This window comes from Trichosurus vulpecula, chromosome 6, assembly GCF_011100635.1.
Source record: "Trichosurus vulpecula isolate mTriVul1 chromosome 6, mTriVul1.pri, whole genome shotgun sequence".
NCBI classification, from domain to species: domain Eukaryota; kingdom Metazoa; phylum Chordata; class Mammalia; order Diprotodontia; family Phalangeridae; genus Trichosurus; species Trichosurus vulpecula.
The window spans coordinates 275,849,621-275,914,247 of NC_050578.1; the positions used below are offsets into that span (position 1 = coordinate 275,849,621).

The following is a 64,627-nucleotide window of genomic DNA, read 5'->3' on the forward strand; positions in this document are numbered from 1 at the left end:
GACCGAAACAGCCATACAAACAACATAGAACGTCAGACCTGGGGCCCGGGTTAGGGAGAACCTTGAACCCCGAATAGTAGAATTCAAAGGAACCTGGGAACACAGGACCCAACATCAGAGCTCAAAGGGGCCTCAGACGTGACTGCGCTCAACCTTGTGTATGTGAAGAAGCGGGGCACCAGGCCCTCTCAATCCCCACCCATTGGTCCTTCCAGGACCCCTCCCTGCCCCCCAGATGCCACCACTATGTCCATGATTCTGTTTCATGCCCAAGAATCACCCATGGTCAGACTCCCCACAGCCAGAACTCACCCCAGGGCTGCCAATTTATTATCAGCACAAAAAGGGGCTTTGGCTCATAGGGTCCTGGAAGGTGGTGAGCAGTGGGGTCAGGGACTGAGCCCCCCATCCCCAGGGCAGGATGGGCCTGCATCGAGGGACTTGGGAGCAGGTATCCTGGGCCTGAGGTCAAGTTAAGTTCCCTTCCCTCGGTCTGGGCTCCCACTTGCCAACAGGGGAGATGATAGGCAGGTACGGGGCTGGCGTCAGGGGCTGAGCTGCCCTCTCTGGGCCCAGGTTCACCCTCCACCCTCTCCCATGCGCAGGGCAGGAAGGGCCCAGGTGAGGAACTGCTGAGCAGGAGCCCTGGGCCTAGAGACAAGTGCTGTGCTGTCCTGCAGGGCGGCCGTGGGGCCCCTCAGTCATGGTACATGCGCAGGAGGCAGCTTCGAAGGGTCACCATGTAACGATCCCAGAGGGCCTGGTGCCTGCCAGTACAGAGGGGAGCCGCTAGGAAGGGCTTGGTCCCGGCAGCCCAGGCCTAAGATACAGAGGCCGAGGCTGGCACAGTCCAAGAGTAGCCGACCTCTGCGACCCGGAGACTCAGGCTACTGGGGCTGAGGGATGGGGGGAGCAGGGCAGGGGCAGGGGGCCCTCACCGAAAGCCATCCAGAGAGTGGACCGAAGCTGAATACTGGTTCAGAAAGAGCCGGACGTCATTCAGTGGCCACCGGTCGGAGCGGCATGGTTCTATAAACTTTGGGGATACAAGAGGGCCCAGCTTCACTCCCCCTCCCCCGACCCACTTTTCAGCCACAAGTCACAGTTAAGACAGGCAAGATGGGAGGAGAGGAAGGCAAAGGGGAGCCCAATGTGACACTGAAGTGCAGGTGGGGAGGCAGTCCCAGGATGGGGGATCCCCACCTTTTCAACGAGGTCCACAAACAGGTCCCGCACATCCTTGGTGTGGGTTAGCTTGGAGGCAATGTTGACCAGCCCTCGGGACAGGTTCTGTGGGGCCAGGAAGCCAGGGGTCCTGGAGTCTGTACCTGTCACTCCAGGGACCTCAAAACCCCAGGACAGGGGGACCTCCCTTCTACAGGCACCACCCTGGGCCCCAACAGGTCTCTCCCTGTCAGGATCAGTAGCAGTATCTCCCACCGAGTCACTACAAGAAACCAGGGTGCGGGCAGCCAAGCTGGAGCTGGCAGATGGAGGATTTGGTACAAGCCCTGGCCTGGGGCGTCAGTAGCCTGGGCCCTGGTCCTGACCCTGAGCAAGGCTGCTCCCCTCCCTGGGCCTCTGAAGAGACAGCAGGGTGGGGGCCAGGAGCTCTAAGCCCTTCCAGAGGGTTCAGGATCCCTTTCGGTCTGCAGCCCGGGGGACAGACCTTGAAGTTGGCTTCCATCTCTGGAAAGACGCTAAGTTTCCCTCTGAGAGCTGTACACACCAAGCTGTGAGGAGGAAGGAAGTGGTCAATCCTGGGCCCTGGGTCCTCCCTCCCCGGGCCCGACTCCTCTCTTTCCCTGCTCCAGCCCCACCACGCAGTCACCTCTTGTGCAGATCGAGAAGGTCCTTGTCGGCCACCAGCACCTTGAGCTCCTTCAGGTCCTGGAGAAATTCCTTGTCCAGGTCTACGTCCATGTCATCCACCTGAGAGTCTGCAGAGGGGTTCCAATGGAGCAAGGAGAGCCCCCAGTGAGTCTGGGCGCTGGCTACAGACAGCCATGTCTGGCCAGAGCCTGGAGAGGAAGGGGTCTGGGGCAGGAAAAGGCTGGCCGGGAAGCCTTCGCCTAGGAGGCTCAGCCATTTACAGGCTGGGGGACCATAGTGTGGCAGACCTAGAGTCAGGAAGGCCTGGGTTCAAATCCTGCCCCATTCAGTGACTGGCAGTGTGACCCTGAGCTATCCCTTAACTGGGTCCCTCAGAAAATGAGAGGTTAGATATGAATGCCCCCAGGGACCCCTCCAGCCCTAAATCAATGATCCTATGATTCAGTTTTCCCCTAGGGAAGGATGGGACTCAAATCTGGAGGCTCTCTATGCTTGGCTGTTCCTGCTCTGGGTCTTTCTCTGCATTAGTCTGCCAAACAGGAGTGAGTGCCCACTGAGGAATGGGAGAGAAAGATTAGGTGGGATCCAGAGCCAGGGGCCCATTGCTGGGTGGGGGGTGGGGGAGCAACGTGCGTGGTTAGAGTGAGTCTGGGCACCCAAAACTTCCTGACCTGGAACTTTCCTTTGGAGGGATGAGGGGGAGGGGAAGGGGGGGTGCTGCTCACCCAGAGCACAGGTGAGAGTAGGGGCTGCTCACCCACAGGGGGGTGGGGGTGGGGGCTGCTCACCCACAGAGGGGGAGGAGAAAGGGGGGCTGCTCACCCACAGAGGGGGAGGGGAAGGGGGGGCTGCTCACCCACAGAGGGGGAGGGGAAGGGGGGGCTGCTCACCCACAGAGGGGGAGGGGAAGGGGGGGCTGCTCATCCACAGAGGGGGAGGGGGAAGGGGGGGCTGCTCACCCACAGAGGGGGAGGGGAAGGGGGGGCTGCTCATCCAAAGCAGGGGAGGGAAGGGGGGGCTGCTCACCCACAGAGGGGGAGGGGAAGGGGGGGGCTGCTCACCCACAGAGGGGGAGGGGAAGGGGGGGGCTGCTTACCCACAGCGCCAGGTGTCCAGTTCTGAATCATGAGCTCAGCACAGAAGGCCAAGTCCCCAAAAGTCAAATACTGCAGCTTCTTCTTGCCCGTCTCAAAGCGGTTGTTAGCGAAGAAGACAACAGCAGCATAGTCCCTGGGGGTAGCCTGGGCTCTTAGTCAACCTCCAGACCCCCGGGGTCAAGCCTTCTCAGTCCCCCTGCACCCACGCCTGGCCAGCCCCCTTTGCCCCTCACCTGGCTGGCCCCCCACACCCTTCTCCCAGCCAGTCCCCTGTGCCCCTCACCTGGCCAGCCGGTCAGAGAGAAGGAAATGCTGCTGAATGTTGCCAGCCAGGGAGCCCCGCATCTCCTCCACCACCTTGAAGACCCTCTTGAAGTTGTCAAACTGTGGGGCAGATGAGGCAGCTGGGGGGGGGGGCGGGGTTGAGGTAGGAGGCCTGGGGTCCTCAGTGTCTTAAGGCAGGACAGCGCCAAGAGCTGAGAGCCAGGGGAGGAACTGGGAGCTCAGCCTCAGAACCGCCAGCTTCCTCTTCACTGGTGGTGAGTTCATACTTTTCATTTTTGATACTGGTCAGTTGGTTTTGTTTGTTTTTAATCAAATTAGCCACTGGTTTGTCTGTTCTATTGACCCTTTCACAGCACTGGCTACTAGGTTGGTTTTTTTAATTAATTAACTCAATGGTTTTCTTACTTCGAATTTTATTCATCTCTCCTTTGGTTTTTGGCTCCCACTCTGATGTTTAATTGGGGGGTTTCTTTGTTCTTTTTATAGTTTTGTTCTCTGAGCTGCACACCAAATTTGGTGTCTGTTCTTTTAGAGGTAGGAATTGCCCCCTAAGCCATGCTCTGCTGCACCCCCCACACTCGGGTACGCGGTCTCCGGCAACTCACAGGCTGGAGGAGAGAAGCCTGGGGGATGACAGAGCTGTCTTCAAGGACGTGAGGGGTATACAGGAGGGAAAGGGATGAGTCTGGGGAGCAGGCCCAGGAGCCTTGACAGGGACCCTGGACATCCTAACAAACAGCACAGTCCCCAGAGAGCATGGGCTGCCCTCAGGAAGAGCTGGATAGGTACTTCCTGGGCGGGGGGAGAGAAAACCCTCATTCCAGTTGGGGTTGGGCTAGTCTGCCTCTGAGGTCTCTCCTGACATCTTGTGGTTCTGGGCCAGAAAGACCAGGGTTTAAGCGCTGCCTCAGGCACTGTGTCACCTGATCAGTCAGCCTCAGTTTTCCCATCTGTAAAATGGAAATATAACAGCACCTACAGTTCACATGAGATAACTATCACACGATGTCCCTGTCAGCTGATGTGTGACCCCGAAAGCAAGGCCCAGCAACTCTCAGAAGTGGGGGCAGAGCTCAGAGGAAGGGGGAATCCTGTCTTGGGGGTGGGGGCAGTCCTGAAGTTTCACCAAAGAGGAAGTACTTTGGGCAGGATGCCCACGTCATATTTAGCAGATAGAGCTGGGAGAACGTTCCTGAGGGAAGGGCAGAGGGATGCTGGCCAGAAGAAGCTGAAAGGGGCTCAGAGATCATTTTATCTTTGTGCCCAACAAGCATTTATTAAGTGCCTACTCTATGCCAGGCAGTGTGCTTAGTGCTTTAGAAATATCTCATTTGAATCTCACAACCTCGGGAAGAAGGCAATATCATTTTACAGATGAGAAAACTGAGGCAGGCAGATGTTATCTGACCTGCCCTGGGTCAAAGGCCTAGTAAGTGTGTGAGACCAGATTTGAACTCGGGGTTTCCTGACTCCAGGCCCAGCACTCTGTTCGCCTCTGCAGAGGAAACTGAGGCCCAGAGAAGGGAAGGGATCTGAAGCTATCCAATGAAGTCCCTAGTCTTCCTGTCCAGTGCAGGGGCTGCTTCATCTGTGGTCCAGCCGGACCTAGGATTTGGGTGGCCCTGGACAAGTTCAGGTGGGTTGGGGGTGGGAGGTAGAGCGGCTGCCTCTGACAGGCAGGCCCCAGGAAAGGGTGGGCTGTCCAGAGGAAGGATGCAGGGAAGAAGCAAACCACCCAGACAAGGGCACCTGGAGACAAAGCCCCACTCTCTTGGTCCTAGTTCTAGCCCTAGCTGGGAGCTAAGCTGGGAAGGGGGGGTTCAGACAGGAGGTGAAGGCCTCGAGTGCCCACTGTCCAAGGCAGGTACTGGTGAGCTGCAGAGGGTTCTGAGAAGATTACAGAGGCAGGGCAGGGGTGGGGGGTGGGGGGAGGACCCAGGCTGGGTGTGGGTGAGTGGCCAGTGGGAGGTGGAGGGGGGGCCCTGTGAGCCCTGCTTGGGGGGAGGCTGCTGAAAGGTGACAAGGAGGAAAGGCCGGGGGTCAGCTGGAGCTGGGAGAGCAGCAAGGAGAGAGCCCTGAGCAGAGGAGATGCCGGCCCCCTACCCGGGGGGCTGGCTGGCGAGCCGCAGGAGGGGGAGCCCTGACCTGTCTCCGGCAGCTCTTGAGGGTCACCCCCGTCTTGGTGCTGATGTCATCCAAGTCCTTCTTGGTGCCTTTGGACAGCTTCTTTCCCAGCACCTCCCGGACAAAGGCCTCGTCAAAGGCGTAGTACCTGAGGGGGGGGGAGCGGGGAGAGACAGGATGGAGAAGGGAAGAAACCAGAGGGGAAGAGGAAGCGGCTTCTGATCACAAGACCACGAAACTGACAGTGGACAAGGCTACTTGGAAGGGGGAGGCCCTGACTCTATGGGGAAGCAGGAGATGTCCTGCCAGGGGGAGGAGGGTCTGGGATAAGGGGCGCTAAAGCTATGGGAGGGGGCAGGGCAAGGCAGAGGTGCAGATCCGAAGACAGTGGGCAAGAGCAGAGGGTGCGCGGGGGGGGGGGGGGGGGGGGGGGGGGGGAGGGGGGGGGAAGGGGGAGCCCTGGGAGAATGTTCAGGGGCAGGGCAAATCAGGACTGCAGGGGGCAGAGGCCTGGGGAGGGCGGGGCAGGGCAGCAGGGGGAGGAGGCTGAGGAGGAGCCTCAAGGGCCCTCCCCCACCCCCCCACTGCCCCCCACCTCTCGATGAGCAGGGCCTGCCTGGACGGCGGGATCTGGAAGACCAGCTGGTGCAGCAGCTTGGGCGGCGTATGCAGCAGGCGCTCGAGCATGTGGAAGGTGCGGTAGTGGTCCATGGTGTCGCTCTGCAGCACGCCCGCCGTGGCCCCCGTCTGCTCCAGGATGCCCGAGCGCACCCGCAGCCCGACCGCATCGCTCACTGGGGACCAGAAGCGGGCATGCGGGTGAGCAGAGGGAGGGGGAGGAGCGCGCCCCGCCCCCGTGGGGGGTTCCCAGCGCCTCCCCCTCCCCCTCCCCACCCCGCCCCCCGCACCTGAGTATCCGTCCAGCCAGAGCCGGTACACATCCTCGTCGATGAGGGTCGTGTTCCCCACGAAGATGTCCAGCTCGTTGGTCATGGCGGAGCCGGGCGCCCGGACGCCCACCGGACCCGACCCCGGAGCAGCCACCGCTTCCGGGTGCAGCGGGGCCTCTGCTCCCGCACCCGCAGCCAACCACGGACCACTTCCGGTGCGGAGGGGCGGAGGCTGGGGGCCTCGGGGAGGGGCCGGAATCCAGGCCCCGCCTCTCGCTGGGCGGTGGTCCCTCCCCATTTCCTCTTCAGCCCCGCCCCGCCCTCAGAGCCTCCCGCAGTCCAGCCTTCCCCCGCTCCCCACCCGCAACCCGCAGCTCCCATTTCATACTCCTCTCCCTTTACCAATCTCCCCTCCCCCAGCTCCTCCTCCCTTCCCATCCCCCCAATTCACAGCTCCTAACTCCATACCGCCTCCCTTTTGCCAACCTCCCCTTCCCTCTTCCACAGCTTCCCATCCCTACATCCCACAGCTCATTCCATTTCTCCGTCCCCTTCATCAGTCTCCCCCTTGCCCTTCCACAGCTTTCTCATCCCCCATCCCTCAGCTCCTCATGCCATATCCTTCTCCCTTTACCAATCTCCCCCTCCCCCATTCCAAATCTCATCCTCCTTCCCCATCCCCCACCTCCAGTTCTCCATTCTGTAATCCCTTCCCTTTATCAGTCCCCCACCGCCCCTTTCCCCATCTCCCCATCCCTCCTTCTTCCCCCAACATCACCCTTATTAAATCAGTAACTCAATTTTTAAAAACCATTTATTAAGAAAAATGTATCAAGCACCTACTACACTCCAGTCCCTTCAGATTCAAAGACAAACGTGGAAATAGCCCCGAGAGTTGGTTTTCTTGGGGAAACTACACGTTCCCATAGAGGTAGATACGAAATCTATGTCCCGTTATTACAAGAGAATGGGGGGAGGGGAGAGGGACTAGCCAGGGAGGGATCCGAAAAGACCTCAGGTGGGAGGTGATGGGCCAGTTGAGATTTCAAAGGACCTGGAGATTTGAAGAGATGGAGGTGAGGAAGAAGGGCATTCCGGGCGCGGGGAGGGGGGTGAGGAGAAAGCCTCTGGAATGGCATGGAGCCAGCGAGTAGGCCCGCTTTCTCCTCATACATCTCCCCACTCCCCTAGCTCCCTCCCCACCTTCCTTTCCTTCTCTCCACCCCTCTCCCCGACCCCCTCCCCACCTTCCTTTCCTTCTCTCACCACCCCTCCTCCCCCAGCCACCTCCCCACCTGCCTTTCCTTCTCCCTCCATCTCCTCTTCCCCAGTCTTCAGCTCCCCACCCACTCTCATCCCATCTCCTTTCTTCCTCCCTTTTCTTCTCACCATCCTTCATGGGGGCCCCCTCTCCTCCTCACCCCATTATCCCAAAACCCTACCTTCTTCCATCCTTCCCTCTGCCCATCGTCCTCCTCCGCAGCGCCGTCATCCCTCCCTTTTTCCCTCCCTCCAGTCTGCCTCCTCACTCCTCCGCCACTTCTCAATCCTCCTTCTTCTGTCTGGCCCAGTCTGGTGAGGAGTCCAGCAGACTCTGTGAGGGAGCCAGCTCTACTGGGGCACCTCAGCCTCTCTGTCCCACTCCGGGCTTACCCGTTCCCATCTTGGAGTTTCGGGACTAGGCTGCCCATTCAGGGCGGGTGGCCAGAGCGGAAGGATCAGTCACTAAGAGGGAAAAGTGAGGCCCGAAGAGGAAAAGGAGAGCTGGGGGACTGGGACGCTTGTGTTCTCTTGGAGATAAGATAGCGCCTCCGGGGAGGGTCCTGGGATGCATGGGTCTCCGCGGACTGGAAGTAATGATAGGATGGGAATCTAGACGGTTAGGTTCAGGGTTCAGACAAGCCCTTGAAGCCATAGGACAGGCAAACCCTAGAAGGACAGAGCCTTGGAGAAGGCACAAGGACCCCTGGGTCTAGAGGTCAGGAAGATATAGGACAGTGCCTTAGAGAAGGGAGCTTGAATCCTGGGTCTAGCGTCAGGGGAGATGAGGATATAGCACCCCGGACTTCGAAGGCACAGGGACGCCTAGATGCCAGTTTAGGGCACTGAGGACACAGCCCAGGGCAGGCGCGGAGTGCTTGGAACTCCGAGGAAAGGAAGCTAGACTAGAAGCCCTAGGAGAATTGGTTTAGGCGGAGCTGGGAGCAGGGGCAGGTACCCGTACCCCTGGGTTCTGGAGAAGATGGAAAATCTTTGAGGACCGGGAGCTGGGACACTTGAGGTCCGGATTCTGTCGGAGATGGGAGGATAATTCTCTCAAGCACCCAGACGCCAGGGTTCTAGGGAAAAGTAAGATAGGAGTCTTTTGAGGATAGAATCTTGGGCTACTTGATCCCGGGCTCAGGCAGAGATGGGAGGACAGCGCCCAGGGATAGGTACGGGGACACCTGGGTTCTAGGGAAGATGGGAGCCGCCCTTTGAGGACCGGAGCTCAGACTTCCGGGACCAGGGTTCAGGCGGAGGTGAGGACAGCACCCCGAGGCAGGCACTGGGACGTCTGGGCTCTAGGGAAGATAAGATGGGGGCTCTTTGAGGACTTGAGTCCTGGATTCTGTCAGAGATGGGAGGATAATCCTCTCCCATCCCCGCAGGCACGGGGACGCCGGGGTTCTGGGGAGGCTCGGATGGGAGTCCTTTGAGGATAAGACCTTGAGACTACTTAATCCCAGGTTCATAGGAGGCTAGCACCGCAGGGCAGGCACCGGGACGCCTGGGTTCTGGGGAAGATAAGATGGGAGTCCTTTGAGGACCGAGAGCTGGGACACCTGAATCCCGCATTTTGTCAGAGCTGGGAGGAGAGTCCCTCCTCCACCCCCGCAGGCACGGGAATGCCGCGGTTCTGTAGAAGCTATGATGGGAACCCTTTGAGGACGGGGAAGTCAGTCAGTCGCCCGGGTCCAAGGTTGAGACACTGAGCAGAAAGGACCCTTCTCCCAGCCGGGCTCCCCCTCCCTTCCCCTCTGGGGCGGGCGCCAGGCCTGAGCATCCCTGGGCGGGGCCCCCCCCTCCCCAGGCTCCGCCGCGGTCCGGCCCCATTGGCCGCGTCCCCGTGACGTCGGGGGGGCCCCGCCCCGGGCCGCCCGCTCGCCCCCCGGCCCCCATTCTCGCCGCTGCCGCCGCCGCCGCCGCCTCCGCCGCTGCCTCGGCTCGGGCTCGGCCTCGGGGCCGCTTCTGCCTCGGCCTGGGCCCGGGCCGCCTCTGCGCCCCTGCCCCGCTCGGCCGGCCCGGGGGGCAGCGGGCCGGGGGGGATGCGCCAGCGGGCGCCCGGCCGGGGGCCATGGAGGGCGGCGAGGCGGCGGGCGGCCCGGGGCGGCCGCTGAGCGACGCGGAGCTGGCGGCGCTGGCCAAGGAGGAGCTGGTGCGGCGGCTGCGGCAGGAGGAGGCGGAGAAGCTGGCGGCGCTGGTGCAGCGCGGCCGCCTCATGCAGGAGGTCAACCGGCAGCTGCAGGGCCACCTGGGCGAGATCCGCGAGCTCAAGCAGGTCAACCGGCGGCTGCAGGACGAGAACCGCGAGCTGCGCGACCTCTGCTGCTTCCTGGACCACGAGCGCCAGAAGGGCCGCCGCGTGGCCCGCGAGTGGCAGCTCTTCGGGGCGCACGCGTCCCGGGCCGTGCGCGACGAGCTGGCCGGCTGCTGGCAGAAGCTGGCGCAGCTCGAGGGCCGCCAGGACGAGCTGCTGCGCGAGAACCTGGCGCTCAAAGAGCTCTGCCTGGCTCTCGAAGAGGAGTGGGGCCCGCGGCCGGCCGCTGGGGCCGGGGCCGCCTCTGCCGCGGCGGCGGCAGCAGCAGCAGCAGCAGCAGCAGGAGGAGGAGGAGCTGAGGCCGGGGCTGAGCCTGGAGGAGGCCCGGGAGGCCCCGGCACCGACGGCCCGGGCGGTTCGGGGCCCGAGCTGGGGCTGCCCCCGTGCGGGGCCCGGGACGTGGGAGACGGCAGCTCGAGCACGGGCAGCGTGGGCAGCCCGGACCAGCTGCACCTGGCCTGCTCCCCGGACGACTGAGCGAGCCCCCCGAACCCCGCCCCAGCTCTGTCCAGCCTGGACGCGCCCTTGCTCTTGGGCAATAAAACTTGGAAAGATCCCAGCCCTCGGGCCCGGACCGTCCGTCTGTTTGGGGACCCGGAGGCGACTCGGGGGTGGGCATGTGGGAGGGGAGTGGGGAGACAGACCCCTCCCAAGATTGGGGTGACTCTCCTAAACGTCCAGCCGGGGCCCCTTTATGCAGTGGAAGGAGCAGGAACCAGAGTGGCTTGTGCTTGGAGATAGCTCCCTGGGGAAACCTTGACCTGGAGAAGATGGAGTGGGGAGGCAGCTGCCCCCAGGAATTTGTGAGGGAGCAAATCTTTTGTGGACACCTAAGGTCCGGGGCTCAGAAGGGTCTGGACATTTCCACAGCAAAACTAGGCCCAGATCCAAACCCTGAGGAGGAGCCCCCACCCTATCCAGGCTCCTTCCTGCCCAGATCAGGATGTTTCTGACTAAGACAATGGAGCAGGAAGCAGGTGGTGGGGGTTAAGGTCCAGATAAAGAGGAACCCAAGGTGAACCCCCCCCCACCCACCCGGACTTCAGAGCTGGCCAAGGGGCAGGATACCTTGGGGCCGGGAAGTCAGGCCGCTGGGATAGCAGGGAGGTACCCATTGTGGGGCACTGCTTCTCTTCCTGGCTAATTAATGTAGAGACTGTCCCAGTGGGAAAGGCAACCCCCCCCATTCCCAAGCTTCCTGGCATATTTGGAAGTACTAATTGAGGACCCGGTGTATCCCTGGCCTAGCCACCTAATCTGGGCTCCTCTCTTGGCCTCAATTTCTCCATTTGTAAAATGAAATTAGATTGGACGATGCCTCAAATTCATTCCAGCTCTGACATTTTGTGTTCTGGGTTCCAAGGTCACTCCCTGCTCTGACATTTTGCTTCTAAGATCCCTCCCTGTTTTGACATCCTCTGTACCGTGTTGTGAAGACACTGGCATTCTGTGTTCTAAGATCCTTCCCTGCTTGGATAGCCTAGGGTTCTATGCGCTCAGATGCTCAGATTCCCAGGTCCCAGGGAGTCATCACCCAAAGCCAGCCTTCAGTCTTTTTATTCCATTTGGCCAATTTGTACAAAAATAGTCTCTTTAGGAAAATAAATAGCAGCCTCTGAGGAAAAGGAGTGGGTTCCGTGTGGGAGCTTGGGGGGAGCCCAGGGCCACTCCAGCCCATCAAGGAGGCCTGGGAGCTCTTCTTCTAGAGGTAGGGCCTGCCCAATGAGCAAGGAGCAGGGAGGAGGGTTCCGCATCACCTATGCTGCTGGGAAGGGATTCTGTGTTTAGTGTTCTGTTGGACACCTGGAGCTAGCTACGAGGGAGGAAGCTGGTCCCATGTGGAGCCAAGGGGCTAGGAGGCAGTGGTAGCTCAGAAAGGGGTTAGGGCCTTGTAGGAAGATTAGCAGTAAGCTAAAAAGGACAAGAATGCAGGCAGCTTGGCCCTGGAGCTCTGGGCTGTGTGTCAGGGGAGGGGAGCAACCCCAAGAGCTCCAGCAACAGTAAGAGTTCCTGTACACAGTAGGTACTTCAAGTGTCCCTTGCCTTGAATGGGATCAGTCTCAGTCTGAGCCCTGGGAGGTGGCTGGAAAGCCTCCGTGGTCCCCAAGATGCTCAGGGCATGCTAGGACAAAGGATGTCTAGACAAGATGCCCAGGATGGAGATGGGGGCCAAACAAGAAGGGGGTGGCCTGGGCTGGCTGGACCAGGGTAGAGGTGACTTGAGCTCTTGGAGGGCCAGAAGGCTAAGGCTCAGAGGGCCAAAAGCGTGGGAGAGCCCAGGGGATCCGAGCCAGGGTCCCCACTGCTGCTGCTGCTCCGACGATGGGCAGAAGCACAGGGCTCTGGGGTCCCTGGGTAGGTGAAGACCAGGCTGGGAGTAAAGGGGGTCAGGGAGGGGGTGGTCATGAGAGTGGGTGTGTGTAGAGCCTCTGGCTCCAGAACCGGACCAGGGGAGAGGGAGATTTGGGGCCGGCGACGGAGAGGAGCAGGGGTGCTGCCTGAGGCCCTCTCTGGTGGCTCAGCCTCTTCCTCTGACTCGTTGGGGACCTTGCACACAGGCCGGTGAGCCTCCAAAACGAGCTCCAGCCTCTCTTTTTGCTTTTGAAGGTCCTCAATCTCTTTCTGTAGCTCCGACTTCTCTCCTTCCAGTTTGTCTGTCTCCTGTGAGGAGAGGTAGGAGGTGGAGATGTGAGTCATCGGAAGCAGGGAAGCAGTGGAGGGAGGGCAACACCCACCCCCCAACCCTCCCCTCTTTAGCCTGCTCTTCTTGGAGACCATGAGTCTCACCAAAACCCTCAGACTCTGGGTTGATCCAGACTCCAATGCCCATCAGGCCCCCAGAGGATGGTGAGGTTCACGGGGTCACCCACACCAAAGCCCCCAGGCTCTGGGTGGGTCTAAACTGATGCCCATCAGGCCGCCAGGTTCTGGGTCGGTCCAGACTCCAATGCCCATTGGGCTCCCAGAGGGTGAGGTTTGTGGATTTAGCAGGAGTAAGGGACCTTTTAGGCCCACTCAGAGGGGGAAATTGAGGCTCAGAGAGTTTAAGTGATTTGTCTAAGGCCACCCAGCTGCTAAGAGATAAAGCTGTAATTTCCACTGGCATGAAGATTCTCCAGCTGCAGTTACTCCATTCAACGAACCTTAAGCTGGAGCAGCGAGGCAGCACAGTGGATAAAACACTGGCCCTGGAGTCAGGAGGACCTGAGTTCAAAATCCAGCCTCAGACACTTGACATTTATTAGCTGTGTGACCCTGGGCAAGTCACTTAACTCTGATTGCCTCGCCAAAACAAAAAGCAACAACAAAAGATGAATAAACCTTAAGTACTGGGAGAGACAGAGTTTAGAGGGCACGTGGTCTCTGCCCCCATGGAAGGCAGGAGGGCTATAAGACACGAATGCAGATGTATGAGTGTGAAACGATGTCCTTGGAGATCAGAAGGGGAAGCAGGTAGTAAAATAGAGCCCTGGACCTGGAGTCAACAAGTTCTGAGTTCAAATCCAGCCTCAGATATTTACTAACTACGTGACCCTGGGAAAGTCACTTAACCATTGACTGCCTCAGCTTCCTCATGTCCACAATGGGGATGACGACAGCTGTCTCTAATGGTGCTTTGTAAGACCTTTAAGCGTTGACAAATAGAAGTTAAAGGTAATTTGTTTTGTTTCTATTGTTGTTATTCTCAAAAAAGGCTTCCTGCAGGAGGGCTCTAAAGGAAAGGCTTGGAGAGAATTCCGAGCGGGGGGACCAGCCTAAGCAACAGCTAGGAAGTGAGACAGGCACAGACAGGGGGAAGTAAGCAGTTTGGTTTGCCTAGAGAATACAGCAAGAGGCAAATAGGGTAAACTGTGGTTGCTAAGTTGGGGCAGGAGGCCTTGAATGCCAGGGAAGGATCTGACTTCTACTTAGAAGGCAATAGGGAGCCACTGAAGGTTCTGGAGCCTTCGCTATTATGAACTTTTGCTAGGTCTGAACAAATAATAGCTTCTTCAGTGCTCCAAAGATTTACAAAATACTTTTTATCACCACAATCCAAACTTCTAAGGTAGGTAGTACAAGTATCACCACTCCCATTTTGCCAATGGGAAATTGAGACTCAGGAGAGTATGGAGACACAAGTAGTGTCAGTACCTGGACCTGCATTCAGCCCTTCGAACTCCCCTAAGTCCCTGGCAACCAACAGAGAGAAATAGGAACCCCCCCCCTATGCCTTTCCCCCCCTCCCCGAGCCTTTGCCCCAGGTCGTGATGGTACACCCTCTCCTCTCACTTACTGCCTGCAGGAAGTCTGTCAGCTCCTTCCTCCTGTTCCGGCATTTGGCGGCTGCCAGTTTGTTTCTCTCCCGCCTGACCCTCCTCCTCTCCTCCTCCTCCGGACTTATCTGCAAGGGGTCAGAGGAGAGGAGCAAGGATGAAAACCATCCTGAGTGGGAGGTGCTGCCCTGGTTTGGGGAAGGGGGAGGAGGAAGCCAGCTCTCTCACACCCTGGGAAGAGCAGCCCCGAACCAAGGGATTGTCGAATCACTGCATCTGAGCCGACAAGGACCTTAGAGGCTCTAGAGGCCAGTCACATGTTCGGTTCTGGATATTATTGTTTCTAAAGGACGTTGACCAACAGGGGAGCGTCCTGGGAGGACAGCCAGGGTAGCGAAGGGCCTTGAATCCGTGCCATCTGAGGACTGGGTGAAGGAACTGAATGTATCTGGCCAGAAAAAGAAAAGCCTCAGGTTGGCCAAGGTCACTATGCAAAAGCCCTGGGTGTTTGAAGAATTAGTTGGTTCTGTTTGCCCCAAAGGGCTGAACCCGGGTGGGGAGGGAGAATGGTGGGGCCAATTTCAGCTTCCTCCCCATCCTCCTTTCTTCACTGTTAGACCATTAGTTTTGTCCTGCAGTGGGCCAGGCTCTCCTGAGGGCTGGCTGGCTACTTGTCAGGGAGCTTAGAGGCAGCCGATGGGTTAGACCAGAAGGACAAGGAAGTCCCTTCCATCTCCCAGATCCTGTGACGGTCCAACCCGCCCCACCCCCCCATTTGAAGATGAGCAGACCAAAGCTCAGAAAGACTAAATGACCTTCCCTGGGTCACACAACAAACAAGTCAGAATGGGATTTGAACCTCTAACTTCAAATCCAGCACTATCCCCTGCCCCCATGAGTGTCACACTGCTCAACCAGGCCGTGACCTCCCAGAGGGACTGACTGAAGGGAGGGGTCCTCACTCTCCCCCAAAATAAAGGACGCTCAGGCTATGGGGATCAAGCAACCCACATGCATTAAGTACATCTCGTGTGCTGGTCACTGTGCCAGGCACTGGGCATCTAAAGCCAGCCTCTGCCCCTTAAGGAGCTGGTACAGATCTTTGCTTGGGAACAGAGACCAGAGCTACAGTGCTTTGTCCTGGACCTTAGGATTCAGAAGTGGAAGAGAACTTGGAGGTCCTGGAGTCCAAACCCCTCACTTTAGAAATGAGGAAAGCAAGGTGCAGAGACAGCTGGTGATTGGCTCCAGGTCACACAGGGAGTCAATAAGAGAACTGGCCTGGGGGCTCTTTCTGCTGTCCCTCCTGGTGACAGCCAGCAGGGGCACAAGAAACTCTTCCCCCAAAAAGGCAGCTGATTCCAGGGAGCAAACCCAGAGCCCAAGTTCCCTATTCTCCTGCACCTCTGTTTCCTTCATTGCAAGAGGAAGGGATTGGATCTGTTGGCCTCTGAGGCTTCAGCTCTGGGTTTAGGAGCCCATGGATAGGAGGCAGAGATCATAGCATTTAGGGCTGGAAGGGTTCCCCAGAGCCCAACCCCTCATTTTTCAGGAGGAAACTGAGGCTCCTCATTCACATTTCTGTAGGACCTGCCTAACAAGGCAGTAAGAGCTGTGGTGGAAGAATTGGTCCCATTTTACAGAAGAAATTGAGGGCTGCAGAAGGGACCCAGATACTTAGTGTCTGAGAGCTGCTATGGGGCCAATGAGTTAAAATCCTTGGCCTCTCTCATTCCTAGGAGTAAGAGGGACCCCAGGCAGAAAACAAGTGTACCCTAGGCTCCAAGCAGCTGACTTTGGGGAGCCAGAAACCACATTCTGGGTCCCAGGGTGGGGGCCTCCCTCCACCTGGGAGGGAAAGGTCTTTCACCTGTTCACTGTGCCTCCTCCGAACCCCAGGCGGGGGCCCCACAGCACGAATGACCCCAGGGCGGCCCTGGAGGCCATAAGGCTGGTAGGGCAGAGGCCTGGGGTAGTTGCTACCGGGTCCCAAGTATCGGGGCTGCGTCATCCACTGAAATTCCTGGCTGCTGCTGACCGTGTTGAGGGTGGGGACGAAATGGAACTTCTAGGGGAGGAGAAACAAAAAAGAAGCAGCTGGTCAAGGAATACCTCAGCTCAGAAAGGCACCGGGAAAGGGCTGGCTGGGGAGGGCGGGGTGCCCCTTGGGCCAACCTTAGGCGTCCCACAGAACTCCAGCACCAAGCCATGATGGAGGAAGGACTGCTTTTGGGGGCTGCGGCTGGCTCCAGGCAGGTACAGCCTCAGCTAGACTACTGCCACCCCCCTCCCAGGGGGGCACCAGGCTAGCGGGGCAGGCCTCCGGAGGGCTGGTGGAGAGATCTGAGGGACTGGGAACAGGGGAGTGGGTTCCGGCTGCAGGGAGGTGGGAGCACAGGAATGACCTTGGAGCCCCAAAGCCTGGCTTTCGGTAATGGAAGAAGCTAGTAGTGAGTGGTGTGGGCATGGAAGTGGCTAGGGAGGGAGAGGATGGGAAGAGCCCCGGGGTGTGGGTCAGGAGGGGCCGGGACCCTGTCCGGGAAGCCGTGCTGTCGTGCCCAGGCTTGTTCAGGCTCAGCCTCCTCCGGGCTGGGGCGGCCTTGGTGACCCCAGTTCCGTCCCCTAAGGGACTCTGGAATCGGCGGCTTCCTCCTCCCCGGGCACCCAAAGGCGGCGGCATCGCGGACAGGAGCGCCTCTGGGGGCCAGGAAGGGAGGGGCGCCCCCCGCACGCCCCCCCTCCCACCCCCGGTGACTCAGCTGCCTGTGACTCGGCGCTTCGGGCCCTCGGCTGGCTAGCTCCCCACGCGGGACACGTGCTCGCCTGGCCCTGGTTCGGCAGGAAATGGGCACCTGCCCAGTGTCCCCTGAGTCTTGGGGGACAGAGCACCGGCTCTCACACCCACCACTCCAGGCTCCGGAGTCCCACACTCAATGAATATAGGGTAGGTGTCCGGCCAGGATCCCAGGGCTACGCCCCCTTGCCAGCTCAATCCCGGGGACCCTAGAAGCCCAGAGAGGGATGAATTTTTCCTTCTAAACCTCATCCTTTGGGGAGGGGGGACGTAAAGCCGAAAGTCCCAAAATGAATTAGACCTCCAAGAATTTGACTCCCCATATCCTCGCTCCAGGTCAGGATGAGCACAGGCCAGGGCCCGCTTTGGCCGAGATAACTGACGTGTGGAGACGGGAATAGCGGGCTGGGAGAAAGGGGAGCGGGTGGGGGGGGGGGGGTGGAGGAAGAGGAGGAGGAGGAGGAGCAGAGCCTCGGGCTAGAGGGTCGATCAAGGGACGGACAAGAGGCTTCGAGGGAAGGAACGCTGGGCCTTGGGGTTCCAGTGGAGGTAGTAGGACCTGGCCAATTGCCCGCGCGGGCACTCTGAACCGAGCGGTGTCAGAGTCCCATTTCCCCGAAACGGAGATCCTCGACTGAGGCTGAGCCCAGCACTAGCCCGGGAGAGCCGAGGCCAGGCCCTGGGCTCTTATGTAGTCCCCTTCTCCATTCCTATCCCGGGCTCGCGGCTGGGCAGTAAGTGTCCTCTCAGCCGGCCTGCCAACCTCCCAGCCCATCCCGAGTCTCTCCCGGCCCCAAGTGCACCGTCCTGGCTCCCACGTTCTCCTCACCTGCTGGCCCGAAGTGGTGGGTGGCTGCTGAGGAGCGCCATACGAGCCGCCCCCGGAGCTGGGTCCAGCTTCCCCGAAATCTCGGAACATGTTTTCTCTAGTATCGAGTGGGTCCCAGGCTTCCCGGACTCCCCGCGTCCGTACTCGGATCTGACTCACTTGTTGCTCGGTCACCTCCTTTGCTTTTTTATGAATGAACCTTTTTATGGAATGAACCATTTTCGTTTTGGGGGAGAAAGATCACGATCCACCTTCTCGACTTTAACTTCCAAAAATACAAATCCTTTCTGAACGCCGCCCTTTTATATTCTGCATCCTCTTTTACCTAAATCTATCCTTTCCTTTTCAGAAAAAAAAATCAAATCCATGCTCCTCGGAGCCAACAGTCAGTACGTGCCCCCCAGGAGCCAAACAGATTGGTACGGCCGAAGGACTGATGACGTAGATGCCCATATATGGGGCAACTTCCTACTCCACGCCTGGGCTTAGAGAAGGATTCCCCCGACGCCAGACACCGCCGCAGGTTCTAGGCCACCTGGGCTCCGCCTCTTGACTCCCAGGCACTGAGCGCCGGGAGGGATGCGGGGCCAGGCCGGAGGCAGCTGCCAGGCCCGCGTGCCGGTGGCCTCGCGCTGCTAGGGGCAAGGAGACGGGATCCAGCTTCTCAGTGCTTTTTATCTAGCACCAACTCCGCGCCGGGCGCTGGGGATACAGAGACCAAAATGAAGCAGCTCTTGCCCTCCGAGGGCTTACGTTCTACTGTGTACTTGTCGGCAGCCAGATAGGTCCTTCCGAACTACTCGGGGGCAGAGGCGCACTGTTTGGTACAAGTGAGGCTCTGTGGAGATCGCTGATTGATTTGGGTGGGAGAGCGGAGAGCCCTGAAAGGAATGGATTCCGGGGCCCTGCCTTCAAGGAGCTTACACTCTTTTTGGAGGAGTCGGAGAGGAATACTGCACGTACAGGGAAGATAGGGAAGACACCGATGGGGAAGAAGGGGGGACCAAGGCTTCCCAGAGGAGGTCACCTGAGCCGAGCCTAGAAGGAAGAGAAGGCTTCGGAGAGGAAGAGGGGACAAGGAATGTTCCGCGAAAGGGGGGGGGGGGCAGGGTTTTTATGCAAATGCAATGGGGAAATGAATCTAGGGAACAGCTCCCAAAATGTGGACTAGGAGACGTGGGCGCCCACCTCAGTTTTGACACTAGCTGTGTGTCAGCGAGCCAGTCGATTCACTTCGCTGAATCTCAATTGCCACCTCGGTGAAAAGGGATTAATAATACTGCCTACCTCACAGGGTGGTTGTGGGAAAACTACTCCTCCATTCAACACACATTAAGCACCTACTATGTGCTAAGAGCCGGGAATACAAAAAGAGCCAAAAAACCAGTCCCTGCACTCCAGGAGCTCCCAATCTAAGGGTGAAGACCAAATGCAAACAAATACATACAAAGTATGTTAGGTACAAGATAAATAGAAAGTAATTAAAAGAGTGAAAGCACTGAGATTAAGAGGGTTTAGGGAAGTCTTCCTCTAAAAGGTAGGGTTTTAAATGGGATTTAAAAGAAGCCGGGGAGGGCAGTGGTCAGGTCTGAGGGGGGAGGGGCAGCCAGAGAGAATGCCTGGAGCCTAGAGATGGAGGGTCTTGTTCATGTAACAGCCAGGAGGCTGGGGTCACTGGATGGAAGAGGATGTGTCCAGGAGTGAGCTGTAGGAAGCCTAGGAGGGGGTCAGGTTAGGAAGGGCTTTGAAAACCTTTAGAGCACCATTGAAATGGGAGCAGGCTGGCCCTGAACCAAGTGGAAGTTAGTAAGCTGCTCGTCCATGCTTGGAAAAAACATGTAAAAGAGTTAAACTCAATTAATTTCTGATTCTCAAAGGTAAAGGGGAAGGGGGCAGAGAGGTCCTCCCCTCCAGCTTTCTGTCGACATAGAATAAGAAAGATCGGGAAGCCTCTAAGTCTTTAGAACCCTCTTTTCCTCACCAGGGGCCCTTGGCTCCCTCTTTAAATTGATCTGTAGGTTTAAAGATGAAAGGAGCCTTACAGATTATCTTGTTCAGCCCCCTCGTTTTACAGAGGAAACAGACCCAAGATGAGTCAAGTCAACGAGGCTTTATTAAGTCCTCACTATGTGCTAAGTGCTGGGGAGACAAAGACAAGCAAAACAGTCCCTTCCCTCAGGGAGGTCATCAGTCTAATGGGTAGTGACCTGGCCAAGGTCACACAGGTAATAAATAGCAAAGCTGGGACTTGAACTTAGGTTCTCTGTCTCAAAATCCGGGTTCTGTTTATTATTCCATACTGCCCTACATTGTCTGAGAAGGATTCCTGCCCCCCATTCCTACTCCATCCCTACAGGATTGGGCAGCTAAGTGGCTCAGTGGATAGAGTCAGGAAGACCTGAGTTCAAATGCGACCTTGAAGAGGTTTGGGGTTGAGGGGCGTCAACACCCCAAAGTACTGACATGGCCGGGTCCTGCTGAAAGAATTCGACTCAAGCCTTCTCAGCCAAGGAAAAAGGCAAAGTTTATTAAGGGTTTGCCATTTTGGGTTGTCTTAAGAAATCTCATCCTTTGTGACGCCTGTTTTCACGAGTGGGCCAGATATTGAATCTGAGATGAGACTTATATACACAAAGATTGTAGGAGGGATCTAGGGTGGTCTTGAGTAGCCTGGGATGACTAGAAGAGGGGTTTAGAGTGGACTGGGGTGACCGGGGTGAGGTCAGACTCCAGGGTGGGAAATAGCTGAAGGCTATCTGAAGATGACAGACAATAAGAAAGCTAGGGTATAGATATTTTAATCATGATCAAGGGTGGGAAACAGCCAGATGGCAATACAGAGGTAACCAAACAATGGAAGGCTAGGCTAGGCTATTTGGGCATAAAAGCTAGATCAAGTGGGAAGATTCAGGGTGGGCCTCAAGGGGTTTCCCACAGACTGTACTCCAGATTAAAGGGGGTTCCCAGAGACTGTGCCCTCATCAACCTCAGACACTTACTAGCGGTGTGACCCTGGGCATTTGCCTCAGTTCCCTCATCTGTAAAATAAGCTAGAGAAAGAAATGGCAAGCCACTCCAGAGAACCCCAAATGGGGTCACAAAGGGTCAGATAGGACGGAAAGGACCTAACAACAACATCCCTACAGGATTGCCTTCAGACCTGTGTTGAGGGTTGGCTCTGGATTGGGTCTCCTCACATAGGATCCCCAGGGGAGACTTGGCCCTGAATGACACAGGTGTACATATTAGCATGAACCCTGGCAAAGGCTGGCTGTTGGGATGATACATTCCAGGGACAGAAAGACAGAAGCAGACACACACTTGGATGCTGACACACACTGACACACACTTGGCTCACTCATCTCTACTGAATGGGACCCAACTGCACTTCACAGCCCTAGAAATACACAGCCGGACCCACCCCAAAGAGGCAGGGTGGGCATTGTAGGGGAAAGCAAAAGGGATGAACAATCAGGAACCCTGGGTTCCAGCCCTAGTTCTGTCATTGACTTGAGGTGTCACCTTGGGAATTGTAGCAACTTTACCCATCTGTAAAATGACGGAATGGATTCCAATGGTCCTCTCAATTCTGTCATGCCCTAGTCAGTGTTCTAAGGGCCCTCCTACCCAGGACATTCTCTGTTCTAAGACCCCTCCCATCTCTAACACTGTTCTAAGGTCCCTTCTAGCCCTAACATACTACGTTGTAAGGGTTTTCCCAGCTCTGATATTCTGCGTTCTATGTCCTAAGGTCCCTCCCGGCTCTGATATCCTATGGCCTAAGGTTCCTCCTAGCACTGACATTCTGTATTCTAAATCCCCTCCCAGTTCTGACATTCTGTTCTATGTTCTAAGTCCCTTCCTAGCACTGACATTCTCTGTTCTAAGATCTCTCCCATTTCTAACATTCTGTGTTCAAAGATCTCTCTTAGCTCTGGCATTCTATGTTCTAAGCCTCCTCCCAGCTGTGATAGTCTTTGTTCCAAGGTTCCTCCAAGCTCCAACATTCTATATTCTACAACAGGGTCCTAAGAGCTCTGATATTTTCTGGTCTAAGATCCCGCCTAGCTCTGACATTTTATGTTCTAAGGCTCCTCTCAGTTCCAACATTCTCAGTTCTAGGTTCTAAGGTACTCCAGGATCCAACACTCTCAGTTCTAGGTTTTAAGGGTATTCCCAACTCTGACTTCTCTGTTCTAAGGTCTCTCCCAGCTCTGACATTCTATGTTCAAAGGGCCCTTCTAGCTTTGACATTCTCTGTTCTATGTTCTAAGAGCCCTCCCAGCTCTGACATTCATTAGAATACAGAACATAGAAAATCTGAGCTGGGAGGTACATTAGAACATAGAATGTAGAGTTGGGAGGAGTCTTAGAACATGTAATGTGCGGAACATTTTATACCATTTTATATCATTTTTGTAATTTCAATAAGACTCAGAGCCTGAACTAATTAACCGGAAGGAAAGCCTGATCCTAACAGTCTCTTTGTTCTCTGAGTAAGCTCAGAGATGCCTCTTCTTATGTCAACACACTCAGATGGAGCATTCCTTTCCTCTGTCCATGGCCATTAAGGGTGAAAACCTTGACCCCAGACACTATCTTGAATTATGTGACTTTTCCTTATCTTAATATTTTATGGGCATATGCTATGTTATGGAATGTTAATGGCAAATTAAACACAGAGATCCTGGGTTGTAATTTCAATTGACACCTTGTCAACTATCTGATTTGTTGTATTTACGATCTATTCCATTAAGGAAAATCCTTGTCTTGTATCATTTTTAAACATACACGGGGATCATAAAAGTGATATAATGCAGGTTGCTGTGTTGGGACTAAAAAAATGTATTTAAGCTTCCTCATTTCTTTGTTCAGGGAGTCAGACTTAGTTTGGCCCCCAGGCATGCATGTATCTGCTAAGTTTAAAGGGAATGAATAAATAAATAAGCAATATGAATTTTTTTCTATCACCTAGCTTGTTTGTTTCCTTCAACCAACTTTCAGGTTTAACAAATGTAAGATTTGGGAAGGACTTGTAGAATATATAAAGCTGGAAAGGATCTTGGTACACAGAATCTAGAATATAGAATGTCAGAGCTGCAAGGGACCTTTGAACAAAGAAAATCAGAGCTGGGAGAAACCTTATAAAAAAGAACATCAGACCTTTGAGAGATGTTAGAACATAGAATAGAGAATGTCAGCTTTGAGGGACCTTAGTCAATTAATAAGCATTTATTAAGTGCTTGCAGGCAAAGAACCCCAACCCTAATTCTGAATGTCAGAGCTAGGAAAGACCTTAGGTGGTATATTTTTGTTTGTTTGTTTGTTTATTTATTTTTACTACATTTTAAGTTCTGAACTCTCTCCCTGCTTCCCCACCCCATACTAGAGAAGGCCACAGATATACATATATTTTTTCATACGCATATGCATACTTCTATTTATCAGTTCTTTCTCTGGAGGGAGCATAGACTTTAGCTTAGAACATCAAAACAGAAAGGGACCTCTGAGATCATTGAGTACCGCACCCCCCCTCCATTTAAAAATGAGAAAACTAAAGCCCAGAGAGGGACAGGGACCTGCCCAAGGAAGTGGTTTGCCCAGCCCCAGCCCTGAGTGGCTGCCCCAGCACCACAACCTGGGCCCCCTGACCATCAGTCTACCATTTCCTCAGTTTTGGATGGGAGTCAGGGGAATACAGCGGGAGCCAAGGGCAGGAAAAGTTCAAGGAGAATCAGGTGAACAATTGTAAAGGCAGGAGGGAGGGCTTCAGGCCTCAGGAAGAGGCCCTTGGATTTGGTCAAGAGGAAGGAGCCCAGAGAGCCCCTCAGGAGTTGTGGTGGGCTTGGGAGGTGCTGCCTTCCAATGCTCCTTAGACCTTCGTTAGGGTGACTCTTGCCTTCTCCTTCTGGGCCCCAACCTAAACCCTCAGATTCCTGACAGCAGAAGGAATGGGCAGAGGTGCCTTCTCTCCTGGTTTTTCTGCTGGTCACCTCTCCATTCATTCTTTGGTAAAGCCAAAGCCAACTTCGAGCTCTCTCCAGTTCTCCACCATTGTGGTGGGGGCTCAGGCTCTTGAAAAATAGTTCCATTTTCAGTGTGAGCAACTGACAAATGCTATAAATCAGGACTTGGTTTTGTTGATTATTGAGGCATGAGAAAATAATGGAGAAAAATGTAAGAATGCAGGTCAGTAGGTCAGGCACAATTTTTTTCTAAAGGAGATCTGGTGGTTAAACATTTACCAGCAAAGCCCTAGTTCCAGGTCTACTTGGATGGTTTTAAGGCACTCTCTTCTGCCCATCCCCTCTCCCTGCCCCCCATGCTTTGGCCTGTTAAGAAGTGAAAGGCAGCTGGACTTAAAGGCCAGTGAAGTTTGAAAAGACTGATAGCCCAACCTGCGAAATGGGGGAGGAGATCGAGGGGAGGAGCAGGAATCCTCTAGGCTGAGGTTTGCCTCGGTATTGATGTGGCTATTAGGAGTGAGGACAAGGAAGACTGGGTATGGGGGGGGGGGGTCCTGTTTACATACAAGTACAAACACAGGCATTCTGTATTCCAGTCACTGCATCTTACTCTGGGAAACCAAAAGGTTTTGAGCTCCTGGGATGAAAGGTACTAATGGATGATCTGGTTGGCCAATAAATCTGCCACACCTCACTATCGAGAAACTCCAAATGCCTGAGGGAAACTGAGTCACAGAGGGGGAGTAGCCCACAACTGAAGAGTGAGTCACAGGGCACTTGAGGAGGCATGGGCACACCTTCTCAAGGTTGCCTCCTCTTCCCTCCGGCTCTCCTCAGCTCTCTTGCCCTAAAATACCAGAGTCTTCCTTAGACCCCAGTGAGAAGAGGCTCAGCGATGCACCAAGAATAGAACCCAGGAGTCCCGCCTTCCAGGACACCTCTCTCTGCTCTGAGCTACACAATTAGAAGCGAAGCCACCAAGGTGGAGGGGGTGGAGAGCAGCAAGGTACCAGCTGGCAAACCAATCTCTGTCGCAGATGGAGAAAGCCAGACAGCTGGCCATTCAGGCTTTGCCCCTCCCCCCTGGGAGACAGGAAACTTCTGACTCCAAAGAAAAGGATTTTGGGTTTGGAAGGGATTCAGAGTTCTGAAAGAGGCATTCTTTGGCTGGAGAGCTCCCCGCTAGCCTTCTGCCCCTGCTGCTTGGCCTGAGGGCTGACCTGTGCTCAGGGAAGAGCTTCCCTTTTTGCTGGTGGCAAGGTTTATCCTCTTCCCACCACCACCAGGTGGTCATTCCCTGCTGCTTGTTCCCTCCCCACCCCCACCCCCTCAGGATCAGCCTTCCCTACTTCTTCTTCCATGGAATCCTATCTTCTGCCTTTTCAGGATAGCTCCTTGACCCCCTAAAGCAGGAAATGGGGATTGGAGAAAATCTTGAGGTGGCAGAAAGGGTCAGGAAGGGAGAAGACCTGGGGGTGGTCTGGGGACCCCTCAGGGAAGCCTCCCTTGACCCCAAGTTACCCCCTTGCTATCCTGAGGATGGGAATCAATGAAATGGGGAGTTTCCCCTGAGGATGAATCAACCCCATGTGTCAGGTTGCCAGGGGCTAAGGCGCCTTACCGCCACTCCCTCCCGGCACAGGGCTGGAGTCAGGGAAATTCCCCATTTGGGGGCTTTGAACCCCATCCAAGCCAGTGGCTTTCCCTCATCAGTCATTTCCTGTTTCCTATAGCGCATCCCTGGCGTCCCTCCTTCCAGGATGGTAGGGCCCAGTGCCCCAGGACAGCTCAGGGGCTACTTGTGATGGGGATGGACAGAATTGGACACTCTGTCCCTCGGTTTGAGCTACCAATCCCTTTGCAGACTTTAACGGGCTGGGGAAGCAGGATGGAGAGGGATGGGACCTAGCAGACTGCTCTGCCTCTGATACCTTCCACGAGAGAGGAAGGAGACACCAGGAGGTTGAGACAGAGAGGGACTCTTCCCCACAACTGCCCCACAGAGATATTCCTCTTCCCCTTCCCAGAAACAGGAATCCCTCTGCCGGGCATTCAAGGCCTTGCCCAATCCGGTACTGCCTATATCTCCAGGCCTGTCTGGGATCACTCCCATCTACACTGCACGACAGTTGGCTAAAGAGGACAACTCTGTGATCCCTAAATGCACCCCAAGGCGTTTCTGGAATTCGCCCCTCCTCGTTCCCTCTCTCTGCACCCTCCCCCTTCACCTGCAGAATTCTTTCCCGCTCTCTAAACACCAGCTCAGATGCCTCTTCCTCCAGGAGGGCTTTCTTGACTGCCTGAGGACAGAAGGATCATCTGCATGGAATCCACTTGTCCTATAATGTTGGAAACTGAGGTTCTCTGGGTCTTGCCACCTCTTAGACTCAGTCCCATGAAAATAGACCCCAACTGGGTCTAGAGAAGGATAAGTAAAGTGGGGAGGCAGAGGGGGAATCACTGGGGAGAGGAGAAAGGGAGGAAGAGAACAAACATTTACAGAGTGTCTGCTGGGTGCCAAGCACTTTACAAATAGGATTTTACTCGATCCTCACAACAACACTGTGAGGTGGGCACTGTTATTATCTTTATTTTACAGGTGAGGAAACTGAGGCTGAGTGAACTTCATTGACTTGTCCAGGGTCATACAACTAGTAAGTGCCAGAGGCCGGATCTAAACTCAGGCCTTCCTGACTCCAGGCCCAGCTCTACTCACTAAGCCACCAACTGCCTTTTATTAAAACTAGGCCCACAGCCCCCTGAACTCAGGAGCTTAACCAATGCCATCTGTAGAACAAATGGCTGAGGGGGCTATACCTTCATCTGGGCTTCAGATGAGGGCTTCTTCACAAGTGACCTGATTTCCTTCTCCCCACAAACCTGGGAGGAAGATGATCCAGATAACCTTATCTCTGTGTGACTGCTGATGAGGAAACTAAGTCATGGAGAGGCCGGGCCTTCCCCAGAACCCCACACCCAGGTCACCTGCCCACCTTGACCTAGAAGTCAGAAGACCAGGTTCTAGTTCCCGCTCTGCCCCTAAGTAGCTGGGTTCCTTCTCTCTCTGAGGCTCAGTGTGGTCCCTTCTAGGATTCAGATACTTGACAAAATTTAGCATAAGACGTTAGAAGTCAGAGGGGAGTGTTAGTGTCTCCACTGGGGGATTAGAGGGCTCAGGTGCTGAACGGCTCCGGGGGAAACCGAGGCACCTGAGTGTAGTTAGCAGCGCCAAGAGAGATCCAGCAGCTGGCGGAGAGACTCGGGCTTGCTTTAGCTCAGGGAGTAGAGGGAGGAGCCTCGGGGGCCGGGAGGAAGCTTACTGGGGGAAAGGTGACTCCTCCAAGATGCGGAGCTCTGGAAGAGGATTTCCATCTCTCCTGAAAGATGAGGCTTGGGCTGCAGAGCCAGAAAGCAGCGGGAGGCGTCCAAGCATCTGCACCCGATGACTGTCCGCCACGGTGGCCCATGGGCAGAAATCCACGAGTAACTAACTGTCCATGACTCACCTCACTTCCACCTCCCCTCTCCCGCCAAGTCAACTCAACTCTGTGGCATCTCCGCTCCCTCGCAGTGGCATTCCGATCGCGTGAGGCTCCCGGTCCTGACTCAGCCTTCGCACGCAGCACTGCGCCCCAGGAATCGGCAGACCCTCCCCAAACCCCAGAGTAAAGGGAGAGACCCGGGAATGAGGAGCAGCAGAGACCCAAACTGGCTCAAGAGACTCCAAGGGGTCTCGTTTTCCTTTAGGACCCAAGTCAAAGGGACAGGAATTAGCAGAAACCCCAGTCATTCCCTGGTGATTCGCCGCACCCCCCCCCCATTCCCCTGCCTCCTTTACTCATATTTTTCTGGAGCCGACGGTCCCTGGTGAATGAGCTGAGTGTTCAAATAGAGCGCTTCGTAATCCAGCCAAGGATGAGTGACCAAACGGAGTAGAATCAACACCTTATACTTTATAGCACAGGAAATTCCAAATGGAAAAATGGTCTAAAAATGAAAAGTCACTCCATAAAAAAATCAAGACAATGGAAAGTTAAATCTTTTATAGTTACGAGCAGGAATAAAATTCATAACCAGTCAAGGCATAAAAGACAAAATGGAGAATCACAAATATATAAAATGCAAATATTTTGCACAAATAAAATCAATGCAGGTAGAATCAGAGAAAAAATATGGATGTGGGAAAATCTTTCCATTAAATATTTGACAAAAATTCGATAAATACAGCCTGTGGAGAACTGACATGAGGAGATGTTTAAGAACCTCAACAGAGAAGTTTACCAAGAAAGAAATACAAATGATCAACAACCAGTTGAACAAAATTTCCAAATCACAAATAATCAAATAAGTACAAATTGTAACCCGGAGACACCAATTAGACAATAAATGTATTTTGAATGAATTTTGCCTTAAGGCAGCAAGGATGCTAAAAGATGGCCAATTTCATTGCTGGAGCAGTTGGGGGAAGGTAGGCAAACTAATTTAAATTAATTGGTAGTGAAGCTGTGAATTGGTCCCACTGCTCTGGGGCAAATATTGGAACTACGCAAAAAAAGTCACTAAATTGTTCATCCCCTTTAACCCTGAAATCCCGTGACTGGGACGATACTTCTGGGAGGTTACTGACAGCAAGAAAAACTGGCATATCAGGAGCACTTTTTGTGATAAACGAGATATGTGCCCAACAGTTAGGGGCTGGTCTGTGACGGAATGCTATATCTGAAAAATCCAGAGGATCCCGGGGAAAAAAGGAAGCGATACTGATGAAGGAAAACAGGGTCAAAATTGTGCCAATGGTGTCACTGCAGAAAAGCAAAGAACTCAAGGCCGGGATAATCGTCAGAATTTTCACTCAGCCGCCAGTTACGGGACATATCTCCCTGACTTATCAATCAGGGGAGTGCACCAGGTTAAAGAGCACAGTGAGGTGCTCACTGGGAAAGATCTGTGGTGTCCAAATAGAAGGTTAGCAATCAAATTTAAAAATAAAAAAAAATCATGCTCTGGCTTAGCGATCCTTCCAAAAGGGCCAGAAAAACATGTATTTAAGGGCACATGATTCAAGCGGTGACACCTGGGAGGCAGGTACTACCATTATCTTCATTTTACAGTTGCAGACACTGAGGCAAACAGGGCTTAAGTGACTTACCCAGGGTCACACAGCTAGTAAGTGTCTGAGACTGAATTTGAACTCAGGTCTTCCTTACTCCAGGCCCACGGCTCTATCCATTACACTACCAAGAGCCTCTAATGGCTCTTTGGGTGGCCTGCAATTTTGATGTTTTGGGAGATGACAGTTTTCCATAATACTTAGCCATACAGCTGACTAGAAGCACATTGGCATTTAAAGAAAGGTGGTTTTTTTTTCCACTTTGTTTTGGTGAGAACCTTGGGGATCATTAAAAGGATTGTACAATTTTCCAAATAAAAATCAGCCTACTGTTCTAGTCAGTTTGGGGCCTGGCTGAGACCATTGCAGCATCTGCCAAGATATGGGCCCTCCACCTAAACACGTGTCAGCCCAGACAACAGGCAGGTTTCATCCACTTGGTTTTTCCCATCTAGATAGTTATTATGTGAGCCCTTGAGGAAGCTCAGCCACATGCAGGAGCTCACTGCAGTCAACAGACTCTGCCAAGTGGAGCATCCAGATTCTAGAAGATGCCATTGACTCAAGGGAAGGGATCCCTCTTCCACCTGGATTCTGGGGCAGGGAGGATGTAGCAAACACATCTGGTGGGGAGCATCCATTTCTCAGCATTCATCAGAGGATTACTGAACCAAATGGGACTCTACTATTGTGTCCTTCAAGGATCCCTATATGATTCTCACATGCCACATCAAAAATTAGCCAAAAGGTGACTTGAAATCTCTCCCTGTTCAGAACCCTCCCTAGGCTGGAACTGCCTCCCTTCTTCACCACCCCCGCCTTTGAGGCTTAACTCAGGGGCAGCCTGCGATGATGCCCAACTGGTGGGTACAAAACAGTTTAAGAGGACACTCTCTGTGTCAATAGTGTAGAAAAGAAGCTCCTTGAGGGCGCTGGTCTGTTCATTTTTCTTTGTATTCCCAGCACTGGGCACAGAGCTTGTGCATATTACTGGGAATGCTTGTTGAAGTAAACCAAGTTTTGCCCTGAGAGGCAGATGTTACAGCATGGAAAGAGGTTTGGATCAGAAGTTAGAGGACATAGGTTTGAGTCCCAACCCTGGCAGCTGTGTTATGTGCCCTTTGTGCCTCAGTTTCCTTATCCATGAAATGGGGATACTCGCTACGCTCCCTACTTCACAGGGCTGTGGGGTGTGGGGGGAGGGCTCAAATGAGGATAGACTGAAAGCTCTCTGTATATGTACCCATAGGTACCATAAGGCAGCGAGCAAACCTGTCACAGGAATCAGTCAAGTCAACAAGCATTTATTCAGGGCTCACTAGGCACCAGGCAATGTGCTAAGTGCTGCAGATACAAAGAAAAGCCAAAAAATAAGGTCCCTTCCCTCAAGGGGCTCACATTCTAATGGAAGAGACAACATGTTAACAACTACGTAGACACAAGACATATACAATGTAAAAGGAAGGAAGGCAGTGAAGGTGCCAGGGGAGGCAGGAGGCAAAGGTGAAGAGAAAGCACTCCAGGCATGGGGCACAGCCAATGCAAAGGCCTGGAGTCGGGAGATGGTGCCACCTGTGTGAGAACAGCCAGGCCAGTACCTGGATTATGGGGTTTGAGGGAGGGGATCAAGTGTATAAGACTGGAAAGGGAGGAAGAGACCTTGTGAAGAGCTCGTGAAGGGCTTTCACGCCAGACAGAGCATTATCAATCCATCCTGGAGGTGATGGGAGCCAGCAGACGTGGCTGAGCAGCAGAAGTGCATGGTCAGGCCTGTGGCTCCCCAGCTCTTGGTCCCAGGTTAGTCCGTCGCTCCCTCGGTCCCAGCAGGCCCCCTAACCTCATTCCTTATCACATCTATGTGGACCAGCTGCCACCTGACTCTGTGAACTAGAGAACCAGGGGGGAGGGGCGGGCTGAAAACAAAGGTGGGCTTTATTGAAGCAAGAAAAAGAATAGTATAGGAATGGGGGTGTAAGAAACTGCAGGCAGAGCAGGGAGCAGCAGACACCCACTCCACGGGCCCCTCCTGATGGCCCCAGCCACGGTCGGGACTACAACTCCTGGGATGCAACACTCCACCAACTCTTTGGTGCTGTGCCAGGCAGGGATGGGGTGGAGCAGCTCTAAGCAGAGGGAGGGAACCCAGGTGAGGCTCTGGGCAAGTAACAAGCTCTGAGGAAGAGGGTCCCTTTTGCCCTCCATCGGCTGGGCCAATGCCAGGAAGGGGTGGGGTGGGGAATGATGTCATGTCTCAGTCTTCTCTCCCCTCCAGATGGTTGGGAGAGTGGCATTTGCACCCCTTCCCCTTTCCTGAGGCCTGAGACTGGTCCCCAAAGCCAGGAAGGCAGGCAGCCCTGCTGTCGGGGCTGAGTTAAGGGCCAGATCTCAGCCCCCAAAGTCCACTGCCCCAGAAGGCCGGCCAGAATGATTGTCTCCTCCCTCTCCACCCCCAGGTGTCTCGGCTTCCAGCACCAGGTCACCCACCCCGGCTAAGTCAGCGCTGTATTGTTGAGCCGGTCCAGGACTCGGGAGCAGTGGGGGTCGCTCTCCAGGTGGTAGCTGCTCTCATAGAGGGTGGGGCACAGGTGCCAGCGGTTAGCTCGGTAGATTCCTAGGTAGGTGTAGACATCTGGCTTGTAGGTCAGTGGGCACTTAACTCCAGCTGCACGGATGGCAGCATCAGCCTTCAGCACTCCCTCCTGGTCTGTGAAGTCCTCTGTGTAGACGCAGATCACCTGACGCTCTTCTTCCTGGGCCCGGGGGCTCACTTTGGCCACTTGCAGCTTCCCCTCTGCCACAGCCCTGGCGATGCCGGCCCATGCGTGGTCCAGCTTGAAGCCAGGGCTCAGGTGCATCAGCCACTTGCCAGTCAGGACCTGGTGGGTGAGGGCCAACTCCCGAAGGATAGCAGGTGTGATGGGCCGCCCGCTGGCCTGCAGGGCTTCCCAAGCCCCCTGGAGTCCCTGGACATCCCCGGCTCCAGGGGAGAAATCAGGCCCATAGACAGCGATCCAGCCGACAGGCTTGGGATTGGGGGCGCTGGGGCCCCCGTAGCGAGAGACACGGGAAGGAGGGTAGGCAGCCAGCCAGGAGTCCAGCTCGCAAGGTGGGGTGCTGCGGGCATCGAAGACCAGCCAGGGGTCCATGTCTGCTGCCATGGCCTCGGCAGCCAGATGCTCAGCCGTGAAGCCGTCCTCATGGCCCCCAGGGGGGATCTCTTCCTCCGGCAGCTCGATCCTGCAGGGAGGAGGAAAAGTGAGGCCCCCAGAACCCCCACCTGTGTGCTGGGTGCCTGGGCAGCAGGGCCATGACCCTCCTTCTGTAAAGTGAGACCCCTTCCAGCACCAGCCTACCATCCTGCCCTCTTTGGAGCCCTTTAGAGAGAAAGGGCTGGGCGTCACCGTGGGTAGAGTCTGGGAAGCCCTGACTTCAAATGCTGACTCGGACTCTTGCGTTGCAGTGTGACCCCGGGCAGTCACTTGACTGCTCTCTGCCTCGGTTTCCCAGTCTGTAAAATGGGGATAATGATAGCACCTGCACCCTCCCCGAGGCGGTGGGGAGGCCCGAATGAATCAACTCGGGGAGAGCGCTTGGCCACCCTTGGAGGGCTACGTCATTGCTGGCTGTGGTTGTTAGATGACCATTTTGTTACTAATTACAGGTGAGATGAGGCCTTAGTCCAAGAGGACAAAACTCGAATGGATCCCGGCAAATATCATTAGCTTGGGAGTCCTGCGGGGGACACCCTGGCGACGGCGCTCGGCGAGCCTCAGTCTACCCCACAGAAAAGGGGGCTCCTCCCACCCGACTCTTCCGCGCTCCGCCTCCCCTCCCCCGCCGGAGGGGGCGCTCGGCGCCGCTCGCCTCCTCCCCGCCCCTCCCCCCACCCCAGCCTTGGCCCCTCCCGGCTCCCGTACACTCCCCGCCGCTGCCCCTGCCCTGGCCGGAGTCCTCTGTCCCGCGGTCCCGCTTCCTCCCCTCAAGGCCCAGTCACCTCCGCCTCTCGCTCCTCTCCGTGCCAACCCGGCCCGGCCCCCGCTCTCTCCGGGGCTCCTCTCCGCCGCGGGCCCTCCGCTCCGCCCACCCCACGGCCGCCGCCATCTTGGGCCGCCTGCCGCCTCAACAACAACTTTATCGACAACCGGCGGCCGCGGTCGCGGACAGCCAGAGCGGAGGGGGTGGGGGGCTGGGGGCGGGACTTATCCGGACGTGGCAGAGGGCGCCACCAATGGAGAGCGGAGCCTCTCCGCGGAGGACCGAACGCGCGGAGGGCGGGGCGGTTGAAGGCGTTCCTGCGTCGTCTGGGAGGCGGGGCGAACGTCGTCCTCCTCCTCCGCAGGTCTATAGGAGCAGAGGCGCTGGAGCGGGCCGGGGCGGAGCGTGCGCGAGGCAGTGGGCACCAGGACCCGGAGGAGCGAGCTGCGGTTCGGCGCTAGGACCCTGAGGCGCAGGAGGCGGGCCGGCGCTAGGACCCGGGCGGGGCCGCAGCCGGAGCCGGAGGAGCCGCGGCGGCGGAGCCCGAGGAGCCGGAGCCGGAGCCGGAGCCGGGGCCGGGCCGGGGCCGGAGGGCCGAGGCCGAGGTGCGGCGAGAGCAGCGGCGGCAGCAGGAGGCCCCGAGATGCCGAGCAAGAAGAAGAAGTACAACGCGCGCTTCCCGCCGGTGAGGACCTGGCCGGGGCCCCCGCGGCCGCCCAGGCCTCCCCCCGGGCCCGGATCCCCGTCTCGCCCCCGCCCCCGGCCCGAGGATCGGGGGCCCCACCCCAGCACCCCCTCCGATCGCCCCCGCCCGCTCCCCTCCCGCAGCTCCCCCAGCACCCCAGGACCCCCCCTCCAGCCCGGCCCCCCCGCCCCCGCCTCCCCTGGGCCCTGACATCCCTTCGCTGATGGAGGGGGAAAGGGGACTTGTACCCGTCGTTCTCAAAGCCGTTCTCTGCCTCCCCCACCCCAAGGCCAGAATCAAGAAGATCATGCAGACAGACGAGGAGATTGGCAAGGTGGCAGCCGCTGTGCCGGTCATCATCTGTACCCTGGGCCGCCGTGGAGAGGGGGATCTGGGCTGGGGGCTCAGGAGGCAGGGAGGAGAGGCAGAGGACAGTGGGGCTGGGGACAGTGGGCCTGGGGGCTCAGGAGGGGGACAGTGGGGCTGGGGGCTCAGGAGGCAGGGAGGAGGGTCTGGGGGCTCAGGAGGCTGAGGACAGTGGGGCTGGGGATTCAGGAGGCAGGAAGGAGGAGGCTGGGGACAGTGGGGCTGGGGGCTCAGGAGGCAGGGAGGAGGGTCTGGGGGCTCAGGAGGCTGAGGACAGTGGGGCTGGGGATTCAAGAGGCAGGAAGGAGGAGGCTGGGGACAGTGGGGCTGGGGGCTCAGGCCTTGGCCAGCCTTCCCTGGTTTTTCTTGACAAGCTCCCTCAGCCAGGGCATTAGAACTGTTTTTGGAATCACTTCTCAAGAAAGCCTGTCAAGTGACCCAGTCTCGGAATGCCAAGACCATGACCACCTCCCACCTGTGAGTCCTGGCAGGGCGGCCACACTGCTCCCCAGTGCTCGATTTCCCCCTCCTCACCTGGTCCCAGACCATCCACTTCCACCCTCCTCTCCATCCCCAGCCTCACCCTTTCTCTCTGCCTCCCTCACCTTTGGAAAGATCACGAGATTGGGAATCGAAAGAGCCATGTCTGGAACCTCTGTTCTGGCCCTGACCTCAGTCAAGCCTCTTTTCTGTTCAGGGCCTCAGGTTTCTCTGCTCTAAAATTAGGGAGTTAGGTTAGAAATCTTCTAACGGCCCTTCCAGTTCTCCATCCCAAGAGCATGTTGTCCGTCACCCAGAATTCAGGGGCACCCCCCAAAGTCCTCCTTCCCCTGGAGCCCAAAGGAGGAGCTCAGCCCCCGTTGCCTCCCATCCTAGGAAGCAGTGTATTGAGTTGGAGCAGCAGTTTGATTTCTTGAAGGACCTGGTGGCCGCTGTGCCCGACATGCAGGGAGATGGAGAAGACAATCACCTGGACGGAGAGAAAGGAACACGAAGGTAGGGGGTGCAGTAGGACATTCCCCCATTCTCCTTTGAACCACCCCAGAAAGGCATTCTGTTTCAGAGAAAATATTTCCAATATCTAACCAGCACCAAAAAACGAGAACGTTCTTATACAAAATAGAGCGATCCTGAAATATTTATTCAGCTCCTACTGCGTGCCAGGTGCTGTGAAACCTCAGATCTCTCTGTCTGTGTCCATCTCTGACTGTCTTCTGGTGTGTGTCTGTCTGTCTCTCTCCATATATATACAAACACATATGTATATATGCATAGATGTATATGTACATACATATGCATGTGTATTGTATGTATGTGTGTATATATATATATATATATGTTCCAACATTGCCTTCTTTTTAAAAATTTTTATCGCTATCTTTTGTTTTCACATCACCCAAATTTCTCAGGGCATCTCCCTCTCTACCCCTTCCAAAGAGATGTCCCATATAACAAATATTTTAAAAGAAAAAGTGCAGAACAGATCAACCCTTAGAGAAGTCTGGAAACGTGCAGCACTCCAGACCCCTGGACCTCTGCCTCAGCTGACAGGTCAAGCGGGGGGGGGGGGGGAGGGAGGGAGGGGAGTCTCCCCTTCTTTCTGATTTCACCGAAACCCAGCCAGTTTCTGTTGGTCAGTCGCTGCATCGTTGAAGCCCACGTATACTTAGTTCTCTTCCGCATCTGTTCATACAGATATTCCCAGGTGTCTCTGTCCTTGTCCCATTTTTACAGCACTATAATGTCACATTACACTCACACATCACACTTTGTTTCCCAGATGAGAGGCTCCCCTTTAGGTTCGAAACAAAGCCAGCTGCTCTGGCTGCTCCTGTACATGTGGGTCCTTTTCAGGGGTGTCGATGAGTCCAAAGGGTACGGATGGTTTCAGGCCTCTCTGACCAAGGGTCTGAGTGGTCCTAGCTCCCTTGGGAATAAGAAGACTTCAAATCCCTGTGTTCAGAAGCTCCTCAGGGCTATCCTGGCCTGTGATTCCTGTGAGCCTCACAGTGCCTAGCTGTCTTGGTGGCTGAATGGAAGTGTCTTGAGGTCAGGCCCTGGTTTTTTCGGGTCCCCCATGGCCTTGCACATTCATAAATGTTCATTGGATTGCTTACAGGACTCATTGTCACCTCGGTTTCCACATCTGAAAAGTGACCTTGAAGGGTCTTTCCTGTTCTAAAGTCTTATGGTCCAATTCTAGGGGCCGGAAGCCCGGGAGCAGCCGGAAGAATGGTGGTGCTGGAGGGAAGGGGAAAGACAAGAAACAGTCTGGGACTGACTCAGAGCAGGAGGTAAGCTAGCCCAGTTAGACTGTCAGCTTGCTGAAGGCAGAGCATGTTTCCCTCAGGTCTCTCTAGTGACTGAGGAGTCATCCTACGTTGATGCTGAGCGCACAGACAATGGCCCCGGCCTCTGAGAGGAGGCCATCAGCCTTTCTTGGCCTCCTTTGTCCCTTCCCCTTCTCTCCCTGCCCCATGTACCTGGCCAGTCAGCGTGGCCCCTTCCCCTTGAGCTCAGGGGGTCTGATGGCTACTCTGGGTGAGGCCTTATCTGTGATGCTGCCCACAGGATGATTCTGAAGACACAGAGACAGATGGGGAGGAGGAGATGCCACAGCCCCCACCCCAATCCAGCCGGCCTATGGCCCAGTTCCAGAGGTGAGGTTGTCAGCCTGGAGGCAGGAGTGGGGAGCAACGTGGGATGGGGGGAAGTGGCTCAGGCTGGGGGTCAAGGGGTCCGGCCCAGCCTGGGACCCGTCCATGGTGTCCACACCACCAGCCTCCCAAACCCACTTTGCAAGCCATTCCAGCATGGAATGGGCACCATAGTTGTCTAGGTCCTGTCAGGGGGAGGCAGCAGTTCTGGCCTTGGGGATGCTTGTGCAGCCAATCTGATGCCTCTCTCCTTTCTTGTCTCTGCCCCACAGCCCCCCGGCCCCTTTCCTCCCCTTCTCCTCCACCCTGCCTCTCCCTCCAGCACCCCCTGGCCCGACAGCTGTGGAAGAAGAAGAAGATTATGACTCATAGGCCCTCCCCCCCGGCCCTCCCCACCTCCTCCCACCCTCCACTCTCATTTAGTCAATTTTAGTGGCTGAGGGTGAGGTGGGGGGGTAGGGGAGGGCCTTCTTAAGTTTATTAAAAATTTTTAAAAAGAAAGAGGCTCCTGAGTGTTCGGCCCCCTCCTCTGTCCCTGGGTGCTCTGTCCCGCTACCCCACCTTTGCTGTCCCCATCCTACCCCTCCCTAGATGCTTGGGGAGTCTGTTCTCCCATAGGCCTCACTTTGCTGATCTGTGAAAGGGGGCCATTGGGTCCGGTGCGCCTGGAGAGTGGGTAGGCTGCTGGGTGGGGAGCTACACCCTCTGCCTTGGAACCTTGGCTCAGATGCTTCTTCAGCCCATTCACCCATTCCCTCATCTGTAAGCCAAGGTGGCCACCCCCCAGGGCTGCTGTGTGGTCAGCCTAGCAGAAGGAACTGTCCAGGGCCAGGACCCCCATGCTGTCCTGCCTTCCCTGGCTGCCCTGCTGTCTGTCAGGACCCACTGGGGTCAGGACAGCCCACCCTCCTCTCCACTTCTCTGCACCAACCCAAGGCCCAGTGATTGAGGGTCACTCTGAGGGGTCCCAGCAAACTGCCTCTTCGGATGCCGGTGACTTAAGAGTGATGGTCACTATATAGGGGTATGAAGGCTTCTCTGGACATCTACCCCTGCCCAGGAGGGAGAGGCCAGAGGCATGTGATGGTGCACAGTGAGAGGGTAAAGGTGAGAGCAAGACCATCGCCCATGGAGATGGAAGGGACCTGAGCCATTGTCTAGGCCAGCCCCTTCCTCGTGTTACAGATGGAGAAAGTGAGTTCTGGGTCACATATCATCTGAATTTGAACCTGGATCTTCTGGCCTCTCCTCTTTTATTCTATTCCATGCAGAGCTGAAGCCTTGATGGCAAGGGGGAACGGGAGGGCAATTTTGAACATAATTGTTAGGGGTGACGTGTAGACCCAGGCCCTGACAGAAGATCCTGTTCTCCTCTGCTAACCCAACCCTAACCCTGTTCCCCTCCCTGACCCACCTGCCCGGAACAACAGTTTTCAGCTCCCTTCCCAGGGACCAAGCTTGGGATGAGGGAGGAAGGCAGGAGTTGCTCTGGGCCAAGCCCTGAGAATACACACAGGAAGGGAAGGCGTCTGGGAGCTCCCTCCCTAACGGGAAGAGGGGCCCTGATGCTTTAATCACCTTTGGTGCCCTTGCCGAGGATACACACAGGAAAGGAAGATGTCTGGGAGCTCCCTCCCTAATGGGAAGAGGGGACTCAATGCTTTAATCACCTTTGGTGCTCACCCCGGGGAGAAGTGGGCTTTGTAATGCTGGGGTATGGAGCATAGCGCCCACCCTGCCCCTGGCCTGGGCCCTTTGTTTCTATGGGCCTTTCTATTTCAAGATGTCTAAACAAGGCCTGTAAGGCCCTCTCACCCCACCCCAAACACCTGGTTCTGACCCGTGGTAAAACGCAGGAGTGGAGCTGTCTGGGTTCTGGGCCAGCACCCGCACTGACTCCATGATCTAGAGAGCATCGAGGCCACCCCCTCTTATTATAGTTGAGGAAACAGGCCCAGAGATATGAAATGTCATGGCAGATGGCCCGTGTAGCCACACTGGTGGTAGCTGTTCTCTGCAGCCAGCCTTTGGAGGTTGGCAAAGCATTGTAGACATCCTAGCGTCACGCCCTCTACCACCGTAAGGCAGCAGCTGTTCTTGTCCCCAGTGAGTGGGCAGCTGACCCTCAGACGAGTGGTTCATGGAGATGGGCAGCATCTGTGTCAGATGAGGTCTTCCCAACAACTCCAGACCCCACTTTCTGGACATTTGTCTTAACCCCTAAGTAGAAGGCAGCTGTGCCCCTTCTTCCAGCCTCTTCCCCGAGAGTGGTCCCTGAAAGGCCCTCCCAAAGTAGGGTCATGGAGATGGGCCTCTCTGGCAAGATTGACCTGTTAACAGCGGTTGGGGGAGGGAGGGCAGGAATCACTGGGCTGGCATGGGGCTGGGGGTGGAATGCTCTGCCTGCTTGGTCCCCAGTCATGGGACCGAATCTAATTTAATCACACCCACTTTCTGCATAGAATCCCTTGGCCCTCAATGTTGCAAAATTCCAAAGTAGAAAAGGACAGGCTTTCAAAAGTACTCAAATGATCTCGAGATGCTTCAGCATCTTGGCTCCAACTCCCCCGCCCCGCCCCCCCTCGCCCTAGACCTTGTGCACCTCAGCAGTGTTATAAGATTTGATGCCCAGAGCTTAACCTAAAGAGGATCCTAGGTCTCTGCTAGATGAGCCTTGGAGGCCACCTTGTTTGATGCCGTCACGTGACTAGACTCCAGATGGGTTCTGGAGCATGCCTTCTTGTCCCAGACCTAAGACTGCCTTGCCTTTCTTAGCTACCCTCTTGCATTATTGGGCCATTTGGAGCTCGCAGTTCACTAAGAACCCCAGATCATTTTCACAGGTTCCCAAGGGCTTTCTGGGCTCAGAATGTCCTAGGTTCTTCTGCCCAGACAAGGTAAGACTTGGGCTAGATCTCAGAGTACCAGCAAGACTGGGCTTGATGAGAAGGAAACGGAGGGCAGAGTAAGGCAGAGTGGAGGGAGGTGGAAACCGGCAGTGCCTGCATAGATCAGGCATGTTCATAGGTTGAGCATGCCCTTGCCAGGCCTTCTGGCTTTTAGGAGATTCATCTGATAGACTCCAAGAGTCAGATGAGAGGCTCCAGCTTTGTAGGAGCTGAAGGGGTGTGGGAAACAATATCCCTGGGCATCCCAAGACTTGACTCTCTGCCCACTGCCCAAAGGAAGCAGCACACCCTGGGAAACCAAGCACTTGGAATCCCTCTTTCCACATGGAGAAAGAGGGGTAGATGGTCCAGCACTCAGGGCCCTGAGCAAACTTGCACTGTCACAGGATGCCAAGACTTGAAGAGGCCACCAGTCGGCCCTCCTTATTACAGAGCTGGTGACTTTAAGGAGACAGGAGACAGGACTCACCTGGAGTCCTAACTCCAACTCCACCCTAGGCCAGCCCACTCCCAGGCCCCCAGGAAAGGCAATACTGGGGCAGATACAGATACATTTTTTAAAATTATAAATTAAAATTTTAATTTAAAAATTAAATTAAATTAAAAATTAAAATTTTTATTGATGTCGATTTTTAGAATCAGCATAATTTCTCCCTGTGGGTGCAGTGGATAGAGAGCCAGGTTTAGAGTCAGGAAGACTTCTTTGTGAGTTCAAATCTGGCATCAGACACTTAGGAGATATACTTGAGGACTTTCTTCTTATCAATAGCCTCCTTGGGGACTCATCAATTGATTCTGAGCAAATCGGCCAAACTGATTTGGCTGCCTGGAAACTCCATTGGCAAGGCACTCACAGGGCCTTAGGGAGGAATACGGGAGGGCTTCGAGAAGGCGGTGGCTTTTGGGCTGCCTGTAGAGGGCAGGGTAGGGAGGACATTCCTGGCATGGGGCACCAGTCCTCAGTCTCCTCCGGAAAATGAGAGGGTGGGCCTCTGCAAAGCACCCTGTGAGCTGGGTAATGAAGACAGCCACATCCCAATTCCATAGATGAAGAAAGAGGCGCAGAGTTCATTATGTCATAAGATCATAGATAGAAGGGACCTTCAAACCTCATTTTGCATATGTGGAAACTGAGGCAGAGCGAGTCATGCAGATCTGGCTTCAAGTCTAGCTTGCAGGTGGCTGCCCCACATTATCTCCCTGCTGAGAGGCCACTGTGGGGCGCCACAGTGCACAGGAACCCTGGTCGGGGAGACCTGAGTTCAATCCAGTTTCAGATTCCATCACTTTGACTTGGGTCTGCCTCAATTCCCTGATCTGTAAAATGGGGATCATTATAGCACTCCTCCCAGGGTTTTTGGGAAGACAAAATTAGGCTATATTTGTAACGCACTTTATTATTATTAATTTCATTTGAACTCTAGCTTTGGAAGCCTACTCTAATGGGTAGGGATGAACGGCTCGTACCCTGCCCGTGTTCTCAGGCTGCTTGAGAGCCTGAAAACAATTTGTTTTCCAGTATTTTAAACGTTCCCTCTGTAATCTGGTTGGCGTGATTACCAGCCACGTGTTCTGTACCTAAAGGCTTTGCTGAGTACGTTCTGAAATCCTGGTGTCCCTTTGTGTGTTAATCCCGGATGCCCCTTTGGCACAGTCCTCTCTGGCATTGGCAAGAGGCTCCCCAAAGCATTCACATTCCCGACTCCTTTCCCTGCTAGTCAACCTACTGACCAGAGGTATAGGGGCATAAAATGCACAGTTATGTATCATACAAGGTTAGAAGTGATCGGGACCAAGGAGGGATTCAAAGTGCTTTCGGGAATCTGAGCAAGAGACAGATCCCTGTTAGCTGGGGTTTCCTGAAAGAGGGAGCATCTAAAGTGAGCCTCGAAGGAAGGGAAGGATTTCACAAAGTCAAGTCCGATGGCACTTATTAAGCTCCTGTTGTGTACTAAGCCCTGTGCTAACACCTGGATACAAAGAAAGGTTTAAAAAACAAAAGCCCCAACCCCTTCCCTTGGGAGCTCCGCTCTGATGGTGGAGACCACATGCAAATAGCTATGTAAAAACCAACTACATACAGGCTATATTAGAGATCACCCCAGAGGGAAAGTACAAGATTAAAGACCATGGGAGAGGCTTCCTGCTGAAGGAAGCCAGGAGGTGTAGATGAGGAGGGAGAGCAGCCCTGGCATGGGGGACAGCCAGGGAAAATGCCTGGAGTCCGGAGATGGAGAGGCTTGTTCAAAGAACAGCAGACTAGGGGAGACACCAGAAACGAGAGGTGGCTGGTGCCTATGAACAGTCAGGAGGGGGCAGGATGAGACCAGGGAATATCGAGGAGTCCAGTTTGGCTGGAGCATAAAGTCTGTGAAGAGAATTTAGAGGCTTATAAAGTTAGAGCTGAAAGCTACCTCAGAGGCCGTCTCATTCAGCCCCTCATATGGCAGGGGAGGAAAGTGAAGCCTGGAATGCCAAGGTCACTGGGCAGAGTGACAGAACCAGGTCATTTGGATGTCAATTCACACTGCCTTCTCTCATTTCCCAACCCCCATTTCTGTCCAAAAGCAGCAAGGGCAGCCTTAAGAGAGAGGTAGTGAGCTCCCCATCACTGGAAGTCTACAAGCAAAATCTGGATGCCTACCTGTCAGCAATGTTCAAAAGAGGATGCCTGCTGGCTCGAGGAGGGATGCACTGGACTCAATGCCTCTGAGAAGCTTCTTCCCAGCTCTGAGTATGAGGAATGTGGATGGAGTAAAGCTGGAAGGAGGCCTGGAAATGCCCAGTTAAGTGAGTCAAGAAGAGAATAGGGCTGATGATAATTATCCTGTGGGCCTTGCTACAGGGCAGGGAGGCCTTTTGGAAACTTGCAGACAGGGTCTTTGAGGTGAACCTTGGGAGGATTCCAGGTCAAGCATCCCAGGCCTTCATTCCCCTCACTCTGGGTGGGAGCCTCCCGTTTCTCAGACAGGATCTGGAACTCCCAGAGCTGGCCAGGGAGAGAGGGTGACCCCACCAAATACATGAATCCACTCCAAAGTGCTCATCCTCCTCTGGAGCCCCTTTGTGTTTGTGCTCCTGGCCCACCCTCATGGCTCCATACAGTTACCAGCCAGGCAGAGACCAGGATTCACACCTCTTGCTGCTGTAAAGGTCTAGGGACAGCTCAGAGAGCAGGGCCCAACAGCCCCCCATGCTAGGCAGAAGGGGGATCCCCATTTCAAGGAGATGGGCTGGGAGGGGGCAAGATGAAGGCACCGAGAGCTTGAGCTGGAGGGGCCCATAAATGATGAGGAAATTTAATACCATTTTATATCATTTTTGTAATTTCAATAAGACCCAGAGCCTGAACTAATCAAACAGAGGAAGAATCTGGACCTGACAGCTTCTTTGTTCTCTGAGTAACTCAGAAAATGCCTCTTCTTATGTCAACATGCCCAGATGGAGCACTCCTTCCTCTGTCTATGGCCATTAAGGGTGAGAACCTTGACCCCAGACACTATCTTGAATTATGTGACTTTTTCTTATCTTAATATTTTATGGGCATATACTATGTTATGGAATATTAATGGCAAATTAAACACAGAGATCCTAGGTTGTAATTCCAATTGACATTTTGTCAACTATCCTGACTTATTGTATTTACAACCTATTCCATTTAGGAAAATCCTTATCTTGTATCATGGTTAAACATATATGGGGATCATAAAAGTGAAGTAATACAGACATGCTGAGTCTGTTAAAGAAAAATGTATATAAGCTTTCTCATCTCTTTGTTCGTCAGTCAGACTTTTGTCTGACTCCATGCTTGCATGCCTGCTCTGCTTAAGGGAATAAATAAATAAGTAATATGAATTTTTCTGTCACCTCCTTTAACTAAACTTTCAGGTTAACAGTGACCATCTTGTCTGACTCCTTTATTGTCCACTGGGGAAAACTGAGACCCAGAGGGAGGAAGGCCCCGGCCTGAGCCTCCATGGGTCCTTCAGCCTCCACTTCAGACGCAGCACGATGCCGTGGGAAACGCCGGGCTCCAATACCGGCTCCCCTACTTACTCCTCATGACTTTGATGGGTCATTTCCCTCCTCCGGGCCTCAATCCTCCTCTAGCTGTCGATCTCCTGAGCTGAGGATGTGCCAACTATGTGAAAGACCCCATTCAAGGAGACAGAAAGTAGGTTCGGGTCAGATGTTGACCTCATGGAGGTTACAGTCCAGGGGACTACAAATGGCCAGACACCCAACAAGACATGATAACATGATTAGGGAGGAAGGCTGCCCCAGGGCACACTCAGGGGTCAGGTTGCCATGCCTCCCCAGAGGCCTGTTGGTCTCCATAGTGACAGTCCAGGACCAGTCTGGTAGAAGTTCTGAAATGGGGGGATGGGGCAGAAGAATACTTTGGTAAGAACCCATCAACAGTCAATTCTGGCTGCCTCTGCCGTGAAACCTAACCATGATGCTCGGGTCCGGGTCCCTTCAGCCTCATCTGAAAAGGGAACAGCCGCCGGACTGCTGGGACTCCTTTCTGGAGTGCCTCTAGCCCACCAAGTAGGTGGCTTCTAACTGCCAGGACTGTGGAGCTGGGAAACAGGACACCGGGTCCATGGAGGCACAGAGGGAGAAGCTGGAGAAGGTCCTCTAAGGGTTGGGGAAGCTTTAAGGCAGAGAGGATGGTCTCATCTCCTGAGAAAAGGTTGGGGCCCCATGGATCTCCAGGATCTCCAAGGATCCCTAGGTCCTGTGGTCTCCCATGGGTATAAAAAGATAATTCACGTGGGCAGAAAGAGTCAGAAGCCCCAGGATCTTGTCCCCAGACCCAACATTCTGCATGACTGTGGGGAAGTCTCTTCCTCTTTCCGGGCATCAGACCGATGATGGAACTCCTTGCTCCTCACCAGTGGGACCCAGTTCACTTGTTGGCATGGTCTGTGCTGGCTGGGGAGGGTGGTTACTCATCTGGGTTCCCTCACTCCCCCTCCAGAGTGCTTTTGGGAGTGGAGATGGGGTGCTGATCCAAGGCCGACCTAGGGCTCGCAGTACAGGGAACACCAGAAAGAAAGATTTGGCCAACAAAGTCAGGAAGGGAAATGAGCCTTCTGAGGCTGAAGGGTAAGTAGCTGTGGGGCACAGGGAGGGGGCCTGGGGAGCAGGGCTACTGACGTTCTGACTGGCTGCTTCTCTCCTAATACCTAGCCTTATCCCGCCGCCTCCGAGGAAGCCCTCCTTCCCGTTCCAGTGGGCCTGGGAGAGCTTCTTGGTGGATGGCCGGGGCCTACCCCTGCCTTCCCCTAACTCTTCCCACCAGAACCTGCTGCTTAAGAGGGCCCAGACCCCATCCCTGACATCTGCCAGGGCCTCCCGGAAGTCCCAGTGGAAGGCTGTGCCCCCATCTCCCCAGTCAGCCAACTTCCCACTCTACTGGAAGATGGAAGCCCGATGTCAGGATGAAAAAAGGCAGCTGAAAACCTGGGTTCATTCTGAGCTGGATAGCCAAGAGAGCCAGGACGTCCAGGATTATCAAGATGGCCAGGAACAAGAAGAGCTGGAAGACCAAAATGGCAGGGAAGAGGAGGGGCCTGAGGGCAGGAGGGATCTCAGCCTCTGGCCCTCTTTTCTGTCTCTTGAGAAAAGGTTGGGGCTCCAAGCACGCCGGCTCGAAGGTCAAGGCTGGGGAGGAAGCCGGGGGTGAGGGGTAGCAGCAGCTGGGGGGGCTGGTGCAGCGAGGCTTTGGGAAGAGGCTGGAGGGGCAGAGGGCGGAGAGGAGAGAGTGGGCAGGGCCTGAGAGCAGTCTATTCCCTGCCTGCCCACCAGGAGCAGAGAAGAGGAGAGAAGCCAGCTGAGGAAGTGGAAGGCCCTCCATCTGGCTGGTTTCACCCTGCTGAGAGGCTTCCAGAGGAAGTCCACAAAGTCGAAGGACCGGGAGAAGCTCTTGGACCTGGAGATTCTGCAGAAACATTTGCAGGAAGGGGGACTCTACTGTGAGTCGTGAGCTGGGCCCAGTGTCAGGAGCAGCCTTCGGCTCACTTGTCAAAGGAGGAGCTTGGGGTTCTTCAAGCAGGGGAGGGCTCTTCCCTAGGAGGCCCCTCTGTCAGTAGAAACAGCTGAGATTAGCAGCCCATTAGCCAGAATGATTCATTGAAATCAGAATACGCCAGGTAGCACCCCTCCTTCACGTAATGCTAGGGGTCTCCTCCCCAGCCTGGCCTTCTCACACCAAGAAGTGGCCTCCTGGTGTCACAAGGCCTCTGGCCAGGGTACTGGATCGGAGGTTCTCCTCCTCTCCACTTACTGGGATTTGTCTCAAGAAGTTAAAGTAAGAACCATTGGTGCTGCTTGCCTTGAGTGCTCTGACTTCACGTTATGGTCCTGAAACCCGGGATCTCTGACTCTACACCTAGGGTTCTCCCCCACCAGGCCACACAGCCTGTTTAAGAGGGCAGAGATACATGGGCAATGTTGGAAGACTATTCCCATCCCAAAGGTTATGGTGTTTAGGGGGGCACTCATGTAGGCATTGGGGGAGGATGGGGAGAAGTCGCCCCAGAAAGCAGGAAGGCAGGGGAGTAGGGAGGGGTCCCTGACTTCTATTCCTTTGTAATCAGACTCCCAGTGGCCTATCCAGGATATCACCCACCCTCCAGGCGAGAAGTTACAGGCCTGGGAGGATGTTAAACCCTTCTTGCCGACCGGTGGCACCACTAAAACCTTCCAAAAGCGACGAGAGGCCACCAGGTACCGCCTTCCCCCCCTCCCCCGACTGGGTGGTGAGAGGGAGAAAATGAAGACTGCCTACCCCTTCATCATTCCTTCTCTGGCTACTTAGTGTTTTCATTGGTTGGGTCATTGACAGGTTCAGGTTACACACAGAGGTATGATATGCTCACGTTGGTCGAGGGGACTTCCTCATCTGGTGTTTCCTACATCACTGAATCACAAACCCACTTATCATCCATAATACATATAGATCCATATGTGTACACATACACGCAGAGTGAAAAGGCAATAGTGTAGACAGACATGGAAGAGGCCTTCCACCCTCTCGTTTTGTAGTTAAGGAGGCCCAGAGGAACTTGGCCAAACTTGCCCAGCCAGGTCCTAAACCCCAGGGGAGGGGGCAGGCCCCCCAGCAGTCCCTTGGTGGATGCTTGGCCATCCAGGAACCTGCACCCCAGGATCATTATGCTATGTGACTAGATGACTTCATTCCAAAGGGATCCTGCCAAGCCCACTTTCTTCCCCCTTCCAAAGCCAAAGGCAAAGCTCATGAGATGAGCTAGATCCGCTGGGCTGGGCCCCAGAACTGAGGGAAGCAGGCTAGCAGGGTAGAAGGGAATGAGACTGTCCTGGGCCCGGTCCAGAGCCCGTCGCAGACCCTTAGTGGCTCACAGGAGGTTTGGTCCTTGTGCCCGAGTGCTGACCAACCCCAACGAGCTTAATTAACACGTGGGGAGTGCTTGCTGATGGCAAGAACCTTGGTTTCTTCATCTGTAAAATGGTCACTCTAACATCTGCCTCAGAGGCTCAGCCTAGATCATAGATAGGCTGGAGCACGGTGTAGACCCCAGAACCTTGGGGCTTGGCCTGACCCATGGCTAACATGACCAGTGTGAACCCAGTGGCACCCTCAGCTCTTCGAGGTCTCCTTGGGCTCAAAATCGATGTGACCCGGGTCTGCTTTCATTGCTCATTAGCCTGGGAGCCTCTTGAAGGTAGGGACAGGTAGATTTCAGTTTTATTTTAGGCCTTTTTTGTATGTCCAGTGTTTATTAGTCCCATGCCTAGGACATAGTAGAAGCTTACTAGAAGCTTACTGCCTGCCTGCCCTAATGAAGGCTACAATTAAATCCAATCGAATCCATCCAGCTTTGACTGTTAAGTGCCCAGCTGTGGGGCTATATGGAGATAAAACCACAACAATCCCTGCCCTCAAACAGCTTACACTCTCCAGGAGGGAGGATACAAACTATATGCAAAGCCAATACAAGGTGGGGGGGGCAGGCACTAGCTGGGTGGGAAGAGGCCTCACGTGGGAACAGTTTTAGGAAAAGATCTGAATAAATCCCAAGGGGGAGGTGAGGAGAGGATGGTGTGGTAGGCTGGGCCAAGGCACAGGGATAGGAGTTGGCACCACATGGGCCAGATCTTGGCATGGGAGAAGCCTAGAAAGCAAGGCCAGGCTCAGGTGGGGAAGGGCCCTAAATGCCAAACTAAAGAGTTTGTATTGGATCCTAGAGGCAGGTGGGAGCTGTTGAAACTTCTGGAGTGGGAATTATACTTTGGTAGATCACTGTGGGGGCTGAGGGGAGGTGGAGACCTGGGACTGGGAGGTCAACAAGGAGCTGGTCTAGGGGCGTGGTTATGGGAGCTGTGAGGGAGGGCTGAAGCCAGAGGGATGCTCAGGAGAGACTGGGAGGATGTTGATTTCTGGACCGGAAGAGCCATGAGTTTGAGAGAAAGAGAAGGAGCTGTTTGGGGAGTGTTGACTTTGAGGAGCCCGTGTTAGAAACCACCAATAGGAGCCTGGAGCTCAGGGGAGAGCCTAGGCCTAGAGCTAAGAGTCACTGAACCCACAGAACAGACAGGCTCACCGAGAGAGTCGAGGGGGAAAACAGAAGAGTCTTGGGACATAGCCATGGTTAGGCATGGTCGGGGCTGGGACGTGAGCTCAACAAAGAACCAAGACAGAGACATCACATGTTGGGGAAGCGAGAGATTAGAATAGCACTAGCCAGGAGAAGCGAGAATGTCCAGGAGCAGAGGCTGGTCAAGTGTCTGAGGTTGCCGAGAAGCCCTGAAGGGTGAGCACTGAGGAGGAAGAGCTCACTGGGAGCCTGGACAGGGTGGCTCAATGAAGTCTGAGGCTGGAACCCCAAGAGTCCAGAGGAAGCAGAGGCAGAGGCCATCAAGAGTGTTTTCTAGGATTTTAACAGTGACAGGGAGAAATAGTTGAGGCTGGTTCAAGGGGACAGTAGGATCAATGGAGAGGGAGTGTGTGTGTGTGTGTGTGTGTGTGTGTGTGTGTGAGTGAATGGGGAAGACTGGGGCCTCCTTGCAGGCAGCGGGAAAGGAGCCAGGCCCTTCCTTCAAGATGCTTCCATTTTCCTGGACGAGTCACCACCTTTGTGAGAGAGCCAGGCAGGGGAGAGATCAGGGAGAGCCTCCTGAAGGCAGAGGCACCTGAAATGGGCTCTGAAGGAAGGGAAGAATGACGTCCTCACCCCAGGAAGACCTTGCTCCTTTGCCCCCATCTTCGCTGGATACCCTAACCCCATCCTTGCCTGCATTCCCTTCTGGCCATGACCGTGGCCCTTTGATTCTGCCTCTGTGGTCTCTGCTTTATCCAGCACCCCTGCCTGTCCCTTACCTGGGTGCACACCTTGCTACCTCTTCTCAGACTTGAGAGGAAAAATGGGTCTAGTGGAGACAGCCCTGGCCCCAGAGTCAGGTAACATGGGTCCTCAGCCCAGCTCTTCCCCTGACTGCCCCTGAGGTCACCCCTATTACCCTTTCTGAACTTTGATGCCTAGGCCAGAAAGCAGCTTGGAAAGTGGGTGTCTGGATGGGAGGGATCCAAGGGGTGGCTGCCAGTCCTCTGACAGGGACTCATTTTGTCCTCACTCCCTCCCCAGGACCTTGATGCTGGACTGGGAGCGCCACAAGCAAGAGGAGCTGGCCAGGGAAGAGCAGCGCCGAGCTCTGGAGCAGCGGGTCCAGAAGCAAGTGGCTCGGTGCCTGGCAGCCTATGGGTCTTCGAGATCAAAGGGGTCCAGGGCATCCCATCGCAAACTTGATGAACTCAGGTGCCCACCCCTGTGGTGGGGGATCGGGAGGAGGTTCCCCAGAGGTCTCTGCAGGAGCCTGTGCGTGAGGCTCCAGGGCGAATGGGGAGAAAAGAGGAGCCAGCCCCTGCCAAGTGTGGGGAGGGTCCCCCCCACTTTGGCTGGGGAGCCAGGAGCAGAACGGGGCAGGAAGCTGCCCAGGGCAGCCTCACACTGATTCCACTAAAGACTAGGGTGCTGGGGCAGGAGCTTCAGAAGGTTCACAGCAGAGGGGGCACCAGTGTGGCCTGATGGAGTAGGAAAGGCTGCCAGGGGAGGAGAGGGCTTGACTTGGCTCTAAATCTGGAGGGGGGGTGGGGGAGGGAGCATTCTGCAGGTGAAGCTGGGGGGCAATTGGAGAAAAAACCTGGAGGTGGGTGGGCAGGGAGGGAACTAGGGAAAGGGGGGGGTGGTTAGCTGATAGCTGGGTGGAAGAATTCCAGACAAGAGAGATAGGGTAGAGGTGTACCTCAGTTGGGGACTGTCTGGGGGAAAAGCACTCTGGGCAGGGGTTTATGTAGGAGCTAGGGGTTAGCCAAACATGGTGGAGTGGGGGAGGAAGCAGACGGCTTGGGGTGGGCACCGTGGCTGGCTCCAGCTGGCTGGTGGGGGCCGAAGTTGGTAGTTGGTCTCTTGCCCTCCCCCACACTGTCTGATCTTTGCCTCATGTGGCTGTCAGTGGGACCAAGATTGGTCCCTGCACCCCAGTGTGAGATTCCCCTGCAGGGGTCAGTATCTCAGCATGACAAGGGGGCCTTTCCTCATCCTGACCAGGTCAGGGAGGCTATAGTGGCTGCTACCACCAGCAGTGGGGCCCTGTGGGCCTAAGTTCACCAATGGTGCAAGGGTAGGCTCAGCAGGGCCAGGGGCAGAATGCATAGGCTCCTAGGCCCATAGCTGTGCTCCAATGCCCTGGGACCTGATTCTGGGCCATTGAGGCCCAGAGAGAGGCAGCATCTGGCCCAAGGCCACACAGCTAGGGAAGAGCTGGTGGAGGAGGGAGATCCAACTCCAGGTCGTCTGACTCCAAATCTGGGACCCCTTTCCACAACTAATTTTATCCCACCAACATCACTGTGTGTGGAAAGCAAGGGAGCAGAGAAATAAAATGTGGTCACTGGTCTCCAAACTGACCGACTATTGCGTGGGGCTGGGAAAGTGCTGCCTTCTTCAGGGGGTCATTTCCCCTGCCATAGAAATGGGCACAGTGTGCCCAGTAACACTACGAATGGCCTGCAAACTGCTCTGCAATATCAGAGAAGGAAACAGGCAGATGGGTTCAGTGAATCTGAAGGCAGATTTGCCCTGACTCAAGGACCAGGGCTCTCCCCACTGTGCTACCCAGCTGCCAGAATCGGGGAGATGCGACTTCCTAGCCACGTGGCCTGGCTTTACCTTTTGGTCAAGGGCCAAAGTCCAGCATCTCAGGTTACTGGGGGCATCCCCGGAGCCTGGCCGAGCTCTTGTTTTATCACAGGAGGGTCATTTTGGAGGGTTTCCAGGCTGAGCCCGACCTCTAGTGACCCTGCCCTGTCTCCCCAAGCCAGGCAGCAGGAGAAGCAGCGGTTGGCAGAGTACCAGGCTGAGCTTCAGGGCATCCATCACCGGGTGCAGAGCCGCCCCTTCCTCTTCCAGCAGGCCATGCAAGTACGGGCTCCCACCTCAGCTGGGCACTGCCAGCTTTGCCCTCCCTTCTCAGCACCTGGCAGGACTGGAGCCAGGGAGAACTAGATCTTCCCAATTCTGCTGCCCTCTCCCCACCCAGATCCTCACTGCCCTTATCCCAGGCCTCTCCAATGTCATTCCAAATCAACAAAATGCCCCTGCTGTGTGCAGAGCCTTGTGTCTTGGTGAGCGACCAGCTTTGCTCTCCCGGGGGACTCACCACCTAGCAGGGGAGCTGCCGTCTCACTGAGAAGCTCTCTCCCCAACAATGTCACTCCTCACTTGCCCATACCTGCCCAGCCTGTCTCCTCATCTGCTTCCTAGAGGAGGGGACATTTTGGGTTGTGTTTTAAAGGATGAGAGGGATGGAAACATGGAATAGAGGGAAGGAGGGCATGCCAAACAAAAAGGAGAGTGGGAGCTAAGCTGGAAGGACATACGAAGGCACAGGGCAGCATGGCAGTCCAAAGAGTCGTCTGCTTAGGCAGGAGTGCAGAGGGCAGGGAGAAGGTGGATCATCAGAAAGGTCGGACGGTGCCACACGGCATTTGACCTTTTCCTTGGTGGGCAATGGGGAGCCTCTGAAGACTTTGGAACAGAAGATAGTGCTGGCAGGGGGGCCATTGTAGAGGCAATCTTACTTGTTTTGACAGAGGAAGGTAGGGCCCAGGGACTGCAGAGGGGAATGGAGGAAGTCACCCATTAGGAGGTGAATGCAAAGGTGAATGGGAATGAGGCCTGCCCTCAGGTATGGCCATGGGACTAAAGGGGAGGAGAGGGTGCAGGGGAGGTGAGTTTGGCTGGCTGCAAAAAGTGAGAACCCAAGGTGAGGAGAATGAGTGACAAGGCCAGTGGGGATGCCAGGGGCAGACATGGGAGTGGGAAGGGGAAGTAGAACTCTCAGGCCCAACCCTAAAGGAGCCTGCTCCCAGGAATGGCCCCCTTTACCCGTTTTATGGCCTGTCACCACACTCTTCCTCTATCAATCAGTGAAATCAATCCAGGAACAAGCCTTCATTAAGTGCCTCCCCCTGGCAGGCACTCCACTAAAATAAAACTGATTCCTGCCTCCAAGGAGTTCTTCATTGCGTCTCCCAGACTGGGGAGGGGAGCCCTTCATCAGTACAACCTCCTGACAATTGCCATCTCCAGAGGGGGCATCTGTCTCATCCCTCCCACTGGTTTCAGGGGCTCTCATCTCCCTAACAGGCCAATGCCCGGCTCTCAGTGAACAGACGCTTCTCCCAGGTGCTGTCAGCCCTGGGTTTGGATGAGGAGCAGGTATTGGCTGAAGCACTGAAGGCTGAGATTGAGGAAATCCCCTCAAAACACAGGTAGGGACCTGGGCTTTCCTCAGAGGCTTAGAGGGAGTAGAACAAGCCCCTCATTTTACAGGGGAGCAGCCTGAGGGCCTGAGGGGAGCCTCTAGGCTTCCCCAAGGTCACACAGCCAGTGGAATCAGAACCTCTCCAGATGTCTCAAGAGCCATGCCTTCTTGGTCTCTACACTTCACCTTCTGACGGCTTTCACTTGGCTGGTTCCCAAGCCTGGAATATCTTCTCTCCCCGCAACCTCCTAACTCCTCTGGCTTCCTTCTGGTCTCACCTAAAATCCCACCTTCCCCAGTCCTTAACCTTAGTGAGGTTGCACCCAGTTTATCCCGTATAGATCTTGTTTGCACAGTTTGGTGTTCATTGTCTCCTCTATTGAACAGTGAGCTCCTTGGGAGTAGGGATTGGGTTTTGCCACTTTCTGTGTCTGCAGTGTTTACTTAGCACAGCATCTGGCACACAGTAGATGCTTCATGAATGCTAGTTGGCCGAATGACTGAGAGCAGGACAGCTACCTCCATCATTACCACCCAAGGGGCTGAGAGGGCATGTGACTGACCCTGGCTGGAGAAGGTTGGATGGAGTCTTTTCAGGTGCTTGGGATGCAGATGGAGGAAAAAAGAGGCCTCCACATTGGGAGCCCATTACAGCACCACCACCACATCCAGCCTACTGCATTCACCCTCCTGGGGCTTCTCCCTTGCTGCCAGCCCAGACTGAAGGGGTGCTCCAAGGAAGCAGCTCCCAGGCCAGTTAGCTCCAGAGGGGAGCCTGGCTGCCCAAGAACACCCCTGTCTCTTCCCAGGTCCTCAAAGACGAGGAAGCTGGCCAGGATCCGAGTGGAGCAGCCTTTGTGGGGTGCAGAGTAAACAGAGATGGAAGCTGTCTGAAGTCAGCGAGCCAAGTACGGGGAGTGTGTGAGCTGGGGCCCAGGGTTGAATGGAAAAGATGGAGAGAAGCAAAATGAAATTATTGTATTTAAGCCCAGCGTCTGCTTTCCTGCCTGGCCAGAGCCCTTGGGAGCTTGGGGTCTGTCTGGGGAAGTGAGCAAAGACAGACAATTGATGGGATGCTGAAACCAGATGAAAGCATGGGGTCTGTGTCAGAGCCAGGGGGGAGTAGATCTTCGATGTTCCTCAGCCCTCCAGTCTGGACCAGGCATACACCCTGCCCAGCTGCAGCCTTGGGGAATCCAGAACTCCCTCCCCATGAGTGACTTCTTTAACACCAATGTTTAAATTCTTTAAGACCCCAGACTTACACAGCTACAGAGACCTCTCAATCTTCATTTCCCTTAGGGGAGGAGATGGTCCTCTTTGGCTTACAAGAGAAGAAACTGAGGCACATGGAAGCAAAGGGATTTTGTATTGGGTCACAGGAAAGTGAGGAGATCCCCTACACATCATGTGGTTCCATAAAAAGGCCTTTAGAAAGAAAAATATTGCAGGGGGCGGTGAATTTCATAGAAGCATCTGCATTCACCATCATGCATGGTGCCAAGGAGACAGCAAACAAGGTCCTTGCCCCATATATTAGGAAGGCAGAATTTATGATTTCAAAGAGAATCTCATATGTGCCTAAAAGGTCCGGAACCGCAGGATATAAGGAATTCTCTAGGCAGAAGGCAGGAGAACTAAAGCATGTATTTACACTCCACAATAACAAGCCCACAAACCGGCGTCCCCATTTTGATATTTTCATCAAAAGCTTCCAGGCCCAATAAGTCTGCCTTACAAGGGTAATCAGAAGGCCACAGAGAAGCGAGATGGTATAAGGCAAAATCGTATACATGCTTCCCCTCTACAGTAAGAAGATTACCCACTAGCCTCTAGTCAGCTCTGCTACCGGCAGCTCAGCTTCGGCTGTAGGTGTCTCTGGCTCCAACCGGAAAAGGAAAGGAGGATCTTCAAGCTGTCCTCTCCCCTCTTATAGAGTTTTTGACATCATCAAGCGCCGCCTGAACGACCAGGGCCGATTGGTTCTTGACTTGGCCCCTCCCCCAGCATAGACCACGTTAACACACCTCCCCTCAGCCAGCGCCACGACTCATCACACAGGAATCTCTGGTCCTGCCCCGGAAGAGCAAGCCCCAGCGTCCAGGGAAGCTCAACGAGGCGAGCTGAGTCATTCAAAGAAAACAAAGTCCATTCTGGCTACACTCCACCCCTCACAATGTTCTAGGATGCACAATCCAATCATAATTCAAATTAAATTATATATCCTAGAACATTGTGATCCAATTATGCAGGAAACTAAAACATATCATTCACAATAAAGCAAAACATATCATTCAGTGACATTCCCAAATATTGGTTTACGATTCAAATGTGATCCACCCCTAGATCCCAGACAGATAATCTCTTCAATCAATCATCCCAAAATAATTATTAATAATTCAAATGTCCACCCCTAGATCTTCGTATCCATTACATAGGATCAATAATATCATAACAATAAAACAATATAGCAAGGATAACACAAAATAAGTACACAGAACACTATCATCATCCCCCCCTCAAACAATTGGGGCTCAAAATCTTGGGGTAAGGGGTGAAGGTCTCATTTTCCATAGCTTCTTCTTGCTGAAATTGGATGTAGAGGTGTCCCTGCCCCAAAGAGTCCAATTCCAGAGTTTAGTTCTTTAGCGAGCTGGCAGGAATTCCAAGAATGCTACATGCTTAGGCAGTCACCGGAAACTGCAGGGTGCTTAAACCTGCAGGAGACAGAACTAGTGACAAGGTTAACTAAAACAGAGAACAAAAAGAGTAGGCAAGTATGGGCTATTATCCTTCAAATAAAATCATCTCCAGTTTAGTTGAAATTTCAGTTATGCAGAGATCCAATATCAGAGCCAAACTCAGATGGGAAATGTTTCTTTTTAAACGGAACACAATGAGGAAACTAAGCCAAGAAGATCCCATCCTAGATGGAGACCAGGATTGTCCTCCCAGCCTTTCCCCAGATGTACAAGGGAAACCAGGAGGATCCCATCCTAGATAGACTAGGATTGTCCTCCCAGCCTTTCCCCCAGATGTACAAGGGAAACCAGGAGGATCCCATCCTAAATAGACTAGGATTGTCCTCCCAGCCTTTCCCCAGATGTACAAGCTTTCATCCGTTAATCACACAAAGTCACCTTCCCTCTGAGTGACTTGTGTCAATTACCAGCATCAGCCATACCTGTGGGGTCCGTGAATCTAATATTATAGCCCTATTCACGGTAAAATATATGGTTCAGGGGTACGATTTGGTAATTATCTTCCCCTGAATAGACAACTGTTACAGTGTTGTTCTTCCCATGGGCTATGACTTCTGCAGCCTTTGGAATATCATCTGGCTTCCGTTTTACCCATACCTTAGCTCCCAACTTTATTCTATCAATGGAGCAAGCCCCTTTTGCCCCTCTAGTAGTTATTCTGGGAGGAGGGTCAGTTTTCACAAAGGGTATTTTTTCACAGGGGATAATAATCACTTGAACTATCCTATCATTCCTACCAAATTGTACAGGTTTTTCACCCAAATTCTGGAGTGTCACAACAATTTCTTTTTGATAATTCGAATCTATCACTCCAGCCAATACATGTACTCCTTGAGCTGCTAATCCTGGTTTAGGTAATATCCGTCCAAAATGATTCTTGGGGATTCTCATACATACTCCAGTAGGGGTTTTTCCTTATCTCTTTCCTATTCAACCTAAAATTCTCTATACAATGTAAATCATATCCTGCCGAACCAGGTGTTCCTGGACATGGTAGGGGGACATCTTCCTTCACAGTCCAAAATTCAATATTTTGGATCTCACGTGTTTGCTGTTCTCTAATCTGCAAATTTGGGGTCATCATTCTGGCTAGAGGTGTACTCCCCCCTAAGGGCCTATTATTCAAATTACATAAGGCAATAGACAAATTATCCTTCCAATGTAGATATGAATTATTAGAGCTTAATTTTCTCAGCTGTTCTTTCAACAATTCATTCATTCTTTCAATCAGCCCAGATGCTTGTGGGTAATATGGAATATGATATATCCATTCTATATTATTCAACACACAATATCTTTTCACTTCTTTGCCCTTGAAATGTGACCCATTGTCACTTTGAATCTGCATTGGGGTTCCATAGTATAAACTTACAATATCTAGGGTTTTACAGGTGTTTTTCTGAGTTGCATCCTTATAAGGACAAGCCACTAGGGCACCTGAATAGGTGTCAACACACGTACATACATATTTACATCCTTTATCCTGGGGTAGTGGGCCAATATAATCTATCTGCCAGATTTGGGCTGGAACTTTTCCCCTTGCTATTTCTCCAGTTACTATCCTAGGAAGAGTTCGTTCTTTTTCTAATTGGCATATACAACACCCCTCTGTTATTTGTTTTAACAACGCATGAGAGATACTGATACCTCAATCTTGTGCCCATCGGTGGGTGGCCTAGACCCCTAAATGGCCGGCGGTCTGGTGGACCCATCTCGCTAAGGCTAAGTCATCAGTTGGAGTTGGAGTAGGGACAATACATTCAGTGGCAATCTTTGCTAGTCGATCCGCGTGTGCATTGTACTCACGGTCTGGTGTGGTCAGGGTCGCGTGAGCATCAACATGAAAAACTGACAAATCCATAACCAAAGACATGTCCCATATATTTTCCCATAACTCTTTACCCCAAACTTGTTTGCCATGAATCTCCCAATTCTGATTCCTCCATATAGGCATCCAAGTAACTAATCCATTAGCTACCGCCCATGAACCAGTAAATATATGACACTGTCCTCCCTTCTCCATTCTGATGGCCTGATGTACTGCCATCAGTTCAGCATATTGGCTACTTCCCCCTATCCCAGAACTTTCCAGAGTTCGCCTAGTGCAGGGGTTATAGGCTACTGCTTTCCAATATCTCTTCTGTCCTAAGTATTTTGCTGTCCCGTCAGTAAACCAAGCGTGTTTCTTCTGTTCTACACTTAGTCCATCATACCCATTATTCCATTTCACTAAGGATGGCATCATCTGTTGCTTAGATTCAAGGGGTTTTTCATTTCTCTCAGTGCCAATGTTCGCCACCGATTCATGTAAAGCAGAAACTCCACTTTTGCCTGCTCTGGACCTATTCTGAATATACCACTTCCATTTGATTATGCTTGCCTCTTGTGCATGTCCACTTCTGTGAGAAGCTGGGGTACTCATTACCCAAGTCATAATTGGAATTCCAGGCCTTAATATCACTTCATGACCCAGGGTTAGTTGCTCAGTTTCTACTAAAGCCCAATATGCAGCTAACAGCTGCTTCTCAAAAGGTGTATACTGCACTCCAGATGAGGGCAGTTTCCTTGACCAAAAGCCTAAAGGTACACTTCGGCTCTGTTGTTTTTGCCACAGACTCCAATTTGCATAGTCATCTTGTACAGTCACTTGTAACTCCACTTGTAACTCCATTTTGCATAGGCCATAAGTCCAGGGCTAATTGTATAGCAGCCTTTGCTTCCTCAAAAGCTCTACTTTGTTCAAGGCCCCAATCGAATTCATATTTCTTTCTGGTGACTTTATACAAGGGTTTTAAAATTTGTCCCAAATGTGGGATGTGGTGTCTCCAATAACCAAATAGCCCTATGAACTTTTGGGCCTCTTTCTTATTAGTAGGGGTGGGAAAATCCTGAATTTTTTGTCGAGCTTGTGGGAGAATTTCTCGCAGTCCTCTATTCCACTGTATCCCCAAGAATTTTACAGTTTGAGCTGGCCCTTGAACCTTTGCAGGGTTGATTTCCCATCCTTTGCTTTTCATATGGTCAATTAATAATGCTAAACTCTCCTCCACTTCTTTTATATTCTTTCCCTGTATCATGATGTCATCTATGTAATGTGTAAGCTGTACACCAGGTAGCTTTAATTCATCCAAATGCTCAGCTACCATCCTGTGGCAAATAGTTGGGCTATGAATATATCCTTATGGCAGGCGTGTAAATGTATACTGTCGGCCTTGCCAAGTAAAAGCAAACTGGTTCCATTGCTTGGGGTCTATTGGGATCGTAAAGAAGGCATTGGCCAAATCAATAACTGCATACCAAGTCCCTTCATGTTTTTGTATTCTTTCTATTAAAGTAACCGTGTCTGGAACAGCAGCATACAAGGGAGGAGTCACTTTGTTCAGCTGTCTATAATCTACTGTCATCCTCCATGTCCCATCTGACTTTCGGACTGGCCAGACAGGGTTGTTCCATTGAGTAGTTGTAGGGACTAACACTCCTGCCTCAACACATTCTCTTATAGTGTTGGCAATTTCATCTTGCCCACCTGGCACACGATATTGCCTCAAAGTAATTACTTCAGAAGGTTCGGGCAAAGTGATTGGATCCATCTTGATTTTCCCCACTAAGACTGCATTAATGCCTATTTTCCTCACAGCAAATTGGTATTTCCCTTCAGGTAAATTTAAGGTCATACCCTTCAAAATGTCTATTCCAATGGTGTATTCAGGAATAGGCACAATAACCACACTATATTCTTTCTTGGGCAACTGTCCAATTTTCATCATCAATTTAACTTGTCTGGCTGATATTTCAGTCCCTCCTAGTCCTGTGATGGTAATAGGAGTTCCATGGCTGAATTTGTCTGGATTCCCATGGATAAGGGTGGCCTCGGCCCCAGTGTCTATCAATGCCCTAGTTACTGTACTTGACCCATTTTTCCAATATATGGTCAAGTTAATGTGAGGTCTGCAATCCAGCTTGCATATTTCCTTAATTTGGGCTGGGGCCTGGCCTGTTTCCTAGTATTCCCTGGCATGTGATTCACTTGGGTATGAAGGTTCACCATCTGTAGCATTTGCAGGAGCAGTTCTTATTTCCCTGTCTCTCCTGTTATCGAGTCCTTTATCTCGGTACATCCTGTACAATTCATTGGTTGGAAGGCCATCTATCATTTCAAAACCTACCCCTGCTCTCAATAGAGCAGTGAACATTTCTTTTCTTGTCACTCCATTTTGGCGCCAAGTTTGCTGGCTGTTCACCCTTTTCTCTCGAGGAGATCTGTCCCTTCCCCAGTCTCCTAAGTCATGTAACTGTAAAATCTTATTTATCACCTCTGTAAGATGGCTCCCTACTTCCCCAAGTAACAGATTCAAAATTAGTTGTTTATAAGCAGGGGGAGCTGTCCTAATTATTAAATTCCTATGAGGGATTCCTATGGGATCATTGTAATATTTGTCTGCAGTTCCTGTCATAATAGCAGTCTTCATTACCTCCTCCTTTAGTCTCATGATACAATCTTTAAGTGAATACCAGGGTCTTTGCTCAGTGGGCCACATAGAATCATTAGTATATATCTTCTTGCATCCCGCAGCAGCTAATGCCAACAGAGTAGTCCTGCTAGCATCATCTCCTTGCTGATGATGTTCCCTAAAAGCTTGCTGAACTAGAGGATCGTGGCTGATACCTATGAATCTCATACAGTCCCTCTTATCTACTAATATTCCACTGGCCCCTTGATCACTGAGCCTTACCATCCAAGATATTAATGGTTCTCCTACTCTTTGGCTGAATCTACTCAAAATATCTGTGACCTCTTGTGGTGAGAAATCTTCCTGAAATTCCCTCGTAACTAAATTGCCACCTCGGGTTTCTGTCCTTCTCCTCTCTACGGGACAAACGCTTGTCTGAGTATTTAACCATCTCCCATTCTCTGTGCGAGGGATGTCCTGAACCCTAGTAGCATTTTCTCTCTCAGCCCCTAACATTGTCTCATTTTCCCCCCACTCACTTCCCCTGCCACCATGGCAAGGACAAAGCAGGCAGTCAGGCTTGGTCTGGGCTGAGTTGGGATGCACTCTTGGCTTATTTGGCCTCCTGTTGCTCCTAGCCACATTAATAGAAAAGTTCTCATCTGAGTCAGTGGGTTCTTGAGCAGCAATTTGTTCTCCTGCTATCTGAGATTCCCCTTCTTGCTGTGGGGTAGGAGTGCCCCCATCTCTTTCACTTAATCTCAATCTTTCATATACTAGCCGGTAGGCTGATAACACTATCCAGCTTTGCCTAGATAGTGATGCCCCTGACTGAATCCCAACCTCTTGTAAACACCTTTCCAAATCCTTAGGATCTCTTCTCTGTAGCCTTGGTTCCCAGTTTTCACAGGGTCCGGCTTTTTTAGCCAATTCCTTTGCTAAGGAGGAATAAAATGGATCCTCCTACCCTGGGATATTCATCTCTTCCTCTGAAGTTCTTCTGCTTCTGAACAGAGATCTTATATCTAGCGATCCCATCCACCTCGTCGCCAAATATATTAGGAAGGCAGAATTTATGATTTCAAAGAGAATCTCATATGTGCCTAAAAGGTCCAGAACCGCAGGATATAAGGAATTCTCTAGGCAGAAGGCAGGAGAACTAAAGCATGTATTTACACTCCACAATAACAAGCCCACAAACCAGCGTCCCCATTTTGATATTTTCATCAAAAGCTTCCAGGCCCAATAAGTCCGCCTTACAAGGGTAATCAGAAGGCCACAGAGAAGCGAGATGGTATAAGGCAAAATCGTATACATGCTTCCCCTCTACGGTAAGAAGATTACCCACTAGCCTCTAGTCAGCTTTGCTACCGGCAGCTCAGCTTCGGCTGTAGGTGTCTCTGGCTCCAACCGGAAAAGGAAAGGAGGATCTTCAAGCTGTCCTCTCCCCTCTTATAGAGTTTTTGACATCATCAAGCGCCGCCTGAACGACCAGGGCCGATTGGTTCTTGACTTGGCCCCTCCCCCAGCGTAGACCACGTTAACACACCTCCCCTCAGCCAGCGCCACGACTCATCACACAGGAAGCTCTGGTCCTGCCCCGGAAGAGCAAGCCCCAGCGTCCAGGGAAGCTCAACGAGGCGAGCTGAGTCATTCAAAGAAAACAAAGTCCATTCTGGCTATACCCCAACAAGGGCAACTGACTAGTAGAAAGTTGAGAAGGAACCACCCAACTAATGGACCACGGAACACAATCAGGGCATTACAAGTGTATAAAAATAGGCGTCAGGAAGACCTCACTTCAGACAGTAGCTCTGTGAGTTTGGGTAAATCGCCCCAGATTTCTTATCTGTAAAAGGAGGGGACTAGACTTGCTATCCTCCATGGTCACCTTCCAGGTCAAAGCCTATGATCTGGATTAAAGCCAGCAGGATCAGGGGAGGCTTCTTCAGGGAAGTGGCAGACCCTACCTGGCGGAAGGGTAGGCTGGGCTGGTGGTCAGTAAAGGAACACAGATGTAAAGACTGGTGTAAATGAAGGTATAGAGGTGAGATCTTGCAGGCCCTAGAACCACCTATTCTAAACGTATCCTTCTAAGGAGAGGTCAAGTGACTTGTCCAAAAGCCCCAGCAAGAACTATGCTAATATGGATGCTCAGGACCCTTTAGGCCTCTGGGACTCATGAAAAGGGAAGAACCTGGAATTTGGAATTGGGGATCTGGGTTTGAATCTTGCTACCTCCACCTTGTGAGCTCTGTGATCTCAGCCGGGTCAGCTGACTTTTCTGAATCTCCATCTCCTCAACTGTAACAGGATGGGGTTAGACCGGATGGCCTCTTGAGTTCCTTCCAGTTTTCAATCTCTGAGCCTATGACGCAGATTATCATTAATCATACAATTTGGGTCTTAGGGTTCCAAATGCGAGCTGTGCTCACAATGTATTGTTCATTTATTTTTATTTCCAAATTCTCTTCCTCCACCCCTCCCCCACCCATTAAGAAGTCAAAAAATAATAATATCCTTTATACACAGGAAGTCACAGAAAACAGTATGTCCTCATAAGCTATTCACAACGTATTAATGATGCTATTGTTGGTCAGCAGTATTGATCCTCACTAACATTTTCCTCCAATGCCTACATCTGGGGAGGAGGTAACCTGGGCTCAGCTGGCAAAGCTGCAGTTATGGTAGGGCACTGACATTTTGTCCCCAGGCTCTGAATTTAGAGTTCCCACAGCACTTGCAGCCAACCCATCAGTACGGAACCACAGAATTTCATTAACAAGAAATGATCGATTAAAACAAAATTGCAGATGGTGGGATGGCTCCAACCCTCCCTGCACTGAGGGTAGGCTTCATGAAGCTGGTTCTAGTAGTGGACAGCTACTACAGCATCCACCGGCCAATTCTGCCAAGCTGGGAAGTGTCAGACTCCATTGTTGATGAAAGAAGCAGTCCCAGAAGGCTCTGAGAAGAGGTGGGATCTTGGGCCAATTTGGGCATAGGACCATGAATTTTCTATCTTGGGTACCAGAAGAAAAAATCTTCCAGAACTGGCTGACAACAGAAATACCTAACACACAGTCATAACATAATTTCTACCGGCCCTCAGAGGAGGCTCTTTTCTCACGAGGATTTACGTAAAAAATAAACCAGTAGTTATTAAGCTCATGTTGGGGGTGTTTGAATGTGCATTGATTTGGGCATTCTCTCCAACAATGCACAAGGTAGCCTGTTCAGCCCAGTCAACTTTTGTCTAGGTCCTCCCAAAAGTTCACCACAAGGGTTCCACCTGGCACGTTAAAAACCTTCCAGTGGCCTAGCCATACCAGATCTAAAACTATATTATAAAGCAGCAATCATCAAAACTATTTGGCTAAGAAACAGTGGTGGATCAGTTGAACAGGTTAGGTACACAAGACACAATAGTCAATGACTATAATAATCTATTATTTGATAAACCGAAAGACCTCAGCTTCTGGGATAAGAATTCACTGTTTGACAAAAACTGCAGGGAAAACTGGAAAATAGTATGGCAGAAACTAGGCACAGACCAACATTTTACACCATATACCAAGATAAGGTCAAAATGTGTACATGATTTAAATATAAAGGATGATACTACAAGCAAATTAGGAGGCCAAGGAATAGTTTACCCATCAGATCTATGGAGAAGGGAAGAAGTTACGACCAAACAAGAGATACAGAACATTATGAAATACAAAATGGGTAATTTTGATTGCATCAAATTAAAAAGTTTTCGCGCAAAGCCAATGCAACAAAGATTAAAAGGGAAGCAGAAAGCTGGGAAACAATTTTTACAGCCAGTGTCTCTGATAAAGACCTCATTTCTAAAAGGTATAGAGAACTGAGTCAAATTTGTAAGAATACATGTCATTCCCCAATTGATAAATGGTCAAAGGATATGCACAGGCAGTTTTCAGATGAAGAAATTAAAGCTATAGTCATATGAAAAAAATACTCTAAACCACTATTGATTAGAGAAATGCAAATGAAAACAACTCTAAGGTAACACCTTATACCTATGATTGGCTAATGTGACAAAAAAGGAAAATAATAAATGTTGAAGAAGACATGGGAAAATTGGAACACTAATGCATTGTTAATGGAATTGTGAACTGATCCAACTATTCTGGAGAGCAACTTGGAACTATACTCAAAGGGCTATAAAACTGTGCATACCCTTTGATCCAGCAATACCACTACTAGGTCTGTATCCCAAAGAGGTCCTAAAAAAGGAAAAAGGGACACACATATACAAAAAATATTTATAGCAGCTCTTTCTGTGGTGGCAAAGAATTGGAAATTGAAGGGATGCCCATTAATTGGGAAATGGCTGAACAAGTTGTGGCATATGAATGTAATGGAATACTATTGTTCCATAAGAAATGATGAGCAGGCATATTTCGGAAAAACCTTGAAAGATTTGGATGAACTTATGCTGAGTGAAGTGAGCAGAACCAGACAGTAACAGCAACATTGTTCGATGACCAATAGACTTAGCTCTTCTCAGCAATACAGTGATCTAAGACAATTCCAAAAGACTCATAATGGAAAATACTATCTACATCTAGAGAAAGAACTATGGAGTCTGAATGCATATTGAAGCATACTATTTTCTTTTTTTCTTTTTTTGTGGTTTTTCCCTTTTGTTCTGATTCTTCTTTCCCAACATGACTAATGTGGAAATATGTTTAATATAATCATACATGTATAACCTATATCAGATTGCATGCGGTCTTGGGGAGGGGGGGAGAGGGAGAAAAAATTTGCTACTCAAAATCTTATAAAAGTGCATGTTGGAAACTATCTTTATATGTAACTGGAAAAAATAAGATGCTATTAAGGGAGGGGGAGGGGGAATGAAAACCTTCCATCCAGTAGAAGGTATCCATTTATGTGTCATCTCTGTCATGCAATTCTTTGATGTCCAATACTGCTGTTCTTTGGGATCCCTTGTTGGTTAGATGTCACCTCCTGCTCACATCTGCCACATGCTTTTCTGGTGCCCCTGATGTGATACTAATGTTTAGGTCTTCAAAGGGAATGGGGTTTCAGGTCTTGCTGTCATACAGCAACATTGGTCAAAATTGAAAAGATTGGCTCTTTGCTATCAAGGGAAGCAAGGGGTTGGTAAAACAGCCTTGTAGTTTCCCAAAAGCAATCTAATTTTCCTCTTTCCTTTTCAAATCTGGATCGAGCTTGTGGTCCATTTATTTATCTC

At 52.9% G+C, this 64,627-nt stretch overlaps 6 protein-coding genes across 8 annotated transcripts; 3 read left to right on the top strand and 3 right to left on the bottom strand.

Moving 5' to 3' along the window:
• Positions 1 to 308: 308 nt before the first annotated feature.
• On the bottom strand, positions 309 to 6,434 carry LOC118853580 (FGF1 intracellular binding protein). 2 transcript variants are annotated; one of them, XM_036763725.1, is made up of 10 exons: positions 6,248 to 6,434; positions 5,935 to 6,133; positions 5,361 to 5,487; positions 3,214 to 3,314; positions 2,930 to 3,063; positions 1,832 to 1,940; positions 1,670 to 1,733; positions 1,204 to 1,290; positions 939 to 1,036; positions 309 to 767 (listed from the first exon to the last, which is right to left on the bottom strand). In XM_036763725.1, the coding sequence occupies exons 1-10, from the start codon at positions 6,330 to 6,332 to the stop codon at positions 698 to 700; spliced, it is 1,074 nt and encodes a 357-aa protein (XP_036619620.1). In that variant the 5' UTR covers positions 6,333 to 6,434; the 3' UTR covers positions 309 to 697. The 2 variants fall into 2 exon arrangements, with proteins under 2 accessions (XP_036619620.1, XP_036619621.1); XM_036763726.1 differs by lacking the exon at positions 1,204 to 1,290 and having other exon boundaries at positions 6,248 to 6,427.
• Positions 6,435 to 9,566: 3,132 nt separating this feature from the next.
• On the top strand, positions 9,567 to 11,434 carry CCDC85B (coiled-coil domain containing 85B). Its single transcript, XM_036763732.1, has one exon. The coding sequence runs from the start codon at positions 9,567 to 9,569 to the stop codon at positions 10,284 to 10,286; it is 720 nt and encodes a 239-aa protein (XP_036619627.1). The 3' UTR covers positions 10,287 to 11,434.
• FOSL1 (FOS like 1, AP-1 transcription factor subunit) lies at positions 11,424 to 17,793 on the bottom strand. Of its 2 annotated transcripts, XM_036763729.1 has the most exons (4): positions 17,689 to 17,793; positions 15,936 to 16,133; positions 14,086 to 14,193; positions 11,424 to 12,470 (listed from the first exon to the last, which is right to left on the bottom strand). In XM_036763729.1, exons 1-4 carry the CDS (start codon positions 17,776 to 17,778, stop codon positions 12,060 to 12,062), a joined length of 807 nt encoding a protein of 268 aa, XP_036619624.1. In that variant the 5' UTR covers positions 17,779 to 17,793; the 3' UTR covers positions 11,424 to 12,059. The 2 variants fall into 2 exon arrangements, with proteins under 2 accessions (XP_036619624.1, XP_036619625.1); XM_036763730.1 differs by lacking the exon at positions 14,086 to 14,193 and having other exon boundaries at positions 17,689 to 17,778.
• A 9,889-nt stretch (positions 17,794 to 27,682) lies between these two features.
• Positions 27,683 to 32,892, bottom strand: C6H11orf68 (chromosome 6 C11orf68 homolog). Its single transcript, XM_036763731.1, has 2 exons — positions 32,759 to 32,892; positions 27,683 to 32,001 (listed from the first exon to the last, which is right to left on the bottom strand). The coding sequence occupies exons 1-2, from the start codon at positions 32,863 to 32,865 to the stop codon at positions 31,254 to 31,256; spliced, it is 855 nt and encodes a 284-aa protein (XP_036619626.1). The 5' UTR covers positions 32,866 to 32,892; the 3' UTR covers positions 27,683 to 31,253.
• A 372-nt stretch (positions 32,893 to 33,264) lies between these two features.
• Positions 33,265 to 36,877, top strand: DRAP1 (DR1 associated protein 1). Its single transcript, XM_036763734.1, has 7 exons — positions 33,265 to 33,424; positions 33,714 to 33,786; positions 34,174 to 34,267; positions 34,667 to 34,786; positions 35,994 to 36,084; positions 36,362 to 36,450; positions 36,720 to 36,877. Exons 1-7 carry the CDS (start codon positions 33,383 to 33,385, stop codon positions 36,817 to 36,819), a joined length of 609 nt encoding a protein of 202 aa, XP_036619629.1. The 5' UTR covers positions 33,265 to 33,382; the 3' UTR covers positions 36,820 to 36,877.
• A 6,862-nt stretch (positions 36,878 to 43,739) lies between these two features.
• On the top strand, positions 43,740 to 53,042 carry LOC118853579 (testis specific 10 interacting protein). Its single transcript, XM_036763724.1, is given in 10 exon segments — positions 43,740 to 43,907; positions 44,341 to 44,468; positions 44,553 to 44,990; positions 45,171 to 45,337; positions 45,962 to 46,091; positions 48,989 to 49,159; positions 50,725 to 50,824; positions 51,498 to 51,563; positions 52,052 to 52,176; positions 52,979 to 53,042. Coding segments are annotated over 10 exon segments (1,557 nt in total).
• Positions 53,043 to 64,627: the final 11,585 nt, after the last annotated feature.

Excerpts from the sequence above, each read along its gene's own strand:
- FOSL1 (XM_036763729.1), bottom strand. The coding sequence starts at position 17,778 with ATGTTCCGAGATTTCGGGGAAGCTGGACCCAGCTCCGGGGGCGGCTCG. Across the intron at positions 14,194-15,935 it reads GGAGGAGGCACAGTGAACAG|ATAAGTCCGGAGGAGGAGGA; the intron begins GTGAAAGACCTT and ends GACCCCTTGCAG. Across the intron at positions 12,471-14,085 it reads TGACAGACTTCCTGCAGGCA|GAGACAGACAAACTGGAAGG; the intron begins GTAAGTGAGAGG and ends CTCTCCTCACAG.
- LOC118853580 (XM_036763725.1), bottom strand. The coding sequence starts at position 6,332 with ATGACCAACGAGCTGGACATCTTCGTGGGGAACACGACCCTCATCGAC. Across the intron at positions 6,134-6,247 it reads CTGGCTGGACGGATACTCAG|TGAGCGATGCGGTCGGGCTG; the intron begins GTGCGGGGGGCG and ends TCTGGTCCCCAG. Across the intron at positions 3,064-3,213 it reads CTCTCTGACCGGCTGGCCAG|GGACTATGCTGCTGTTGTCT; the intron begins GTGAGGGGCACA and ends GGCTACCCCCAG.
- C6H11orf68 (XM_036763731.1), bottom strand. The coding sequence starts at position 32,865 with ATGGCGGCGGCCGTGGGGTGGGCGGAGCGGAGGGCCCGCGGCGGAGAG. Across the intron at positions 32,002-32,758 it reads GAGAGGAGCGAGAGGCGGAG|GATCGAGCTGCCGGAGGAAG; the intron begins GTGACTGGGCCT and ends TCCTCCCTGCAG.
- DRAP1 (XM_036763734.1), top strand. The coding sequence starts at position 33,383 with ATGCCGAGCAAGAAGAAGAAGTACAACGCGCGCTTCCCGCCG. Across the intron at positions 33,787-34,173 it reads CGCTGTGCCGGTCATCATCT|CCAGGGCATTAGAACTGTTT; the intron begins GTACCCTGGGCC and ends AAGCTCCCTCAG. Across the intron at positions 34,787-35,993 it reads GGAGAGAAAGGAACACGAAG|GGGCCGGAAGCCCGGGAGCA; the intron begins GTAGGGGGTGCA and ends GTCCAATTCTAG.
- CCDC85B (XM_036763732.1), top strand. The coding sequence starts at position 9,567 with ATGGAGGGCGGCGAGGCGGCGGGCGGCCCGGGGCGGCCGCTGAGCGAC.